Source organism: Anabrus simplex, chromosome 7 (genome assembly GCF_040414725.1).
Source record: "Anabrus simplex isolate iqAnaSimp1 chromosome 7, ASM4041472v1, whole genome shotgun sequence".
NCBI lineage: Eukaryota > Metazoa > Arthropoda > Insecta > Orthoptera > Tettigoniidae > Anabrus > Anabrus simplex.
The window spans coordinates 248,601,451-248,673,539 of NC_090271.1; the positions used below are offsets into that span (position 1 = coordinate 248,601,451).

The following is a 72,089-nucleotide window of genomic DNA, read 5'->3' on the forward strand; positions in this document are numbered from 1 at the left end:
CGGTGTAATTTTTGTGTTAACTTGCTTCATATTATTTTGAAAGGATATGAAGGTTATATTTTTTTTTATTTTTTTTTTTTTTGAGTTTCACTTTTAAGGCATTCTGCCCCTTCTATAGGATTTTGTTTCTTATGTAAGCATGTTTGTGAAACCTGCCCCGACCCATTAAACTGCCATCCTGTCTTTGCCACGGCCATTACCACGCTCCCGTCTCCTGCTCCACTCTACACAGTGGCTTAATGAATACCATGAATATCTGCACGCCGCTGGCCCCTCACTCTCTCTACAAGCCTGTACCCTCAAAGAAAATGATTGTCCAACACAATTCTGCCGCCTAGCTTTAATGTTTCAGCGCCCCCGCAGCCGCGCAGCGCCGTGCAGCGACTGGGGAGGGGGATGGGCCCCCTCCTCTCCAGCGAGGACGACATGTGCACGGCGAGCCGGAACTCTCCTCCCGGCCAAGGCTGATGTGCGGCGCACGACCTGCTACATGCCCGCAGCCTGTATCTGTTCACCGCGGGCGCGGCGTACTTCAACACCTCTGCTCCCCTCATAGTGCGGGCGAGCGGTATCTCAGGGTACTTGAGGGGTCCGAGCGGCCTCCGTTGGACGCAAGCTGCAACGGCCGGTCTGGCCATCCGACTCAATCTACATCAACTACATGGACAGTCACCATAAGTAATGATTACACTTGGGAATTCAACACCGTATTTGGTGGACATTGCCAAATTTTTCATCACCTTCAAGTATTAAAAGTTTATCTTCAGAAATTCAACTTCTAAAAACAGAAAGACTTTACTTCACCTGCAACAACAAATTGTGAAACTGAATCACACAACATTCTGAAAATCTTGTAATCTATTTTCATATTCACTTTATAACTTGGAACTTGTTTCAAACTGATTTCATGTGTCACCCCTGGAGGAACTTTTGGAGGGGGAGGTCTGTACCGGGCGGTACACCTCTACTCTGTTTATTTAAAAGTTGCGCCAGTTGAAACTCCTCTTCTGGAGGAAGGTTGAACTTTATCTATTCTATTAATTCTCTACTTTCTCAGAAGATGTCACCACGTGGAAAATTTTGAGTTTTTGAACTGTGTCACTTTTGATGTGTTTTTGTTTCGCTTGAAGTAAGAAGTGTGAACTTTCTCTTCTAGAGGACACTACTGAAGATCAACAATAGTGCGACCTAGTGCGAAATCAAAGAACTATTTTGTTGGAGAAATTTTTATTTCAAGAGTTTGTTCTTTGTTAAATTTCTTTCTGTCATGGTTTAAGTTGGCTGTATACCCCTCTTTTTCCCCTTATTTTGGATCTAGCCAATCCCGAATTTCTTTAATTAATTTTCCACCAATAATGTGTTTCTTTTTCCTCTATGTAGGGGTTTCTTTTCCCTAGCCAATAAAAACTTTGAGGGAGGGTGTTTTATTTCCCCTAACGCCTAGAATCTTCCGCGAGAGGTTATAAACTGCTGATTTTGGGGTCTCCGGGCCACTTCTGTTCCATCTTTCAGTGTATTAAGTACATAGCAGGAGGCGGGAAGCGCCTCTTTCTTCTTCAGCCGTTCTACATCAGGTAATGGCCTATTAATAACTTCTTTTCTCGCTAGGTCGGCAGTTTAACACTCGCGGCGGGTTCGAAGCATTTCCATCATGTAACCTTTTCCTAAAATGTAATTACTCTTTTCATCTTTTTCTTGTAAGGCTACATATTGGGATAGAGAGTGCTAACCCTCTCGAGCTCCCACTCATATTTGTTTTGAGGTGAACTTATTTTCTCAAACTATTCTTCGTTTATGTAATGTAAAGTGTTCTTCTCTAAGTCACCTCTGTAGTATGGGATTAGCCCTTGCGTTAGCGGCCCAGAGCCAGATTAGGTTTTAAAAAAAAAAACAAAGTGTATTAGGAGTGCAAGATCGCCTCCTCTCAAATTGTTATTTTAGAGGTCATGTAATCAACCTTCTTTTCATGTAATAGACCTCTGTAGGTTGGGTATTTTACCCCTGTGAATACGTCCTTAAAGGACAGCTTGAAGGTAGAGTTTGGTGTGGCCTTTGAGAGGCTTAAATTTTAAGAGCGGATCGCTCTTTTGAAAATGGAGTGTCATATGCCTCGTGGAGGCTTTTCTGTGTAATTCGGAGCCAGGGGCTCCTAGGGATGAATGGGGTTTTCTGCCCCTCTGTTAAAACTTGTGTTTGTGGTAAAACTGAGCTGATCGCTGAAGTCAGGGCGTGAAGCCCAAAACCTGTAAATATTGTAACTCCCCTTGTTTTGCTACATTGTACCTGCCATGTCTGTTATTGCTTTGTTTTTGAAAAGAAAATATAACCTTGTTAAATTTTAAATTAATTTTACATGCACTATAATTTCGTAGCTTGAAACCCATTCACACCCGCACCTTCTTTCACCTCTACCTACCACGGATATATCCGTAACAGTTACTATCGATATTTCCAAACCCGTATATGTAATTTGCATCTGTATAGTGCAAATATTGTGATCGGTACGCGTCCGGTAACGCGAAGAACGTGTGCGAATCGTCGTTATCGTTTCGTTTCAATTTAATGGTGTGTGCGAAGCACCACATTTCAAAGATGATGGAAGAAGAAAGGACCTGCAGTGTATTTGGTAACGTCATGCAGTTTGTTGCTATAATGTCGTAAATTTTGCAGACACAGCGGCCTGGAACCATGAAGAAGCTGAGACAACACCAGATAAGTTCATCTTTAAAACATTTTAGGCATGCTTAGATAGAAGAAATTAGGCTAATTCGATCCTATAGTAGTTTAACTGTAAATGTCAGTCCTTTTGTGGCTGAGCTATGTTTTCTTTTTATACTTTAATGTCATGTTTCAGGGAAGATGTATGTTTGAACCCTGATTTTTATATATTATTTTATTTCCTTTTTATAAGATGGGAAAGAGGGAAATGATTAGGTGTAAATGAGGATATATGTATGTCAAGAGGTAACTGTATTCCATTTTCTTGTAATAAGATGTAGACTCTTTTATTAAGAAGGCTGCACAGCCTAAAGCTTGTTTGGGAATAAATTTCAGTAGGGAACATTTTTTTATGTTTACAGGAGTGGATGGCAGTTGTGACCAGCGTGAAAGTGCACCGTTGAACAAGTATCTTTTAGATCGGCAATGGGAACTAGCTAATTGGTATTGTGTTATAAATTTACGAGAAAAAGGCAAGATTAGCCTGATACTGAGATTGCAATGTGTGTTAATACAGGACGTAGGTGCCTGGTACATAATAAAGGGGAAAATATAATGGTGTTAGTTGGATGATAAGAGAGAGAGGCTTGATTTTCCTTGAGTGTTCTTTAATAATATAAGAGTCGAACTCATGGACTCCGAAGTGTTAGGCCATATGTGACGTGTGTCATATATAATGGCCGTATTAAATTAGAATATGTATTTAAGGCCATGTGAATGTGTATTGTGATGCCGAGTTCGAGTTCCGAGACCTTGTGTTAGTTTAATGAACAGAGAAGTGAATGGCAGCGTTAATTTATGTTCCCAGATATATGAGAATCTCTCAGGCAGGAATTGCCAATCCAATTAGTTAGTGTATTTTCTTGAGAGGCAGGATGCTTCATAGCTGGATCATTAGAAGTGTCACTTGAGTTATAATACGGTGTGTTAAGTGAAGACCAACACATGGACAGCTGAGCCAGGAGTTCCGTGTTCTTTTTAATATGAAGGAGTTTAGCATCTTATTGCTTGTATTTCAGATAACGGATACATAGATGTTTTGTTAATTTTATTTGCATGAATTTTACGGGTTTCTTGTGTTACATGTATTATTGCTGATCATGTCATTGTCATCGTTGATAAAGACTTGTTCTTAAATATGAGTTCGGAGCTCATTTTATTGGGAAGTAGGCTTTCAAGCCATCCAATTTGTAACAGAGCGGTCTGTTAGTAAATTCAGTGTAGCCATAAGTTAGGTACCCTGGAATATTGATTTGTTGACAAGTGCTGTACATATAATTTTAATTATGGATCGGATTTAGCATAATTTTATTCTGTCGTGGTATGTCCTATAACCGTAAATTGAACGATATCCGTCAGGATTCGATAAGATGAACTTAACTGCGTTGACTCGATGCGAAGTGTGTATTTCTTCCCCAGACTGTTGTTTTTATTTTGTAAATATTTTTATTTTAAAACGGGACATTGCCCGTCCTTTTGTGACATGTAAAAATTTTGTGCTAATTATGTGCACGGCATATATTAGAATTTCTGGCATTTATTTGAGCCATATTTTTAATCGTTTTCATATTAGTTTGTTTATTTTCAATTTTCAATAATGTTTTCTTAGATCATCATCATCATCTGTTTACCCTCCAGGGTCGGCTTTTCCCTCGGACACAGCGAGGGATCCCACCTCTACCGCCTCAAGGGCAGTGTCCTGGAGCTTCAGACTCTTGGTCGGGGATACAACTGGGGAGAATGACCAGTACCTCGCCCAGGCGGCCTCACCTGCTATGCTGAACAGGGGCCTTGGTGGAGGGATGGGAAGATTGGAAGGGATAGGCAAGGAAGAGGGAAGGAAGCGGCCGTGGCCTTATGTTAGGTACCATCCCGGCATTCGCCTGGAGGAGAAGTGGGAAACCACGGAAAACCACTTCCAGGATGGCTGAGGTGGGAATCGAACCCACCTCTACTCAGTTGACCTCCCGAGGCTGAGTGGACCCCGTTCCAGCCCTCATACCACTTTTCAAATTTCGTGGCAGAGCCGGGAATCGAACCCGGGCCTCCGGGGGTGGCAGCTAATCACGCTAACCACTACACCACAGAGGCGGACTCTTAGATAATAAATTCATCTTATCCCCTGTTTTGAATTTTATTTCGGAATTATGTTACTGTTTCTCGTTCACATACCCATGGTATATTTTATCCTGAGATTTTAATATATATTGGCCAGATCATATTTTTACGAACCGAACACGAAGCTCTCCGAAGGCGCCGGTAGAATGTTGTTTTAGACGGGAACGGTACAGTACCTAACGTAAGGCCACGGCCGCTTCCTATCCTCTTCCTTGTCTTTCCATTCCAATCTTCCCATCCCCCACCAAGGCCCCTGTTCAGCATAGCAGGTGAGGCCGCCAGGGCGAGGCACTGGCCATCCTCCCCAGTTGTATCCCCCAACCCAATGTCTCACGCTACAGGACACTGCCCTTGAGGCGCAAGAGGTGGTGTCCCTCGCTGAGTCCGAGGGAAAAACCAACCCTGGAGTGTAAACAGATTAAGAAGAAGAAGAACAAAAAGAAGAGATAGATCTGTCTTCCCTGTGCTCTACGCACTATGTAATATTTAAGAATCGCTTTCATTTAAGTGTAAATGGAACGCAGCTGTCAGGTGATCGCTGAGCACGCGGTATCACGCAACCTATATGAAGAACTTGGAAGGCATTCAGGCTTGAGAGACCATAAGTTCTGCCATTTACTGGAGACGTGGTAACGTAGGTTGCCATAGTGTAGTGGTTATCACGTGCGCCTTACACGCGCAAGGTCCGTGGTTCGATCCCGGGCGGAAACAAGGTACTTTTTGGCTTTCTTGTGGGAACATTCTTGATTCAATTCTCGAGATAAATGATGAATTTTAAAGAGGTGAGCCCTCCTATTCGCAACATATTTCGCCTCTGGTGCATCTGGGTGGAAGTCTAGTTTTAGACAAGCTTGCTAACTAATAAAGGGAGGTAATTAAGGAGTGTTTTTTCTTCTTCTTCTTCTTCTTCTTAATCTGTTTATTGTCCAGGGTTGGCTTTTCCCTCGGACTTAGCGAGGGATCCCACCTCTACCGCCTCAAGGGCAGTGTCCTGGAGCTTCAGACGTTGGATCGGGGGATACAACTGGGGAGAATGATCAATACCTCGCCCAGGTGGCCTCACCTGCTATACTGAACAGGGGCCTTGGTGGGGGATGGGAAGATTGGAAGGGATAGACAAGGAAGAGGGAAGGAAGCGGCCGTGGCCTTAGGTTAGGTACCATCCCGGCATTTGCCTGGAGGAGAAGTGGGAAACCACGGAAAACCACTTCCAGGATGGCTGAGGTGGGAATCGAACCCACCTCTACTCAGTTGACCTCCCGAGGCTGAGTGGACCCCGTTCCAGCCCTCGTACCACTTTTCAAATTTCGTGGCAGAGCCGGGAATCGAACCCGGTCCTCCGGGGGTGGCAGCTAATCACACTAACCACTACACCACAGAGGCGGCCGGAGTGTTTTTTTTTTATTATTTGTAAAAGCATTATGTGTTACATACTTCCATGTTTTAGGGTCTGGAATATATTTTTCCTTGTTTTAGTAGGCTATATAACTTAAACAATTCATCAAATGCACTGAATGCATTTATGTCATTACGGCATTCGAATTATTAGTACAAATAATGAATTTAATATGCTGCTCATGGTATTATATCATCATCATCTTCATCTGTTTACCCTCCAGGTTCGGTTTTTCCCTCGGACTTAGCAAGGGATCCCACCTCTACCGCCTCAAGGGCAGTGTCCTGTACCTTCAAACTCTTGATCGGGGATACAACTGGGGAGTATGACCAGTACCTCGCCTGCTATGCTGAACAGGGGCCTTGTGGAGGGATGGGAAGATTGGAAGGGATAGGCAAGGAAGAGGGAAGGAAGCGGCCGTGGCCTTAAGTTAGGTACCATCCTGGCATTCGCCTGGAGGAGAAGTGGGAAACCACGGAAAACCACTTCGGAGATGGCTGAGGTGGGAATCGAACCCACCTCTACTCAGTTGATCTCCCGAGGCTGAGTGGACCCCGTTCCAGCCCTCGTACCACTTTTCAAATTTCGTGGCGGAGCCGGGAATCGAACCCGGGCCTCCGGGGTTGGCAGCTAATCACGCTAACCACTACACTACAGAGGCGGACATGGTATTATATAATTTAAATAATTTTGAGCACTCTTTATTCAATAAGTGAAAGTGTAATTCCTTAATAGTGGTGAAATATAACATTAGAAAAACCGCAGCCACCATCAGTTATTGTGCGGTATTATAAATATGACGTGATCTTGTTCAACATCCACACTACCGAGCACGTTGACCATGCTATTAGGGTCGCGCAGCTTTGAGCTTTCATTCGGGAGATAGAGGTTGGAATCCCACTGCCGGCAGTCCTGAAGATGGCTTCCTCTGTTTTCCCAAATTCCATATTAGGAAAATGATGGGGCAGTACCTTAATTAAGTCCACGCACTCTTCCTTCCCTCTCCTAGCTCTTTCGTATTCTATCGCCGCCATAAGACCTATCTGTGTCGATGCGAAGTATAGAAAAAAAAATGATTACACTATTATTACGTGTTCCCAGTTGTTTCAGAAACAGCAACAGAATATTCTCTCTCTAAAATGTATTTGAAAGCTTCTACTAAACATAATCTGTTTGTGGCAATTCATTTCTTATATCTCAAACTGGTCCGCCTCTGTGGTGTAATGGTTAGCGTGATTAGCTGCCACCTCCGGAGGTCCGGGTTCGATTCCCGGCTCTGCCACGAAATTTAAAAAGTGGTACGAGGGCTGGAACGGGGTCCACTCAGCCTCGGGAGGTCAACTGAGTAGAGGTGGATTCGATTCCCACCTCAGCCGTCCTGGAAGTGGTTTTCCGTGTTTTCCCACTTCTCCTCCAGGCAAATGCCGGGATGGTACCTAACTTAAGGCCACGGCCGCTTCCTTGTCTATCCCTTCCAACCTTCCCCATCCCCCGCAAGGCCCCTGTTCAGCATAGCAGGTGAGCCCGCCTGGGCGAGGTACTGGTCATTCTCCCCAGTTGTATCCCCCGACCAAGAGTCTGAAGCTCCAGGACACTGCCCTTGAGGCGGTAGAGGTGGGATCCCTCGCTGAATTGAATTGAATTGAATTTATTGATCGTGATTTACATGCCACTGGGGCTGAAAAGCCCCTTTATGTAGCGTCTTCTTATAATACAATACAGATTTATGATCACAGTAACTACATTTTTATAATATTAAAGTATTAAGCTAAACATGAAACAAAAAAAATGAAAATACAGATACCAAATCCATTAAGGTTAAGACATACATTATATAATAAGCAAGAAATTTAATCATTAAGCCCTTCTGTTATTTTGTACTACATGGATTTAAAGAATATAAAGCTAAGGAAGAGAAACAATTTCCTTCGAAATATACATATTTCTGATTGTTCGACACAAGAATGCCTGATCTCAGCCTTTTGCGTACTCCTCCAGAAAGATAGATGTTAAGAACTGCTTTAGTTGTGTACAGTTAGTGTTATTTGCGAAACGGTGAAGATTAAAGACGTTAAAGATACGTGATCCAGTGCAAACAAAGGATTTGTTAAATCTAGTGGTACGATGAAGGGGAATTTGAAGGGTGTTTTTTGTAAACCTATTACCTGGAGGGTAAACAGATGACGATGATGATGATGATATCTCAAAATGAACATATATAAGTTATAGTTTCTTTAGTTGTCTGTAGGATTTTTTTTTTTTTCCTTCTCAATCCGTTTACCCTCAGAGTTAGATTTTCCCTCGGACTAAGCGAGGGATCCCAAATGTACCGCCTTAACGCCAATGTCCAGGAGCATAAGATATTGTTTCAGGGATACAACTGGGAAGGGGGACCAGTGCCTCACCTGCTATGCTGCATAAGGACCTTGTGGGGGGATGGGAAGAGTGGAAGGGATAGATAAGGAAAAGGTAAGGAAGCGGCCGTGGTCTTAATTTGGCATCATCACGGCATTTTCCTGGAGGAGAAGTGGGAAACCACGGGAATTGAACCCGCTCTACTCAATTGACTTCCTGAGGCTGAGTGAACTCCGTTTCAGGCCTCGTACCAATTTTTTAAATTTCATGGCAGAGCCGTGAATTGAACCCGGGCCTCTGGGGATGGCAGCTGGTCGTGCTAACCACTACACCACAGTTGTTGTTGTTCAAATGCTTTCATTCCCCACCCTGAAGGGGTGGGGCGGGCCACCTAGAGGGTGTCGCCCTCTCTCTGGCCAGGAGAGATGACGGGGTTGAGAAGATGTGAGGAAAGAGGGAGGTGGGTAATTTGATGTATGGAATTAGGAGTTGTGTGCGGATAGTAGTGAATGATCGGAGATGTGTGCAAGGATTAAATATTTTGAGGAGAGTTCAATGATTGACAAGTTTTAGATGGGAGGGCTAGGATGGAATTGAAGAGTTAGAAGGTGTAATGTTGCGGTTATATTGCATAATGAGGTGGTGAGGAGTCTGAGGAGTTCAAGTTGCAGAGGAGGTTGATAGAAGAAGTTAGGTGGAGGTAGGGGTGGACGGACGGGTTGACAAGTTTGAAATGGAGGACTGGCTGGCCGGGGGCGACGAAAGGGAGTGTTGGAAGTATGGCGAAAAGGTTGGGGTGGGGAACGTGAGGGCTCCACTTTGAAGCGACGTTGAAAGATGTAGGCACCAGTGTTGATAAGTTGTTCCACATCATTGGCGGTGGGAAGGTGAATTCGGACCATAAAAGTAGGCCCGGAGGCGTTGTAAATCCTGAACGCCCGACGAGCGGGGATGCCTGCTTCCTGGAGTTCTTGGAGAATTTCCCGTTCTGAGATGGTAGGTTCTACGCCGCGGATGACACAGCTTGACATAGTGTCCAGAGGTGGTGGTTGCGACCGTTGCGAGGATGTTGCGGCGGCTGTTGCGGTGTCGTCTGGTGGTGACACGGCGGGGGAGGCTAGGATGTTGTCGGGAATTTGCTGGGGACGAGGTTGTGCAGAAGTTGTGCGGATCAGGGTATGGCGGCAGAGGAAGGGTCGTAGTCAGAAGAGGGGAAGAATGGGAGTACGTAACCGTAGTGATAGGAAGGTAGGGAATGCGAAGTGCGCAGGTCGTGGTGGTTGTTGTTGTGGTAGGAGTGGTAGTGGTTGTCATGGTGAGGAGAAAAGAGTAGGTAGAGGGGTGGCTAACTTCCAACAAGGCGTCAGCCAATTTGCTTTTTTGAAGTCGGCGAAGTAGCTGGAGTAGAGATGCTGAGCCACCCGGCCGACAAAAAAATTAAGGAGTAAGGGGAGTTCTGAGACGTACGAAGAGTTCAAGAGCTGATGCAAGTTTCGAGTTGCGCGAGAAGGGTACACCACAGACTTACTTACTTACTTACTTCAATGCTTTCATTCCCCACCCTGAAGGGGTGGGGCGGGCCACCTAGAGGGTGTCGCCCTCTCTCTGGCCAAGAGATGCGGGCGGGTTGGGGAGATGTGATGGAAGAAGGAGGTGGGTAAAGGATGTGGAGAGTTAGGAGATGGGAGAGGAATTGTGCCTATGCCTGGGTATTACACAATTGCTTTATTTAAGTCATAAGTACATGATACATAAAACATATATGATTTACGAAAGGGTGTGAGGGATAAGGGGGTGTGCAAGGGGGAGAGATGAAGTGTAGAAGGAAGTGCTGGGGTAAAGGTGCAAGGTAAAGAGATGAAGGCTGGCTGTCATGTGATTAAGTGAAGTGAGGAGAAGTCGAAGGAGTTCAAACGTTGGGATGGTTGGGGGGATGAAACCAGTCGGAGGAAGGGGAGGACAAACTGGTGGAGATGGGTAAACAGGGGGAGGGTCCGGCCGGGGTCGGCGACGAGGAAAGGTAAATCGGGTCGAAGGTTGGGGAGGCGAACGGGAGGGTTCCACACGATGGTGACGGTCATATAGCTTGATCCCATGAGTGATGAGTTGGTTCACGTCTTCGGGCGTCGGCAGGTGGAGGCGAACTAAAAACGTTGGACCATCAGCGTTGTGTATCCGAAGTGCTCGTTGTACGGGCAGTCCTTGCTGACGGAGGTGAGTAGCGATGATGTCAGTAGGAATACTTGGGTCCACCCCGCAAGCAACACAGCTGTAGTTATGAGTACGGTTGGGCGACGGTGGTGGTGATGGTGAATTGGCCATGTTTGTTGAAGTCCCAGTGTTTGTTCGCTCGGCAAGTGGCTGGGAGGTTATACACTGAGGTCTTGGTTGATCAGTGGTGGGAGGGTTAGGGAGTGTAGACATCATAAGGGGTAAAGGATGGGATAGAGTTGTAGTGGTGGTAGGGTGGGTTGGGGAGGTGGATGCAGTGGTGGTGGTGACGGTGGTGGTAGTAGTTGTGGTGGTAACAGGGTTGGTATGACTAGGGAACAACGGTGGCGATGGAGGAGGGGGTGAGGTTACGACGGGCGAAGCAGTTGTAACAGGCGTAGTAGGTTCATCTTCTGGCAGCTGGGCTAATATATATGATGGAGTAGAGGTCGCTCGGTATCGGTAGCCATGGAGGAGCGCTCCGGTTGCTTGGAGGCGATTGCGGTCGTCTTCAAAGGCAAAATACAGAAGTACATCGGGAGATGGGTCGGGGCCATCATAGAGCCGTGAGGCGCTATGGACGCCGGTCCCGCGGAGGGCAGTCTGGATGTCGTCGTTGGAGAGAGCAAGGCTGACTTCTTCGATGACACAGGTATACATGGTGGGAGGCCGACTTCCAACTAGGTGTCAGGCCGTTATGCGTGTTTGGGATCGGCGGGGTGAAATAGTAGAGGTGTGGAATCACCCGGCCGAACAAAAAGAGACCTTGCGTGGAGAAGCGTTCGTACCCAGAGCCTGCACCACAGATGCGGACATTAATCTTATTAGTATCATTATTATAAACATTGTACGAGTATTTCCCTAAAACAGTTCGTAAATGCAATCCTTAGATGTCGGGGCAGGTTTTCTGTGCTGTAGTCATAAGTGTAAACTTAAAAAGTATCTTTCATTTTAGTATAAGTTGAGGGTGAGGCGGTGATGGATGAGCACCCGGTTTCACACAAGCAAGATGAAGAACTTGGGAGGCAGCCAGCCGGGCTTGCGAGAGGCAAGTTTATCTTACTGGCAAGCAAGCACTGTCCGTTTCCGTAGTGTAGTGGTTATCACGTGCGCCTCACACGCGCAAGGTCCCCGGTTCGATCCCGGGCGGAAACACGGTATGTTTTTAACTTTCTTGCGAGAAAATGCTTGTTTCAGTTCTCGATATTAATGATGAATTTGAAATAGAAGAGCGCTCCTACTCGCAGTACGTTCTTCACTCGTACACATCGGTGGAGGCTTATTTACAGACAACTTTACCAAGTAATAGACGGAAGAAATTAGTTTTTTTGTTATTTGTAGAGTCACTATGTATTACGTTACTTCCATATGTTAGGGTTTTGGTAAATGTTTTCATTATTTTTTGTATATAACATAATATACATGCAAACAAATGCTCATATAAACACGTAATATAATCATGTCATTACAGCATTCTGGAAGTTACATGAACAAATAATAAATGTATTATACATGCTGTTCATGGTTATCCAACATCTTTAAAAATAGTGTTATTGGTTTTGCGTCTCAGTAACTACTTTTAAGATTTTCGGAGACGCTGATGTGCCGTAATTAAGTCCCGCAAGAGTTCTTTTACGCGCCACTAAATCTAGCAACACGAAGTTGACGTATTTGAGCCAGGATCGAACATGCCAAGCTGCGGTCAGAAGGCCAGCACCTCGACCTTCTGAGCCACTCAGCGTGGTTTTCAACATTTAAAGGAAATTTTTGTTAACTCATTTATTCAGTAAATGATTATCATTATATGATATTAACACAATAACGTGACTTTTTCAGTGTCATCACTATTATTGCGTGTTCCCTGTTGCTTCAGAAACAGAAACTGGACTACTCTCTCTAAAAGGTATTTGGAAGCTTCTATCATAAAGAATTTTTTGTTCGTGGAGCATTCATTCCATATACAGTATCAACAAATATACAGTTATTTTATTTAAGTGTCGGTAGGCTTTACTGGCACACAAAATAATTCCTTCCCGACTGTCTACCAGAAAGAGGCTGACGTATTTGTGCACCATAAAAATCTCTCAGTAACTGCCACACCCGCATTATTGTGTTCGATTCCCTGTTCTGCCTCCGAAGTGGGTGGGGATTATAAAATAAAACCCATGGTGTCCCTTTCCTGTCATAAGAGGGGTTCTTAACTAGGGAGATTGCGTTGGCGATCATGGGACATTTTGCTGAGTCCTGGCAATTTTTCCACTTGCTTGTGCCATTTTCTCACTTTCCTTTAGACTATCCGACATTCCTTCGCAACTCTTTTATTATTTTCCAAACCCAACAGTGTTATGTTAGTTTGCGAAGCCTAGGGTGCCTTTCACTTTCACCCCCTTCGTGATCCTTGTCTTTCTTTGGCCTGTCTTCCTGGATCACTTCCGGTTTTCCCCCTTTGATAAACGTTAATAGAGGATTGTCGCCCGGTTGTACATCGTCTAAAACCGATAATCACACCACCAAAAAGCACCCGGATCTGCTATGAAATTTGAAAAGTGTTATGTGAAGTGGATATTGGTCCACTCAGCCTCGTTAGGTCAAAGTAGAGGGAATTCGATTCCCACCGCAGCCATCCTCGAAGTGGTTCTCTGTGGTTTCTCAATTCTCCTCCAGGAGAATGGCGGGATGGTACTTCACTTAAGGCCGCTGCTACTCTCTCTTCCTTGTCTAGCCTTCCAATCTTCCTATCCTTGCATAAGGCCCCTGTTCAGCATAGCACATGGGGCAGCCCGGGCGACGTACTGACCCTTTCCTCCGGTTGTATCTTCGACCCAATGTCTCACGTTCCAGGACTCGGCCCATGAGGTGGTAGAGGTGGGATCCCTCGCAGAGTGCGAGGGAAAAACCAACCCTTGAGTGTAAATGGGTTAAGAAAGAAAGAAAGAAAGAAAGAAAGAAAGAAAGAAAGAAAGAAATAAGCAGGTCTGTGGTGTAGTGGTTAGTGTGATTAGCTGCCCCCCACCCCGGAGGCCCGGGTTCGATTTCTGGCTCTGCCACGAAATTTGAAAAGTGGTACGAGTATTGGAACTGAGTTTACTCAGCCTCGGTAAGTTAACTGATCAGAGAGGGTTCAATTCCCGTCGTTTCCCATTTCTCCTCCAGGAAAATGCGGTATGGTACCAAACGTAATGCCAGGGCCGCTTCCTTCCCTCTTCCTTGTCTATCCCTTCCAATGTAATCCAAGCTAATCTGAGGAACAGCCTGTTAGCGCAGTAAGTGTTTGAATAGATGGCATTCTGCAGCAATGCACGTTTCAGCACGCCGTTGAACTGTCATTCGAACTCTTTGCAGCATTGTCCGGCTCCGTGGTTAAATGGTTAGCGTGCTGGCGTTTGGTCACACGAGTTGCGGGTTCGATTCCCGGCGGTGTCGAGAAATTTTACCATAATTGGTTAATTTCGCTGACACTGGGGCTGGGTGTATGTGTCATCTTCATCATCATTTCATCCTCATCACGAGGCGCAGTTCGCCTATGGGCGTCAATCAAAAGACCTGCATCAGGCGAGCCGAACAAATCCTCGGACACTCCCGGCACTAAAAGCCATACGTCATTCCATTTGCAGCATTGTAGGTATTCCGGATTCCGGATTCTCTTCAGGTTTCGATGGCTTTCAAGATTTTCCAGCTGCTGAGCGTTTACGTCCTTCAAATAGCTGTATAGAAAGAAGTTCTGTGGAGTCAAAACGGGTGACAGGTCCTCCCCTTCCTATCCATCGACAGGAGTTTTGTTTATTGATATATTGGCGTTAGTCCTTGGAATGCCATACGCCCAGCATACATTTATGGTACATACATTTCGTGTTTGAAAAGAGAAAGTTATACCTTATAAATTAATATTACATTCTGATAAATATTGGAAAATTACAGCGCATAATTGTGAGTAAGGTTTGATAACAGGATGCCAACTGAAGTTGGCAGTGGGGTATTTAACTTCACCAAAGAAGAGTACAGATGGCTCTGTTGTTGGGAGAACTTCTTACAAGACAGTATGATGTGGTTCAAGTCGGCTATTTCTCCAGTTTCTTCTTAGCAGTGAGGGTTGTCGAAGACCTTAATCCTGTAAAGATGACTTTGATAGCATTCATACTCCAGACGCATTCTTATTAAAGATGAAAGTTGTTTGCGAGTTAGTTTCAATTTCTTGAACCATATTTGCGTTGGTATGGTGGGATGAATTTTAGCATAGTGCTTTGCTCTTTTAAGCTGTAATATTTTCCAGTACTCCGACCATTCCCTGTAGACCTGTTGTTTGATTATGGGCAAGAAATCATAATATAGTAACTGTTTGTAAAGGCGGAGTTCACAAGTTGTGGCTTGTTTCGCTTGCTGGTCTACTATCTCGTTCATCATTATACCAGCGTGGTCTTTAATCCATAGGAGGTGCACTTCCTGAGCTGTTTCCTGTGCGGTATAAGTTCAAAATGTCTGATATATACTAATGTGTAGACAGGTCCCAACGAGAATTTTGGAGCTTTGGAAGGGCACATCGTGAGTCAGAATGTATTAGAATTTTGCGGAAGTAACGAATTCCATAGCTAATGGCTGAGTGGACAGCTAAAATTTCTGCAGTAACAATAGACGTCTTTTGAGGTAAGTAGTACTTCTTTGACACCTGAGATGCAACACAGAAGAATGCATAACCCACGCCTTTTGTGGTCTTGGATCCGTCAGTATAAATGAGAACAAAATTGGGCCAGGTGGTACTGAGAAAAGCTGATAAACTTTCATTGATGGAAACACTGTTAGTAATTGTCCCGAGGTATCTGTGGAACAGCAGAGGTGAAAGAAGGTGCTGGGTGGAATAGGTCTCGACTACGAAATTAAAGTTAATTTAAAATTTAACAAAGGTTATATTTTCTTTTCAAGATCAAGAAATATCAAGTATAACAGGTACTCAGTAGCATATCAACAAATTAAGAATGTACAATTGCAATTTGTATAATGGATTTGGGCTTCGAGCCCAGACACGCAATCCTTGAGCAATGAGCCCAACTTTACCTATGTACAAAGTTTAACAAAGGGGCAGAAAACCCCAATCATGCCAAGGAGCACTTGCCCCCAATTACACTGTTAAGCCTGCTCGAGGTACACAGAAAATACATTTTTAAGAAAGAGCAACCCGCTCTCAAAGTTCAAGCCTAATCAAAGGCCACACCAAACTCCACCTTCAAGCTGCCCTTCGGGCACACAAGAACAGGGGTAATGATACCCAACCTACTGAGGCCTATTCAGTAAAAAAAAAAGGTTAATTACATGGCCCAAAATTCCAACTTGACTGGAGGCGTAACTAGCACTCCTAATACACTTTTACCTATTTGGCACTATGCCGTATACACAAGGGCTAATCCCATACTAAAGAGGTGACTTGTATAAGGAGACTTTATTACTTAAAAAAAAGAAGAAGCGGTTGTGAAAACAAAGTCACCTGAAGACAATAGGAGTGGGAGCTCGAGAGGGTAGGCACTCTCTATCCCAATTTATAGTTAAAGAGCCGAAGTTTTACCAAGTGTCTATTACATTTTAACGATAGGTTACATGAGAAACGTTTTCGAACCTGCCCCGAGGGTTAAACTGCTGAGCTAGCGAAAAATGAAGTTATTAAACGGCCATTACCTTATGGATGAACTGCTGCCCGAAGAAAGAGGCGCTTCCCGCCCCCTGCTACATAATCACACTAGGAGAGATGTTACTGAAGTGGCCAGGAGACCAGAAAATCAGCAGTTTATATATCCTCGTGGAAAATTCGAGACGTTTCATGAATGATTACAACCCGCCCACAAAATTTTATTGGATAATGGCAAAAACTAATACACCAGACGAAGAAGAAACACCTTATTGGTGGAAAATTAATTACAGAAATTCCTCATTGGTCAAATTCAAAACTGGCGGAGAGGGAAGGGTTATACTGCCAACCCAAACAATGACTGAAAGAAATTTAACAAAGAACAAACTTATGAATACCAAATTTCTTCAAAAAAAGAGTTCCTTCACTTCGCACTAGGGTGCACAATTGTAGTTCTTACGTAGTGTCATCTAGAAGAGAATGTTCACACTTCGTACTACAGAGCAAACAAATACAAATCGAAACAGACATAGTTCAGAACACTTCAAAATTTACCGTAGAGACATCTTCTGAGAAACCTTAGAATTAATATGCCGTATACCAAGCTACAACTGATGTTGGCCTGTTGTGATACTGCCCGGTTCCTCGTGTGAAGATTCTCCCGGAAAGTGTCCAAAACCATCTCAGCAGTTTCACCAGACGTAACTGGTGTTTCTCTAACAGGACATGTTAGGGAAAGTGACGAAGTTATACGCAAACGTTGTTCCACCATCCTAAACGTATTTGCGTTTGGTTGTTGTCTGTGTGGAAACCTTTCCTGGTACAGGCGCTGTGCTTCCTGTGCGTTCTACTTGCTTCACCGTAGATGGAAAGCATGTCAACATACTCATCTGCTGAATACACAGCGAAGAAATGACCAGGGCTGCTCGGTTACACCAAGTGTCAGGACAGTGTCATAGCCTCTTACTTGATCCTCAAAGTATAAAATCCGGGCGAGTTGGCCGTGCGCGTAGAGGCGCGCGGCTGTGAGCTTGCATCCGGTAGATAGTAGGTTCGAATCCCACTACCGGCAGCCCTGAAGATGGTTTTCCGTGGTTTCCCATTTTCGCACCAAGCAAATGCTGGGGCTGTACCTTAATTAAGGCCACGGCCGCTTCCTTTAAACTCCTAGGCCTTGCCTATCCCATCGTTGCCATAAAACCTATCTGTGTCGGTGCGATGTAAAGCCCCTAGCAAAGTTTAAAATGTGAATACAAATATATATCGCCCGTGAGATTGCAACCCACCTACCAACGCAACATGCGTCAACATGTCCGTGGTTAGGCCACTACACCACGGTGACTGTTGCCTCCCTATTATCAGAAAGTTTACTTGGTGTAAAACTGCGTCCCGTTTCAGAAATTCACATACGTTTTCTGTCAGTACCCGGTCTAGAAAGCTAAGAATAACGGCCAGGGGATTCGTCGTGCTGACCACACGACACCTCGTAATCTTCAGGCCTTCGTGCAGAGCAGCGGTCGCTTGGTAGGCCAAGGCCCTTCAAGGGCTGTAGTGCCATGGGTTTTTTTTATCAGTATGCCATCGCTTTTAACTATAATTTCATAACCAATCGAAAACTTATAATTGGCACCTACATTTTACATAACCGGATGACAGTTTGATGCATTGTGTACCGGTGGCATACATGTTTTTGCAAAAGTCGTACAGTGATGACGCAGTAAGTGCTTTATAGGCGACTGTAGCTTGGTATACGGCAAAGGAAAATAAACCATGGCCCCACTGACGTTCGTTGGGATGCCTAAAAGCAGGAACGTCAGGCGCGGCTGACTCACCCGGTATACATTTTTATATCTGGCTCGATAACATTCTCCAATGGACAGGTGTCGGAGCTACTGAACGAATTTTTAGAGTTGCACGAATAGAAATAACATGGCCAAGTAATTTGCCGACGTCAGTGACATGAAATGGCGTATGGCTTTCAGTCTCGGGAGTGTCCAAGGACATGTTCGGCTCGCCAGCTGCAGGTCTTATGTACTGACGCCCGTTGGCGACCTGCACGTCGTGATGAGGATGAAATGATGATGAAGACACATACACCCAGCCCACGTGGCAGCGAAATTAACCAATGGAGGTTGAAATTCCCGACCCTGCCGGGAATCGAACCCGGGACCCCTGTAGCCAAAGGCCAGCACGCTAACCATTTAACCATGCCGCCGGACTAATGCCAGGGAGACTTGATGTGATATAAAGTAAATCAATGATCTAAAATTCACGAGAATATAAACGCCAAAGGCGGGGGTTCGGTAAAGAAGCGGCCCGTTGGCATTTCGGGTTTAATGTTTCAAACCTAACGAGCAAATTTTACCATGTCTGAAACACAAAGTTATGTGTCAAAATATTTTTAAATTTACACAGAATAAACAATTTATCTATTTACGTTCTGTAGCCAAGGTAATGGGATGCGAGGCCTATTTATGGTGCCACACACCACATGTTTAACATCCCTGCACGAAATAAAGGCAGCCATTTCTTTCTATGACGTCACAGTTAAATAGCAAAACGTCGAAGCAAATGATTCCTTCTTTCTTTCTTAATCTGCTTATCCTCCAGGGTTGGCTCTTCCCTCGGACTCAGCGAGGGATCCCATCTCTACCGCCTCAAGGGCAGTGTCCTGGAGCTTCAGATTCTGGTTCGGGGGATACAAAAGGGGAGAATGACAGGTACCTCACCCAGGTGGTGTCACTTGCTATGCTGAACAGGGGCCTTGCGGAGGGATGGAAAGATTGGAAGGGATAGACAAGGAAGAGGGAAGCGGCCGTGGCCATAAGTTAGGTACCATCCCGGCATGTGCCTGGAGGAGAAGAGGGAAACCACGGAAACCCACTTCGAGGATGGCTGAGGTGAGAGTCCAACCCCCCCCCCCCCCTCCAATCAGTTGACCTCCCGAGGCTGAGCGGACCCGGTTTCAGCCCTCATACCACTTTCCACATTTCGTAGCAGAGCCGGAAATCGAACCCGGGCCTCCGGGGGTGGCAGGGAATCACGCTGACCACTATACCACAGAAGCGGACTACATTGCATCTAACTTACAATTTAAAATAATTCGCAAAAACCCAGTCATGAATATAAAGGATCTGTATCTATTATGCATATGAACGTCAGCGAGCTGCCCTAGAGAATGTAGACGACATTATTTTGGTTAAGAATGTTCTTCAGTAAGTTATCAACCATGCTGGACGGTAGTTTGCCAAGAGTGGAATGCAGAATACTATTCAGCGGATGTAGCTGAGCGTTCAAGCCGTTTCCGTAGTGTAGTGGTTATCACGTGCGCCTCACACGCGCAAGGTCCCCGGTTCGATCCCGGGCGGAAACATAAATTTTTATATATTGCTGTCAACTGGACTTTTTAGCTCATATTCAGAAAGAATAACTCCCATGATTCAAAATGTTAGTATCTGACAGTACAAAGAATTAACCTGGTACACATTTTGGGTGTAGGCTAATGAACTTCTCTCCTGGCGGTAGAGGTGGGATCCCTCGCTGAGTCCGAGGGAAGAAAACAACCCTGGAGAGTAAGCAGATGAAGAAGATAAGAAGTTTATTATTATTATTATTATTATTATTATTATTATTATTATTATTATTATTATTATTATTATTACCGTGGTTTGGTGGATCAGCAGAGGTGAAAGAAGGTGCCGGGGTGAATGGGTCTAACTACCAAAATCAAACTTAATTTAAAACTGTAACAAGGTTATTATCAGATCTCCGAAGTTACGCAACATTGGGCGTGGTCAGGAGTTTGATGGGTTGCCACGCGCTGTTGGTGGGGGGTAAGGGAATGGAGGAGCGGAAAGGAACTGGCCAACTTATCGCACGTAAACTCCGGCCCAGGAACAACTCTGCGGAGGTTCGGACCTGCCTTCGGGCAGAATAACCCTTACCTACCTACCTTACCTTTTTTTTTTTTCTGAACAACAAGAAACAATGCAATAGGTACAAGTAGCAAAAATTAACTCTAGGAAAGATTAGATTGGTGGTATAAACAGAACTTGGGCTTCAAGCCCTCCCTTTACATTTTCTGAGCTCTCAGCTCGCAAACACATTTTTACCAAAGGGCAGAAAACCCCTAGTACCTGGAGCACTTGCTCCCAACTTTTAACCTCAAGCCTCCCAGAGGCACTTTACACACTGGAAAAGAGCTAACACGCTCTCAGTTTTTCACGCCTATTCAAGCCAATATCAGACTTTACCAATGATTGCCATCAAGGCACGCCTTGCAACAATGACGGGGGTATCTTGTACCCAATCTACTGGGCCTTAGCAGGAAAAGAACAGGTTAAGTAAATGGCCCGGAATACCAAAAAGAATGGAGGCGTATACTTGCACTCCTAAATACACATTTTAAAACCTAACAGGCACTAGGCCGATGAAAGAGGGGCAATTACCAAACTATGGAGGTGACTTGCTAAGGAAGAAACTTACAACATTGAGGAAAAGAAGAAAATCAGTTACCAAAACGCAGTCACCTCAAACCAATATGAAGGGGAGCTCGAGAGGGTATATCACTCTCTCCCCGGATTACAGTTACAAAACTTCAGTTTTTACATAAACTGGTAGAAATTTACATATTTGTAAAGATGGGTTACATGGTAAAGGTTTCGGACCTTTCCCGCGGGTTAAACTGCTGAGCTAGCAAGAAATAAAGATGTTAAACGGCCATTACCTTACTGAAGAACTGCTGCCTGATGTTAGAGCCGCTTCCCGCCTCCTGCTACACGCCCATACACTAGGTTAGATGTTGATGAAGTGGCCGAGGGACAAGAAAATCAGCAGTTTTTATACCCTCGGGGAACGTTCGAGACATTTCATGAATAATTAAGACACACCCACAGGCTTTTATTGGGTAGCTTAAAGTTACACATCAAAATCGAAGAAGAAAGACAAGATTGGTCAAAAATTAATTACGAAATTCTGGATTGGCTAAGTTCAAAACTGGCGGAAGGAAAGATTAATATTGCCAACCCACAAATGAAAGAACGAAATTTAGTAAAGACAAAAACTTATGAGTTAAAAATTTCTTCAAGAAAGTACCTTCACTTCGCACCAGGGTGCATGATCACAGTTTTTAGGCAGTGACATCTATGAGAGAATGTCCAAACTTCTTGATAAATAGTAAACAAAACACGTCGAAATTCACACAGTGACATATTCAGAGGAAAGGTTTAAGCAGATTCAGTTATAAGTTCACTGTTTCTCCTGTAGAGGAGTACTTTAAGGCGGAAATTTCGAATGTGCGGCCTAGAGGGTTGGTTTTTCCCTCGGACTCAGCGAGGGATCCCACCTCTACCGCCTCAAGGGCAGTGTCCTGGAGCTTCAGACTTTGGGTCGGGGGACACAACTGGGGACGTTGACCAGTACCTTGCCCAGGCGGCCTCACCTGCTATGCCGAACAGGGACCTAGCGGGGGGATGGGAAGAGTGGAAGGGATGGACAAGGAAGAGGGAAGGAAGCCACCGTGGCCTTAAATTAGGTACCATCCCGGCATTTGAATGGAGGAGAAGTGGGAAACCACGGAAAACCACTTCGAGGATGGCTGAGGTGGGAATCGAACCCGCGTCTACTCAGTTGACCTCCCGAGGCTGAGTGGACCCCGTTCCAGCCTTCGTACCACATTTAATATTTCGTGGCAGTGCCGGGAATCGAACTCGGGCCTCTGGGGGTGGCGGCTAATCACACTAACCAGTACACCACAGAGGCGGACAAACACACACTACTGAAATTAAGTTTGTATTTTTTTTTTTTTTTTTTTTTACCGCCTTGCCATTTCCTGTTTGATAATTAGCCGTTCCGGGGAAAGAAGGAATTATAGTGGGGAGAAAATGTGTTGTTTTCATGAAATGAGTGGACAAAACTTAAAATATAAGCATTCTATTGTAATATTTTGGAAAATAATATATTTGATGCATTTTATTGTTCTTAGTTGGTAATACATGGCCAGTTTCATTCAGTAAAGTTGGCGGCATTTGTTTACTTACAGTTCAACTGGTAACTCAATTGTCAGGAAATTTGCCGCTGAGTTTATGTTTTGAGGGTCTACACTTTGAATTTCACAGACCAAGATGATTACATTTATTAATTAAATGTAAATAAGTCGTGAAATGTACATGGTGTAACGTTTGTGACTGAAAATAATACCTCTTTAAGATACAGAATTGAACGAAATTTGTTTTTGTAGAAAGTAGAAAATGTTTACGTTCTGTATAATACTTGCACCTTACTATCTTAAAGGTAATAATGCGAGTCACGGATGTTACATTCCTATCACCACTGATAGTTTTAGGTTAAGGCTGTCTAACTTCATGAACTATAGTCCAAGTTACATATATACCAAATATATTATTGATGTGTAGGAATTGATTTTATTAAGTCATAGAGTAAAGTGAAATTAATGCTCTTCATTCCATCTAGAATTTATTTTTTATGTTATATTGAAATGTCCTTAAAAGTGTTAGGTATACAGTAATATAAGATAACCTATAATTAGCTCCAAAATTATGTTTTCTCTTGTTGCAGATAATGCCACCTGTAAAGACTGCTCCTAGAATGACAAAAATGAGAGCTAAAAAGAAATATGAAAATCCAGAAAGAGGCTGCATATTTGGAGAAGGATAGAGAAAGAAATAGGCAAAAACGGCAACAAGAAAAAGAAAAGTATTAAAGACAAAAATGCCTTTTGAATTTGTTGAAAGAAAAGACTAATTGAGGGTGCAGGAATGAACGAAGAGAAAGGCAGAGGAAAGGAAGACCAACACATCTCTGAACCATTCAGCTCATACTATTCAGCAAGCATGCTTCGAAAAGCTGTTCACAGAGCACGTAAGGCTTTGACATTCAGCCCTCCAAGAAACCGATTTTTTTTCCGCTTTACATCTCACCAACACAGAGAGGACTTTTGAACCTTAATTAAGGTACGGTCCCAACATTTGCATGGTTTGAAAATGGGAACCACGGAAAACCATCTTCAGGGCTGCCGATAGTGAGATTCGAACCCACTATATCCCGAATTGTAAGCTCACACTGCGCGACACTAACCGCACAGCCACTTCCTCGGTACGCTATTTTTAATAATTGGAACATTGTTTCTTGTCCTTAATAATATAACTCATTACACTGGAGATTAGAACCATACTAAGAATATTTCTCTTCTTTCCTTCTTCTTCTTCTCCTCCTGCAGTATCCGCACTGTAACTTGCAGTAGTCTTTCCTGCCATATCAAGTTGCCGTACCCTAAATGTCGAACGGCAGTCGGAGGTTTCGCTTCCAGAATAAAGATCCCCGCCGACATTTTCGGTTCCCTTCTGTGATCACTTGTGCCGAAATAGGCTGTTTACGTCGGTTTTCCGCAGACTTTACACGATTTCTTCATAATCATCATCAAATGCTTTCATTCCCCACTCTGAAGAGTGTCACACGATAACATAAGAGGGAGTTTTTCTCATCCTACGCCAAATGATATACAAGAAATATTGTGCTATAAATGCATCTAAATATAAGGACGTTTGGAACGCAAGAATTAGGTGGTACTAATAGCATGGCGTTCTGAAGTATGATACATCTTGTCATACATAGTGCATTACTATAAGTCATTGTTCATTTCTTGGTGTTGAAGGGGTTTCTACAAGAATTTCTAAAGGTGTGAAGTTAAAATGAGTATTTAAGCCTGAATGGGTAGTGAGTAAATGGAGATCGAGTGTCTGATTAGCTGCAGCCTGAAGATGTGTGAAAACCAGGTGTCTATTTTATGGATGGATATTTAGCAAGGAGATTGTAACAAATCTGACAAGATTTTCAATTGTACGGTGGGGAAAAGTGAACGGATGCTCGTGGTTGGTGGGTCGATAGTGCGAACCGGGCTATTAATTCTGGGTGATTTGAGGGAGGTGCCGGACTTCCTCGACAGCGGCGAGGATAGACTGGATGGCTGCCTCCGCAAGTGTTACACCGGGCAGGGTGTAGATTGTTGGGACACTTTTGTGATGACATGATGCTGAGTGCAATGACCGCTGATTGGGTGATTTGCTTTGCACTGAGCCGTTGTGTGATTGTTCTAGATGAGGCATCTTTCACATCTGATTGACTGTGGAGGTGGAGCATGAGAAGGTTCGAGTTTCTGATGGTGGGGATGGATCGATACATCACTAGCAAGCAGTCTGTCCACGTTGGCTGGTGTTGGCAGAAGAATCCGCTCCAGGAATGTTGGACCCTCCGTATTCCGGTTGTGAAAGGGCTTCCGAGCAGGCAATTCCTCCGCACTGAGCTCGGCGAGAATCGACGCAACCACGGATGACGCAACTTAGGAGATTATAACGTGGTGGTGGAGGTGGTGGTGGAGTGGGTGGTAGTGAGAGGGATTGAAGGATAGCTGATCCGAACGGAGTTGCTCCGATTTTGGTAGCGAGGTGGTTTGCTGCTGTTTTCCCGTTGATTTGAATGATGATTCCTTTTGAAGTCTGCCTGATATCAGCGATGTCCTCTCGGCGCGTGTTGCAGCGAAGAAGCATAGAGAAGATGGCTTGAGGTGTCTGAAATTCTGGAGAAGAGTTAAGGAGGAGAAATGCATGTGTGCAGGAAGGGGTTTGTTGGAGAAATCGGAGGTGGTTGATGGGTCGTCTAGTGCCAGAAGTGTAGGAATATTCAAGCCGAGAGGAGGTGGTGTTAGTGGTGGTAGTAGATGGGGAAATATGTTGTATGGTGGTATCCACTGGAAGAGAAGTTGCGGCTGCTGTGGGCGTCTGTGGCGGTGATGCCGAGTTCACTGCGAGGCAATGCGGAGCACGCGTTCCTTCAGGGGCCGGTTGATGCGTCATCATCTGGTACTGAGTTCGCGGGTTGTCCGGATGCGTAGTTGGATTTGCTGGCAGAAAGCGTGCTTCATAATTCGGAGCTGCGTAGCTGGACATGAGAGCCGCGTGAAAGGCTACGGCGGCGGTGTCTACGGCGAATTGTCCGAAGCCGGAGTTGGAGATGGTGGTGTTGCAGGTGGTAGCTGTAGTAGTAGCAGGAGAATATGGCGCGTAGGGGTACATGATTGTGATGTACTTCAGACCCCGGCGCGATGTAAATAAGGAAGAATTGGTAGACACGGATCAAGGCTAAGCTGCTGACGAATCCTCCTAGTGGACAGTGCTGCCGATTGGCACGTCTCGAGGTGAGACCTCACTGGTTTGCGTTCGTCCACCTGACTAGTCCACAATTTTTAAGGAGCAATACGCCTCTGTGGCTGCTTTCTGTATTGCAAACAGTCGGACGGCGAAGGATGCACGATTTCTCAGCACGACGGAACACCACCTCGTTGCTGACGTGGTCTACCCGTGAGTATTTTAACATTCTGCGGGACATGCACATTTTAAAGGCAGCAGTACGAAATCTGTAGTGTCCAACTTTAACACCGTAAAGAAGGACTGAAAACAGATAACACTTCTTCTGAGGCAGCCTGGGCGAGGTAGTGGTCCTTCTCCCTAGGTGTATTCCCGCGACCCAAATTCTCACGCTCCAGGACACTGCCCTTGAGGCGGTAGAGGTCGGATCCCTCGTTGAGTCCTAGGGAAAGACAAACCATGGAGGGTAAACGGATTAGGAAAGAAAGAAAGAAAGAAAGAAAGAAAGAAAGAAAGAAAGAAAGAATGGCACAATGGGACGATAGTAAATATGTTTGTGATACAACTTATATTAAATCTGTGCATTTCCCGGTCCACTCGGACAAGGGAATAAACCGATAATGGATGAATGAAAAAGAGGGAGAAGAAAGTAACATCTAAAAATTGGGTATTGGCGCGCTTCGAAACCGAGACGCCTCCTAGTGATTTAATGTCGCACTAGCTCATCGAAGGATTTAAGCGACGCAAGGGTCTAGGATTGGGAAAGTAGCGGCCGTGACCTTGATTAAAGTATAGCCTGGTGAGAAAATGGAAAACCACGAAAACAATCTTCAGGGCTCTCGATGATGGGTTTCGAAACCACCTTCTACCAAAAGCAAACTTGCAGCTGCGTGACACGTACCGTACGCGTAATAGTTGGAAATGTGTCTTGCAGTGGTCCTGTAATAAGCCAAAAGCCAGCGAGTTGCCGCTTTTAACACTTGTCTGATCATACCAGCCAGGATCGAACTCCCTATTTAAGGAACTGGAGGATAACGACTAAACCAATTCTTCACTGAGAAGGTGGATCAATTAAGAACAGTCCGGATTCATACTACATTATACCTTAATAAACAAACAAGACCTATCTGTGTCGGTGCGACGTAAAGCCCCTAGCAAAAAAAAACAACAAAAAAACAAAAAAAAAACTCCTAGTCAATTGTGGAGCGGATAAGCTGCATCTTATACTCCACCGTACAACGTTCGTTTCCGTAGTGTAGTGGTTATCACGTGCGCCTCACACGCGCAAGGTCCCCGGTTCGATCCCGGGCGGAAACATTTTATTTTTTTAAACTGCGTTGTGACAACAGGATAGTTTCCATTCTCGATATATAGTCACTCCTTTGTTAGTTGACTTAAATCTCCGGCTATAACCCCGTAGAAAAATAAGATAATAATTTATCTTTCTTTCTTAATCCGTGTACCGTGTAGGGTGGGTGTTTTCGTCGCATTCAGAGAGGGAGACGACGTCCAGCTCCTCAAGGGCAGTGTCCTGGAGTAGGAGTAGGAGGACCAGTACCTCGCCCAGGCGGCCTCACCTGCTATGCTGAACAGGGACTTGTGGTAGGATGGCAATATTGGAAGGGAGAGACAATGAAGAGAAAAGAAAGCAGCCATGGCATTTGCCTGGAGAAGAATTTGGAAACCACGGATAATCACTTCAACGATGGCTGAGGTGAAAATCGACCCCCTCTACTTACTTGACCTCCCGACGCTGGGTTTACCCGTTCCAGTCATTGTACCACTTTTTCAAATTTCGTGGCAGAGCCGGGAATCGAACCCGGGTCTCCTGGAGTGGCAACTAATCACACTAACCGCTACACCACAGAGGTGAACCTGTCTCTGTCTTTCTCTCTCTCTCTCTCTCTCTCTCTCTCACACACACACACAGGGATAGGAGTGAGAAGGAAGTAAGCATGGCCTTAATTAAGACACAGTCCCAGCATTTTCCTGGTGTGGAAAGAAATAAACTACGGAAAACCAACTTCAAGGCCGCTAGCAGTGATATTCGAATCCATCATTTCCGGAATGCAGGTTCATAGTAATGTGAACCGAACCGCGGCGCCAACTCGCTCGGTCAAGGTACTATAGCATCAGTTTCTTGGCTTGTAGCTTCCACACCAAAGTCTCAGTTTTATTCATGGCTGTGACAGTATGGAGCTGCTGAGTGAGTGGCGCTGATTAGCGACATTCATAGTGCGTCTTGATGTAGTTAGAGTCGTGCTACAATACCATTTTCCAGCGCAGTGTGGAAAGCTATGGCAAACTACATCACCCATCCTCATGCCGTGTACTCACCTTCATGGTGCCACCAACTGATTTCTTTTTTTGCTAATTTGTTAACGTCTCAGTAACATATCGAAGGTTTTCAGCGAAGCGGTAAAAACGTGGCAAGAAAATGTTAAGCGGTAAATAAAGCCGTTGTATACGGTAAGACAATTTGAACGTTTATGTACGGTACTGTAAAATTAAGTCCGCCTCTGTGATGTAGTGGTTAGCGTGATTAGCTGCCACCCCCGCAGGTCCGGGTTCGATTCCCGGGTCTGCCACGAAATTTGAAAAGTGGTACGAGGGCTGGAACGGGGACCACTCAGCCTCGGGAGGTCAACTGAGTAGAGGTGGGTTCGATTCCCACCTCAGCCATCCTCGAAGTGGTTTTCCGTGGTTTCCCACTTCTCCTACAGGCGAATGCCGGGATGGTACCTAACTTAAGGCCACGGCCGTCTCCTTCCCTCTTCCTTGCCTATCCCTTCCAATCTTCTCATCCCTCCACAAGGCCCCTGTTCAGCATAGCAGGTGAGGCTGCCTGGGCGAGGTACTGGTCATTCTCCCCAGTTGTATCCCCGACCAAGAGTCTGAAGCTCCAGGACACCGCCCTTGAGGCCCTAGAGGTGGGATCCCTCGCTGAGTCCGAGGGAAAAGCCGAACCTGGAGGGTAAACAGATGATGATGATGATGATGATGATGATGATGATGATGATGATGATGATGATGATGATGATGATGATGATGATGATGACTGTAAAATTAAAAAGCTGTGCTGTTACGGGAGCGCAGCTGTGATTTTCCATCCGGGGAATTATTTCCTCTTAAAACAATAATCACCACCACCACCACCACCACCACCACCATAGTGCGTTCGAATCCCACTGTAGGTATCCTTGAAGGTGGTTTTCCATAGTTTCCCATTTTAAACATTAATAACATTATTATCTTTACGTCCCACTAACTACTTTTACGCTCTTCGGAGACACCGAGGTGCCAGAATTTTGTCCAGCAGGTGTTCTTTTACGTGCCAGTAATTCTATCGTTACGAGGCTGACGTATTTGAGCACCTTCAAATACCGCCGGAGTGAGCCAGGATCGAAACTACTCAGTTGGGGTCAGAAGGCCAGCGTCTCAACCATCTGAGCCGCTCAGACTGGCGGTTTCCCATTTTCACACCAGGCAAATGCTGGGGCTCCACCCTAATTAAGGCCACGGCCGCTTCCTTCCCACTAATAGCCCTTTCCTAATCTAACGTCGCCATAATTCCTATCTGTGTCGGTGGGACGTAAAGCAAACTGTAAATGAAAGGAAGCTAAAATTGTAAGTTTACAGAAGCCTAACAGCAATAAGAATACTAATAACGATAATGGGCTTGTCCAAAAATTCAAAAAAACTTACTTTGCTACATTAACATTAATTCTGCTCAGAAATTAAACAAGTGTCTAAACAGCATAGATAAATATAATAAACAAAATGCCTAATAGGCTACCTCTGCGGTGTAGTGATTGATAGTGGTTAGTGTGATTAGCTGCCATCCTCGGAGGCCCCAGTTTGATTCCCGGCTCTGCCACGAAAATTTGAAAAGTGGTACGAGGGCTGCAAAGGGGCCGCTCAGCCACGGGAGCTCAACTGAATAGAGGGGGTTCGATTCCCACATTAGCCATCCTGGAAGTGGTTTTCTCTGGTTTCCCTACTTCTCCTCCAGGCAAATGCTGGGATGGTACATAACTGAAGGCCACGGGCGCTTCCTTCCCTCTTCCTTGTCTATCCCTTCCAATCTTCCCATCTCCCGCAAGGCCCCTGTTCAGCATAGCAGGTGAGGCCGCCTGGGTGAGGTATTGGTCATCCTCCCCAGTTGTATCCCCCGACCCAGAGTCTGAAGCTCCAGGACACTGCCCTTGAGGCTGTTAGGTGGGATTCCTGGCTGAGTCCGAGGGAAAATCCAACCCTGGAGTGTAAGCAGATTAAGAAAGAAAGAAAGAATGATATTTATACAGTACATTATTGTTATTGTTGGGGAACAGCGTGGTGTAGCGGCGTAGCTGCTTGCCCATCATACCGGCGACCGTGGTTTGATTCTTGGTGCTGCTGGGGTACAACTTTTTCATGCTACTCGAGAGGTGGGATCGCTCGCTGAGTCCGAGGGAAAAGCCGACCCTGGAGGGTAAACAGATTAAGAAGAAGAAGAAGAAGAACATCAGCGAGCTGTGCTAGAGAATGTAGTCTACAATATTTTGGTTAAGACTGTTCTTCAGTAAGTTATCGATCATACTGGACGTTCACAAAAAAGGACTCTATAATCTCAAGGAGAATGGAAGTCTGCCAAGAGCGGAATGCAGGATATTATTCAACGGATGGGACTGTGCGTCGCAGTCGTTTCCGTAGTGTAGTGGTTATCACGTGCGCCTCACACGCGCAAGGTCCCCGGTTCGATCCCGGGCGGAAACATACTTTTTTACACATTGTCGTCAACTGGACTGTTTTGCTCATATTCAGGAAGAATAAATCCCATGATTCAAAATATTAGTATCTGACAGTACAAAGAATTAGCCTGGTACACATTTTTGGTGTAGGCTAATTGAACCTCAGAACCATGTGTACCATGTGTACCCCGGAAGTGGAAATCTCCCTCGCGGAAGATTTTGGATTTATATTATTTGAAGCAGGGTGTGAAATCGGGTGAAGTGGAGGGAGGGTTTTCCTCCCCATCGACGATTTTATCTGAGAGGTTCCTTCTTCTTCTTTATCTGTTCCTCCCCATCAAAATTGCCCGGGGGGATTCTTTCATTATAAATAAAGAGCAAACTGTAGAACACACACTTAGTATGATTTTGTTTTTACTTTTTCCATCGAATACGCCTAGGGATCGAGTGAAATTACGCCTAGTTCCAAGTGCCTACTGGTTACTAATATTTTTTATTGAACTGTGTAGTGACTAATGGGAAAAATATAATTGCCTAAAAAAAGAAAATTTCTAGGGAGGGGGTAATTTACCTACCGGGAAATATATGCCCTCTCCTCCGCCGAGTACCGCCTGAAATAAAAAAGTAGTAGTTCAGCCCTATGATTCTTCTCCCTCCCCACATCATTTATTTCTGATTTCGCACCCTGATCTGAAATACTGATTTCGTTGAACATCCAGAACTGAACAGTTGGGTGAACACAAGTAAAGGTCTCACCTCTTCAGAATTGTCGAACTCTCCAAAGATACCGTGCAACCTCACAATTGTCCGAACAGTTCCAGGTAGAAGCGTCAGTAAAAAGTGCTACGCCATAAAGGTTGTAGTGAGATTGAAACCCTTGCTCATGTACTGGGATTCTGTTCCAAAGATGAACTTCAGAGGAATAGCAAACATTATCAAGTACGAGCAGCACTAGCATCCTCACTGCACTTCAGAAAGTGGAAAGGTTTGAAGATGCTCACTGCGTGTCGTCCTGTGATTCCAACAAAAATGTAGGCATCGTCGCAATAAATCCAAATCTGCGTTTGGCCTATATAAAACAAGGTATAATGTATGCTTAGAGTACAATAAGAAACAATTATATAACGGAGTGTAAAAATTAAGTCTTCGTCCAACCAACCTAAAAACAAAAAATATAATTAATTACATTGGGTTAAATTATATTTTAGTTGCATGATTTAATAATAATAATAATAATAATAATAATAATAATAATAATAATAATAATAATAATTTTATTTTGTTTCAGTTTCCAACAAAAGAAGATGAATGGATTTGTACTGGACAGCAGTTTGAAAGAAAATGGAATTTTTCAAATTGTCTGGGTGCGGTTGTTGGAAAACATGTAAAAATAACCCTGTACCGTGTACTCTTTACTTTTGATTTTCCACAAGCACGGATTACAACGGCATAGCTGTATGAATTCTATTAGAAACGCTCGAGGCATGATTGTTAAATCCGACATTATGTCCTACGAGCGAACTGCACTGTAGGAGCAATTGGTTAAAACTGACGCTAAGTCTGAAGACCCCACACACGCTCCAACTTGCTCGCCGACTTACCTGTACACGCACAGAAAAATCAGGCGCTGCCAGATTCACTTCGAGCCAAGCCTAAGACGGTACAGGGATGAAAATTCTACCACACACGGTCCGTCTTACCTGTCGTCTTAGAACTGCGCAAGTAAGACGGACGCTAATGGGGCCCTTTAGACTCTAGTGACCGGTTTGAGAACTCCATCCAACAGGCAAAGGAGATTGATAAACAGAAAAGAGATATGAATGTATGAGATGAGTCTTCCATACCAAAGTGATCGTTACAACATCTTACGATCACACTGGAAGATACATGGATTACTCTTCACTGCTAGAAGCGGTTTAACAAAATTTGTTTGTGGAATCCTGTCTAAATCCGGTTTCTCTGCAGACTTCCTGTGTGATGTCGTCGTGTCTGTGATAAAGGATTTCCTAAACATTTTGCATCACCATTTGTACTTTCAGTAGTAGAGAATATTTTACTTACTTAGAATTGATTTGGCGGTGTTATGATATCATGATTTTTATGAAATTTGTAATAATTGTTTAGCTATTCTGGATCTTTGAGGCCAGCTGTGTATACAGTCAGATGGATATAACTATTTTATCTCTCGCCGTTGATTATAAATAATCATAACGAATCAACATTCTTTACCGTAATATTTGTGAAATTAATATTCAAAACAGTCTCCTGAAACAAATGTTTTCTTAGTTTTTCTTTATGGAAGTTTTTGCTTCGGCTGATTTAAATTCTATAGTGGAATTATTTTAGTTACCTCAGAAATGTAAAGGAAACGGTATTTATCAATATTGTATTAAATTGTCTGTAACATTATCTTTAAGAAATTACCACTGTCAGAAGTTCAACACAGTTTGAACATTTTTCTTACAAGTTGCTTTGCGTTTCACCGTCTCAGATAGGTCTTTTGGCGACGATGGGACAGGAAAGGGCTAGGAGTGGGAAGGAAGCTGCCCTGGCCTCAATTAAGGTACAGCCTCTGCATTTTCCTGGTTAACATGAATTTGAAGTACAGTTGTTTGGTGTATCACGATTTTTAGAAGGATACGAATCACTTCTGAATTCTTCTTCTTCTTCTTTTACCGCTTTTCCCACACCTGTGTAGCACATGTAGACTTGGCCATGTTTTACGGCCGGATGCCCTTCCTGACGCGAACCCTATATGGAGGGATGTAATCACTATTGTGGGTTTTCCTGTGGTGGTTGCTAGTGTAGTGTGTTGTATGAAAATGAAGAGGAAAGTGTTGCGACAAACGCAAACACCCAGTCCCCGGGCCAGAAGGATAACTCAGAGTCGATTAAAATCGCCCGATCCGGCCCTTTGAACCGAAGGTCTCAACGCTGACCATTCAGCCAATGAGTCGGACAATCACTACTGAAAGAATTATCCTTCACAAAATTATCAGAGAGTTGGGGGCTAACTATAAATCACAGAGAATACATACAATTTGTAATACAAATATACGATCAAAATAACTGCAAAATATATGTATATAACAATGGTTGTACAAATCTGTAGGACATGAACTGTAGTAGTCGCTGAAGACTGTATTACTATGACCATCTATAGTAAATAACCCTTCCCTGTGAACCAAGTGAGCTTGCGTGTACGAATGAAGCAGGTAGCCGAGCGTAGGTGCAACCATATCGGATGAGTATCTGTCGAGAGACCAGACTAAAGAATGATTAATCGAAAGGGGGTGTCAGGCTTTCGTAAGCTGCAACGGCTGCAGTCTAGATGATTGACTGATATAGTCTTGTAGTAATACTTAACAAGGCTTGGCTGTGTGATACTGCTACACGGCTGAAAGCAACGGGAAACTACAGCCGTAACTAACTCCCGAGGACATGCAGATCTCTCTGTATGAATGATGTACTGGTGATGGCTTCCTCCCGGGTAAAATAATTAGGAGGCAAAATAGTCCCCCATTCGGATCTCTGGGTGGGGACTACACGAGAGGGGGCAATCATCAGGCAGATGGATACTGACATTCTGCGAGTCGGAGCGTGGAAGATTAGAAGTTTGAATCGCTGTGGTAGGTTAGATAATCTGAAAAGGGAGGTGGATAGACTAAAGTTAGATGTAGTTGGTATAAGTGAAGTACGTTGGCAAGAAGAGCAGGCTTTCTGGTCAGGCGACTACAGGATTATCAACACAAAATCAAACAGGGGAAATGCGAGAGTAGTTATAATAATGAAAAAGAAAATAGGGCAGCGGGTAAGCTACTATGACCAGCATAGTAAAAGGATTATTGTGGTCAAGATAGTCACTAAGCCAATGCCCACCACAACAGTGCAGCGCTTCCGAGAGATAGTGGGTTCGAACCCCACTGTCGGCAGCCCTGAAGATGGTTTTTTGTGGTTTCCCATTTTCACACCAGGCAAATGCTGGGGCTGTACCTTAATTTAGACCACGGCCGCTTCCTTCCTATTTCTAGGCCTTTCCTGTCCCATCGTCGCCAAGAGACTAATCTGTGTCGGTGCGACGTAAAGCAACTAGCAAAAAATAAAACAATACTGCAGGTCTATATGCATACTAGTTCAGCGGATGATGAAGAAATCGAAAGAATACATGAAGAGATAGAAGATTTAATACAGTATGCAAAAGATGATGAGAATTTAATTGTGATGGGAGACTGGAATGCAGTAGTAGGCCAAGGAAGAGGAGGTAGTACGGTAGGAGAATTCGGATTGGGACAAAGGAATGAAAGAGGAAGCAGGCTGGTTGAATTCTGCATCGATCACGATATAGTCATGGCTAACACTTGGTTCAAACACCACAAACGACGGCTGTATACATGCACAAGACCTGGAGACAATGGAAGGCATCAAATAGACTTCATTATGATTAGGCAGAGATTTAGAAACCAGGTGTGGAATTGCAAGACTTTCCCAGGAGCAGACGTGGACACTGACCACAACCTGTTGATCATGAATTGCCACCTGAAGTTGAAGAAATTGAAGAAAAAGTTCAAAGGGATGGGATCTAGACAAGTTGAAAGAAAATAGTGTGAGGGATTGTTTCAAGGAACATGTAACAGAGGGACTAAATGAAAAGGCTGAAGGAAACATAGCAGAGGAAGAAGGGACAGTTATGAAGAATGAGATCAGTAAGGCTGCTGAAGAAAAGTTAGGAAGAAAGGAAAGATAACCTAAGATACAATGGATAACTCAAGAGATACTAGACCTGATTGGCGAACGACGAAAGTACAAGAATGCAAAAAATGAGGAGGGCAGAAAATAATACATGCGAATAAAGAATGAAGTAGATGGAAAGTGCAGGACTGCTAAGTAAGAATGGCTGAAAGAGAAGTGCAAGGATGTTAAAGGTTGTATGGTCCTAGGAAAGGTAGATGTTGCATACAGGAAAATCAAGGAAACCTTTGGAGATTTTTTTTTTGCTATTTGCTTTACGTCGCACCGACACGGATAGGTCTTCAGACGACGATGGGATAGGAAAGGAAGCGGCCGTGTCCTTCACTAACGTACTGTACCCTATAGAGCATAAACAACACTGCAAGGTCGATCTTACCTTCTTACCTGTTATTTGATGAATGCGCCAGCCCAACTGCAGTCGGCAGGAAAAGGTCGTTTACAGGGTTCTTGCGAACGAGAGTAGGGAGATAAAAGAAATAATTGTTCTATACGTATGCTTACGAAATGAGGAACACAAACGCATTTACTAACATTTTGAGCCAAAGTTGTGTATTCTTAAACCAACATTTTCTTTTCTTTTATATTACAATTGATTGCACTAATAGTGCCAAAAATGGATGCCCCAAAGGCTCACATCATACATCCAGAGATAAACATAAAAAAAAATATACACTAGCTGGTTGATGTCGTGCGGGAGTCGATAAGTGAACCAAGGAAACAAATGTGTCCTTACACGGAACAGCATTGCTGTACCTACAAATAAAGTATATGATGCCAGGGTGAGAAATTGTCCTGCAGAAATAAAGCCACTAAAAGGTCCCCACACATATTTGGGAAAATGCACACAACAAAAATAGTAAGTTTAAACCTACAACTACAGGCATATCCTTTCTAATCTCGCATGAAATATATATTTTATGGATATGAACCAAGGTCCATTAAAACAAACGTTATATTTACAAAATGTACTGATTAAGCTAGTTTTCTTAGTGCCCAGTTTCTACCTAACGCACCACCATTTACAAACAAAATAAAGAAAGTAAGAGAGAAAGAAAGGATGAATGAATGAAACCGCCGTCGCATGCCTGTCTCGCCTGCGAGAAGGAATTCCTCCCTCCCGCGTCTATTTAAAAATGGCTGCGAGGCTCCCTGCTGTGCAGGCAGGGGAAACGACCTCCAAGTCTTGGCCGTGAAACGCACCCTCACAACAACAAAAATAAAAACATAGCCTAGTTTCCAAGCATGCAGAGCTCTGCTCTTGCCTCAACCTTGTCTCTACACATGACGAAGATCGCCACATAATGAGTGAGGAATCACATACATTTCTGTAACTGTCCAATGCCCGTGACTGACCGCCCTGGGTCTCGATTATACCATATGGAGTATTGCACTCTGTTATACACATCAACCTCGCCGTCAACCCAATGCGACGTATTCCTATTAACCCTCAAGTCTAGGGTTCAATCCCTTACTTGGCAGAGTACGAGGGGTCGCAAGTATACGTGACATAGCCTACGGTGTAGTTTCATTACACCCACAGTCAATCAAACTCAATACAAACACGAAGTAAACAATTAAATCCAGGTCGCATGCATGCTCTACATTATGCAGACAGATTCCCTTCCCAACATAAGGGTACTCTATCATTAATAACCCATAATTACAAGCAGATATCGTCTGATGCCGGGCACTAAGAAACATTGATTTAAGCTCGTACTTAAGCTTCCCTACGACTATGTGTACAGCAACACTATCATTTAAACTAATAAAAATGTATATGACTTACCCTAAAATATATAAAGAAAATACCTCAATAAATGGCCTAATGGGCCGTAATCCTATTCCCTACTATATTTACAAATTAATCACCGTATTTCTGCATAACAACCCCCAACCCTACACATATATATTAATTATAGTTCACTTATCTATCATCTTGGAGACCTCTTCCTCACCGTCCGGGTTGACTGCGGATGCTTAAGCAGTCATGGCGGCAGCGTTGTCCCAGATCGATCCCTTAGGTCCCGTCTTCCAGTGTACCATGTTCATGATGTCCTTTTCCGCCTGGGTAGCCCGCTGGTCGTCTTCTTGGGGTCGTGGACGGCTGTTCGTAACACCAGTCTCCTGCACACCTTACCGCTCTTCACTAAAATGAAATACTCAGTTTATTCACAGCACAGCACCTCCCGATCTATTTATTCCCTTTGACATGGGAATCAGTACTGGATATCTGGAATCTCGAAACTGACTTTACTATTCGTGCTCCACTAATCTAGTCTTCTACCTCTGACCGGAATAATACCAACTATCCTAGCTTATTGTTATTGGTATTTTATTTTATTTTTTTTTCACCCGTCGCCACTCCTCTCTCATCGCCTCATAATGAAAGTCTACACAGGTAGGACTCTTTGCGTCAAATACTAAAACACTCGTCGGTCTCACCGCACACGCCTACATATTGTCCTTTACTTAAATTGCTACCGGGAATTTTACAAATCTCGGAGCTACTGAATCAAATTACCGCCACAATACTTATTAGTCACAATCTTTGTCTTAGACAAAGGTTTCTGGCGCGAATATCAGCAGAAACGCGACGCGCACGGACAGCGATCTTATCATGGACTGAATACCTCCTTCCACCTTTCTCTGCTCTTATAGAATCCAGGAACCCACGCGACTCGCTGGGAAGTCCCGGGAAACAACTTGAGATTGGCATGTGGCCTCGAAACATTTTCTCACGGCAGTCGGCCTCCCACGTAGTTATTTATTTGATTATATATTAATAGACTTTGAGGTACCTATGGCTTCGTAAAATTCTGGCACTGATTTCCATCCTATTACTTTCCTGTAAAACCTTCAAATATAGGAATTACGACTCAATTTCCGTAGCTTGGTGAGCCTGTCTGTTCCCGCTGAAAATCTCTGTTAAGATGGCAGGTCTCTCCCCCAGACAAAATCCCATCTCTCTTTCTTTCTTCCTCACATATTCTTTCTTCGTCACACATGACCACGCCTTGCCTCGGGAATCCCCTTCAGTTCCCGCGCTTGGTATAGCATCACGCCTTTGCATTATTTTATCAGCGTTAAATATCCATTCTTATAATTAACAGAATGGTACAGTACAGCCCCAGCATTTGCATGGTGTGAAAATGGGAAACCACGGAAAACCATCTTCAGGGCTGCGACAGTGGGGATCGAACGCACTATCTCCCAGATGCAAGCTCACAGCTGCGCACCTCTAACCGCACGGACAACTCGCCCAGTGGAAACCTCTGCATAAAGGAAAAGTAGGTGTATGAATATTGAAAGCTCAGATATAAAACCAGTTCTAGGGAAAGAAGACAAGTCAGAAAAATGGCAGTAACATATCCAACAGATGTTGTGACGTACCCAATCTGCCCACAGATGTGTGACAAAATTATAACGTGGCGAGTCACTTTAATATTAGTATAAATAAATGATATCCCATTGTTTCTCCATAAACAATATCCCATGGGCGCCAGCCTTCAAGCTTATGGCTTCAAAACGAAAGTTGATAATTAATAATAATAATAATAATAATAATAATAATAATAATACGTAATGAGACTCAAGAAACTCCCAGGGGTGGGGTGACAGAACACAAATCATTAAGTACACTAACTTGGAATTTAAGGATCATTAATAATAATTTCAGAAAATACAAATTAAAGCAGCTGTTTATTAGGATGAAAAACGTGACGTAACGGCGTCTTAACGAAATCTGAACTTCCGGAAGCAAAAGAAAAATTGAGTGAAATTAACTCTAAGAAAATGAACTGTTGCGCGAAGACTTGCAGTAACTTATGCCATTAGCTCACCATTTGTGGACTCTGTTATCTTGAAGCTGATGATTGATGGATCTCTCGTACCGGGTGCGTCATCTGTTGTTGGATTCCAGTCCTACTTCTGCTTTTCCTGTCTTTAACACTTCCTACTGTACTCCTTACATAAAGTCGTAATGAGTCCTAATTTTAAATGCAAAACCACCATGGGTTATGTTCATGGAGAGAATACACTTGTATTCTTCCGTATTACGGAACAGTAGCGTAACTAAATTCATAATAAAAGCTCTCCTCCCCTATACTAGTCAAAACCGGTCTCCCGTTGACTTTACCTCTCGTCATTGAGATAACAGGTCCCAATGAGAGTAACTTTTGAGTAGTATATAATCAGATGCGAGGTGAACTAAGTTAAAATCTTCCGATGTGCAGACTTAGAATCGTCGTAAGAGTGTCTTCCAAAAGTACGAGTACCAGTGTGAATCTGAATACGAGTAAGAATGTCCTCTCCAGCTCTTGTCGGCGGGTATATAGCCGTCAAAATCTCCCTCCATCAACCATATCACATGGTCCAGTAAAATTTGAGGTCTCATCCCTTCTCCTATGTATTGCTAGGAATCCATCACGTTGCTTCATTACGTTCATTCACATAGGCTGAACTTTCCCGCTGAAATAAAGCGTCAGGTAGCGAACTTCGAAAAGTAGGCGTTCATAATGTTTCAACTGTATCTTCATAAGGTGGAGAGGGTAAGGTGTCTCGTAACCTTGATGACGTACATTTCCTGGAAATGTGGTGAAATTAGCCTGCTGACTCTGGTCACTTCACAACGGCTATTGGAAAATTTACTCCAAGCTATTATTACGAATGATGTTGAAATACTTTACACAATTATTAGTTCGTTCAGAATACGTTATAGCCGCAATACAAAGAAATGTGAAATGGATGATTAAAACCCTATATATATACATATTAATTTAAAAATGATCTACCAGTGATTAAATATATAGTACATATTATCAATTAATTACACAGTTCAATAATTTATCACATGCTGTGATGTTCCAAACATCACAATGTATCAAGGTAAAGAAGTAGATGATAGTTTTCTTGAACAATAAGAGGCTGATGACAAGGAAGACCCAATTTTGAGGTCAGAATTGGACAGAGCCTTGAGGGACCTAAGTAAGAACAAGGAACAAGGTACCGGGAATTGATGACGTACCCTCAGAATTACTGACTGCCTTCGAAGAAACCAGCGTGAGGAGGTTGTTCCGTTTAGTGTGTAAGATGTATGATACAGGAGAAGTGCCATCTGATTTTTGGCGGAATGTTGTTATACCTATTCCCAAGAAATCTGGTGCTGACAAGTGTGAAAACTACCGCACCATTAGTTTAGTATCTCATGCCTGAAAAATGTTAACACGTTTTATTTACAGAAGGATGGAAAGACAAGTTGAAACTGAGTTGGGAGAAGATCAATTTCGCTTCAGAAGAAATGTGGGAACACGTGAAAAAATCCTGATTTTACGTCTGATCTTAGAGGACCAAATTAGGAAAGACAAGCCCACGTACATGGCATCTATAAAAGACATTCGATAATGCTGATTAGACCAAGCTCTTTGAGATTCTACAGGTGATCGGGTTCAGATACCGAGAAAGGAGAATTATCTACAATCTATATAAAAATCAGTCTGCACGGATAAGAATCGAGGGCTTTGAAAAACAGGCAGCAATCCAGAAAGGAGTGAGGCAAGGCTTCAGTTTGTCCTCTTTCTTTTCAATGTTTACATAGAACAGGCAATAAAGGAAATCAGAGAATAATTTGGAAAGGGTATCAAAGTTCTAAGAGAGGAAATCAAAACCCTGAGAATTGCCGATGATGTTATTTTATCTGACTCCGCAAAAGATCTGGAGTAATTGCTGAATGGTATGGACAGAGTCTTGTGGAAGGAATACAAGATGGAAATAAGTAAGTCCAAAGCAAAGGTAATGGAGAGCGGTCGAACAAAGTCAGGTGATGCAGGAAATATTAGATTAGGAAATTAAGTCTTAAAGGAAGTAGATGACTATTTTTACTTGGTTAACAAAATAACTAATGGCAGAAGTAAGAAGGACATAAAATGCAGACTAGCACAATCAAGGAAGGCCTTTCTTAAGAAAATACATTTGTACACCTTGAACATTAATATAGGAATTAGAAATATATTTTTGAAGACTTTCGTGTGGGGCGTGGCATTGTATGGAAGTGAGGCATGGACGATAACTGGACGAAAGAGAATAGAAGATGTTGAATTGTGGTGTTACAGAAGAATGCTGAAAGGGAGATGGATAGATCGAATCACAAATGAAGAGATACTGAATCGAATTGGTGAGAGGAGATCGATTTGGCTAAATTTGACCAGAAAAAGAGATAGAATGATAGGGTACATCTTAAGACACCCAGGTCTTGTACAGTTGGTTTTTGAGGGAATTGTAGGTGGTAAGAAGGATACGGGTAGACCGAGGTACGAATATGACAAGCGATTAGAGCAGATGTAGGATGTAGTAGTTTTGTAGAAATGAAAAGTTTAGAACAGGATAGGGTGGTATTAAGGGCTGTATCAAACCAGTCTATGGACTGATGACTCAAACAACAAGAACTAAATAATAATAATGTTATAGGCTTTACGTCCCACTAACTAGGTTTGCGGTTTCTGGAGACACCGTGGTGCTGTCATTTAATTCCGCAAAATTTCTCTTAAGTGCCAGTAAATCTACCGACACTAGGCTGACGTACTTGAGCACCTTCAAATACCACCGGACTTAGGGCCGGTGTTATAATGGAGGTTTAAACTGTTGGCTCAGTTTAAACTTCGGTTTATCTGTTAGTCGTGTATTATAAAACTTAATCTTTAGTTTAACTAGAGATTAATTTTACTGCCACTCATCTACCGTTTAAAATGAAGTTTAAGAATACATAACCTTACAACATGGCAGAACGAATGGATCTCGAAGATATTTTTGAGGTGTTTGAAGAAATACTAAGCGATGACGAAGAAGTGGTTCAAATTATTGAACGACCACGGGCACTACGAGTTTTCCGAGCAAGGGGACGTCACTTTCATATATGGAATGAAAAATAGTTTTTAAATAGGTTTAGACTTACAAACCAGACTGTCATAACTTTATTTCAGTAAATTGATGCTAGAATAAACCATCCAACGAAAAGGTAAGATGTAAAAATGACTTTTTGAACTGTTTGAATGTCAAAAGTGTAAATTTTAGAAAATAAAGTAACTTCCTTCTATTTCAGAAATCATGCTGTATGACCCCGCAGTCAGCTACTAATAGCATTGCGGTTTTATGCTTCCCGTAGTATGTTTATTAAAATGGGAGATTTCGGAGGAATACATAAGGCCACTGTTTAACGAACTATATAAATATTTCTGTTCTAACTGCACAAGCAATTCTATTTCCATACAAATAAAATTAGGGCAACGTTTATTGCTTTTATTCACCATTTTACCTTCGAGAAGTAAACAAAACATTATCGTTAGTCTTCTTTTCTCGCAAGTCACTGCTACCAAGATCGTATATTTCCTTCTTCACCTCAGTTTAACTTAGGCCGGCCATTATAAGACTCAACATCGGTTTAAACTCAAGTTATAGTTTAACTCAATCTTCAGTTTAAACCCTCATTATAATACCGGCCCTTAGCCAGAATCGAACCTGCCAAGGTCAGATGGCCAGCGCCTCAACCATCTAAGCCACTCAGCCCGGCGATCTATACTTCTATTTATTGGTTTAATGCTGTGCGATATGAGATAATGAAACGTCTAATTGTTTAGTTTAATTCACTCTGTTCTACTGTAAGCTTCAGTGGTATATTACACCATTATTATTTAGCATTGCTCGGATGCAGTACATAAAAAGGGAGAGAGGGGCCCTGTGATAGTTATGTTATCAGTTTGGTTCCATCTTCAACTCTCAAAAATATGGTCACCTTATCATAGCAGCTACAACATTCCCAATGAAACAACTACAAAAGGAGTCTGCCTGTGATAAGAATGGGAGAGTGAGAATAAGTAAAGAAAATGAAACTTTTCTTCCAAGCATTGCTTAAAATGAATTGAAAATATTCCACTAATGAAGCGCATGTATGTTTGTTCGCTCATCTGCTTGTTTGTTTGTTTGTTCTTTCGTTGAGTACTGCACCTTAAGGCTGGTTGGATCCGCACCAGTTCCACAATCAGCTGTCACAAATGGCGTACGCAATCGTGAAAAGACATACGAGGGACATAGGCAGTGAGGTAATTTCCCGTCACTTTCTTCACCGAGCTAGAAGTTATGAGTGCATATCAGTCTGCTAATACCACTGAAATGCTCGCACCAACTGACCTTATGTGCAACATTTTCACACCGTTCATAACGGAGATTGGCTGCATAACGAATGGCATTACTAAATCGTTCAAACTTCAGTCACTTTCATATTGTCAAAGATAGGTTGATTTGTTCTAGCTCACACCAGAAGACATAGTGCACGATAAACACTAGGTCTCTTCAACAGACGCATTAATGAAGCCTAACAAGCGGGATTCGAGTGAAATATTAGAGGTAATTTTAAAGGTGTAATATATAAGATTTGCAGGGATCTGAGAAAACGAACAATTATCATGCGGGACAGTGCATTAAACGGCCGAGTACTACCGGGCTTTAGCTGTAAAACATTTAAATATATTATATATTTGTTGAGAAACTCAACGACTTTCAAGAAATCCTGGATTGCTAAAAGGACAGAGGACTACGGTACATAAAAAAGTAACAAAATTAAATTTGAACATTAACATCATCTGATAAACAATATTAAAATAATAAAAGATTAACAAGTAACAACACATTATATAGTCTATAGCAGTAAACGTTTGGAAATACAAACAAATAATTAAAGAACAATACATTCATTATTAGGACATTAACGGGAATATAAAGGGAACTACTGTGAATACAGATGCTTTTTTAAAATAAACAAAGATCGTCGTAAAGTGATTGTGTTTTTCTTAAAACGAATAACTGAATAACTGAAAGAATTCACTGTTAGCTCATTGTTGGTAATTTTAATTGGGTATCCATCGTTGATTTTAAGCTATATTTGTCGGTAGATTTACTGGCACGTAAAAGAACTCCTGAGGGACTATATTCCGGCACCTCGGCGTTTCTGAAAACCGTAAAAGTAGTTAGTGGGGGTAACAATTATTATTATTATTATTATTTTTTTGATTCGTTGTGCCCAGCTGTGGAGCGCGTTTGAACTTATTTTGCACAATGTTTCTTCTTCTTTTCTTCCCAATATTTCTTCATTTTTTCACTGTGTTCCTTTCTGCGTGTTTCTGTCCAGCCTGTATTTTTTCTTGTTGGTTTCTCTGCAAATTTATGTTTGTTTACTAAGCTTCTAAATTTCATTCTATCTTGAATGGTTTCGTCCTCAATACCCATTTCTTGTAGATCTTCATGAATTTCTGCTAACCAATTGTTGCGGATTTTCAGGGTTAGAGCTAGATTTAGAATTTTCTTTGTCAGCCTGTTGTTATCCATTCTGTGTAGGTGTCCGTAGAATTTTAGTCGTCTCTTTCTGATGGTATCTGTGATTTTTTCTGTGAATTGAAAAATTTCGTGTGGTTTCTTTTTCATCCAAATTCCATTTTCGAACTTTGGTCCTAGGATTTTTCTGAGAATTTTCCTCTCTTGTTTCTCAATGCTTTTCATTTGTGACCTGCCGCCAATGATCAGTGTTTCAGATGCATAAAGTGCCTCTGGTTTGATGACTGTATTGTAGTGTCGTAATTTTGCATTTTTTGATATACATCTTTTGTTGTATCTGTTCCATGTGATTATTATTATTATTATTATTATTATTATTATTAGTTACGCACTTACTGTAGTAATACACTGCCATCCAAAACAATATCCCCATTTAGTTGAATCCTAAGATTTCCATGTTTCACTTTGATGTACTTAGAGTTTTACTTGATTATAGACCTACTGATTTGTCAAAATCATTGATCAAATGATTTCAAATATTATTTTTCTTAAGATAATTTAGTGCTGTAGGCTGTATTTAAAAATAGATGTACAGTGAACTCAACACAATTTAAAACTATGGTTGATAAAGATCGGTTTAATTGATCTACTTCTAAATAATTTTAAAAGAGCGCCTTTACCTGTAACGTATCATTAGACTGATAGATAGCTTAAGAGTACTCTCTTGTGCCATTTTGTGCCTGCTACCAGTTGTAACGTGGAAAGGACTTCAAGGACTTATTTTCTTGGTCAGGAGTGACAACAGTTGACAGTGAGTATAAATTTGAACTTTTAAACTTTATTGTTGTTAAAACGCATTGTTTTTACATAGCTGTGGTTTCAAATACTTGTAAACGGTTTTAGCACAACATTTAACCTAAACTTTTCCATTTTAGGCTATGGGAAGAAAGAAGGATATCTCACCGAGAAAGTAGTGAATGGTTTTAGCCTTCAATAATGAAGGATTATAATCATGAAATTGCGAGAAAATTGTTCATTGACCACAAAACAGTTTAAAATGTTTCAAAAAAGCAGAGTGAGTCTGGAGTGTCAAGCTTACGACACAGATCTGGTGGTAAGAAGAGCACAAGTCCCTGACTATGCAGGTCTGAAATCTCGTCAGATTGCTTCCGAAATTCAACAAGACTTTCAGCAGAGTATTTCACATCAAACAGTGCTCAGACGACTTTAAGAGATGAATATTACGAAGAAGACTCCCAAGAAGAAATCTTGCTGACTAAGAAACACATCACAGACAGGATTCAGTTTGTAAACATGTACGAGGACTGGACTGCAGAAGACTGTGACAGAGTGATATTCTCTGACGAAAAGAAGTTGAGTGTGCATGGTAGTGATTCAGGCTTGAAACTCTGGATTCAGACAGGGGAAGAACTGAACAATTAGTAGGTTATTCAAACAAAAATGTTCTTTGAAAGTGTTACGGTGTGGGATGCGTTTTGTTCAAAAGGGGTTGGAAGGATGAAGATATGTACAGGTAGACCTACATTCAATGGTGTGAAATACTGCAAAATCAGGCAAAAGGTAGTAATGAACACACCTAGTGATCATTTCAGTGGTAAAAACCTTGGATCGTTTATTTTTCCACACGAAAACGCCAGTTGCCACCGATCAAGGGTTCAACAACAATGTTTGGCTGATCTGAATTTTCAGCGACTATGGTGGCCAGCCAACTCTCCAGACATGAACACCATTGAGAATTTCTAGTCAATACTGTCAAGAAAGCTTAGTCAGTATTGCTGTGCATACAAAATTGAGCTGATAGAAGAGAAAATCGTTCGTGTCTGGTACCACGAAATTGATCCTACGTTGTGTGAAAGTTTGGTTCACTCAATGCCAAGAAGGATTCAGTCTCTCAAGAAAGCCTGTGAGAAGTACACGGAAAATTAAACTGTTGATATTTGTGAGGTAAATTAATCTCATTGTACCCAATGTTAATTTCAATCAATAAAATTTATCATAATCACCAACCAATGTTGTTTCAAACGTACTTTACCCGTTCACTATGGAGCAAAACGAGGAAGGGGAGTATTTTCTTGAACCGCAGTGTATTTGCAATTTTACTGATATTGTAGGCTATATTCCTTACAGGAAGCGAATTATATCTCCACGCATAAGTTATATTGTTAATTTCTTACAGTATTGATTTACCGTGCCGTGTTGGAAGTGCTGAAGTATAAATCACATTTGGTTTCTGGTGTTGAATCATGTTTGCTTCCTGAAGTTATGTTCCATTACAGAAAGGAATGGAAAATGTACGCAAGTCAGCTTCTATATCTATGAGTTCATCTGATCAGATTTGTCGGGTAGTATAAATCCGCCGCAACCATAGTTGATTGCGAGTTGACATCGAAAACTTTATTTTACTAAATGCTTCTTTCTTGAAATACTCCTCCATGTGGCCATGAAGGGACACATGGGTCATTAAAAAGAAAACATAGACATTGTCAAAAATTCTAATTAATATTCCACGACTAGAGCCCACTAGAATAATAAATAATGACAGTACAAAGAAACTGAAAGTGAAAATAAAACCAAAACAAAGTGGAGTCCGGCTGAATGTTAATGAAAACATTTCACTGTGTCACTGTTAAAATATTATTGTAATTTTATTAATTATTCCATATCCATCGTCTCTTGGAGACAATGCAACGAGGCATGACATGTAACACGCTTGACAGTCACGCGTCTCATCATAGTCTGTTAATATCTATCAAGGTGACCCTTTAAAAAAATAATTTATTGCCAGATTGTGTTTGTAATGATAGTGTGGTCCTTTCTGTTGGCTAGAACGTTATCAATTATTGAACAAATCAACAATGATACTAATTGCCATGAATTGTTTGAAAATACTCCTTTCAAACTCGAAGTTAGTCGAGGACATCATTTTAGGTTCTTGGGAATTGTGCAGAACACGACGTGGAAGTTAGGCCTACCATATCCTTCACCTACCGTGCCGTTATTAGAGAGTACCTACTTTAAAAATGAAAATGCATAAATGTTTGACTAAGGTTGTTTATATGTTTATTGAGAAACTCAACGACTTTCCAGATAAGGACAAAGTTGAACTACATCAAAAAATAACAAAATTAAATTTCAATAATTAATAGCACAATATACAATCTGTAGCATAAAACATTAGGAAACACGAAAAACATAAAGAGCAATATATTTAGGACATTAAAGAGAACTCCTGTGAATACAGATGTGATTTTAAAATTTATAAAGATCCTCGTAAAGTGGCGATTACCAAAAGATTGATTCTGGACTTACGTAAGCCGAATCTGTTCCAGAAAAAAAAAAAAAAAAAAAAACACCTTCTTATAGTGCCGTGTGCCTCTACCATTAAACCCAATACTTCCATCTCTTCTAAATACTCTGTGTACCTTGAATAAGAACTTGGAACAGGAGCGACGATTGGGAATTAGAAGTGGTGCGGGATGAACAAAAATGTATAGACAACAAAAAGTACTCAGGATTGAAGTATATAGCGGCCGGGAAGAGGATGGGAGGACGGGAGCGTATACATGAAAACTGTACAAAAATAGCTACAAAATGGTAAGGGTTGACAGTCTACCAACTTAAGTGCGGTAATAATAGTTTTGAGATATTGATTTAATACTATAAATAACACTTTCACCCAAGAAACAATTATGACACATGTATTACAATTAAATAGAAGTATGGCGTGATTATACAATTAAAAATAGTTTAGTATTTGACTACGCACTAACAGACCAACAGACACTAAAGAGACTGCCAGATTGACGGATGCGCGAGGAATAGGGGATGAATCATACCTCTGCAACAATATACCCGTGCTACCCTTTCTCACAACACATGCTACTCGCTGTTGTGCGAATCCTCACTACTTGCTGTGGCGCTGTAGGAATCAGTTAGTGGCGAAGAACGATATTTTGTGCGAAATTCCGCTAAGAATTGTGTTAATAATTAAAGAAATTAAGAATTAGTTGATAAGACAACAGGGTTTGTAGAATTTCATTCTTAATCATCATCATCATCATCATCTGTTTACCCTCCAGGTTCGGTTTTTCCCTCGGACTTAGCGAGGGATCCCACCTCTACCGCCGCAAGGGCAGTGTCCTGGAGCTTCAGACTCTTGGTCGGGGGATACAACTGGGGAGTATGACCAGTACCTTGCCCAGGCGGCCTCACCTGCTATGCTGAACAGGGGCCTTGTGGAGGGATGGGAAGATTGGAAGGGATAGGCAAGGAAGAGGGAAGGAAGCGGCCGTGGCCTTAAGTTAGGTACCATCCCGGCATTCGCCTGGAGGAGAAGTGGGAAACCACGGAAAACCACTTCCAGGATGGCTGAGGTGGGAATCGAACCCACCTCTACTCAGTTGACCTCCCGAGGCTGAGTGGACCCCGTTCCAGCCCTCGTACCACTTTTCAAATTTCGTGGCAGAGCCGGGAATCGAACCCGGGCCTCCGGGGGTGGCTGCTAATCACGCTAACCACTACACCACAGAGGCGGACCTTCATTGTTAATAATTCTTGTAATTCCTAGATTCAGGCGGCTAAAATGGAATAGAAATGGATGTTCTCTCCATAAAGTGAAGGGGTGACTGTCCCCCCACCACTCACCCCTAATCGCCGCCACTGATTTTGAAAATTAGCACAAACGTAAAAGCCATTTAGCAAATAACTACAGACTGCAAACATTAAAGAATACAACAATAATAATAATAAAAGGATTGGTTTTTATGTCCCACTAACTACTTTTATACGTTTTCAGAGACGCCAAGGTGCCGAAATTTAGTCCAGAAGGAATTATTTTACGTGTCAGTAAATGTACCGACACGGGTCTGACTAATTTGAGCACTTTCAAATACCATCGGACTGAACTACGATCGAACCTGCAAAGTTAGGGCCAGAAGACCAGCGCCTCAACCGTCTGAGCCACTCACCCCAGCTTTGAAAACTACATTTTAAAACTCAGTGCCTTGAGAGATATGTGATCACGTACGGCAAAAACGAGGATGAGTTTGCAAATGGAAAATTGAAATATAGCCTATGGTGGAGTATATTATTGTAGGGGTTCGGAAGTTTATGACCTAAAGAAGTACAAAATATGCAAGAAAATATGCTCTAAAAACTAGGTAAATATGACCCAAAAGAGATAAGACGTGACTTAAGCATTTTAGGGACAGATAGAAAGTATTAGAGTATTACTAAAATTAAACAGCAGACACATTTAATTTCGCAAACGGACGGAGCTATAGTAGCTGAATTAAAACTTTATACATTCATTCAGTAGCATAGCCCTGAGGCGCGACTGTCATTCTGCTTTCCTAAAAAGTAACTAAAAATGACTTTGGTATCTGTCAGCCTACGTTCGTAGAGCATCTCTTTCTCTGAATCATGCCTTCTAAACCTGCTACCTATCTCCTTCGGGAAAAGAAAGAAATACATCTAGGCCTACTATAGTGTCTTGAAATCCTGTGATTAAAAATTGATGCAGATAACATAAAGGCCTACCTTGTTAAAAAAGACGCCTCAGTTTGAACAAAAATTCTCAAAATATAAGCAAATATGACTTTACAGTATATCACTGAAATAAGCAAAATGTGACCAAAGCAATTAAAATGGCCGAAATATTTATTTATAGCCAACATAAATTTGCTTTAAACGGGGTTAGGCTCCCATCATTCACAGTTATTTCTCAGAGTTTGGGTAAAATGACCTCAGGAATGAAATATGACTTTTCCTTAACCTTCAATTTTTAAAATATTTTATTTTAGAGGAGGGTGTTGGTGGTGATCGTTCTCTCTTAACACTTATCAGAGGGATAAACGAATAGGTGCGATCCTTCGAAGAATGAAGGTTTCGGCAAAAAGAACGGAGGTGCATAAAAAATGAAAGACTCCCTAGTCCTTGTGAATCTTACACGGTCATTGTCGAAATAGAGCGAGAGTTGACCAAGGGAGGGAAAGATGAAAGGGAGGAGACAGGCACAAGTAAGTGAAAGTAATGGCAAATTTAGCTAGAGGCCCTGCAGTCGCCAACAAAATCTCACAATTCAAGTGTCTCAAGGGTTTAGCCGTTTTACGCACCTCTAGCAACAGGCAGGGGATACCGTGGGCATATTCTACCACCCCGTACAGGGATGAAACCCAGCATACATTGAGATGTAATCTAAATTTGTATAAATTACGTAAACACAGAGTACATTGAAAATCATGTGGAAACTATGTATAAACAAAATACAGTAAAAATGCATTTGAAAGCTAAGCATAAACAACATACCATACAGCGAAAAGCAATTTCGAAAACTAAGCACAAACTCCATAGACTGAAAAGTACATTCGAAATACGAACAACTTGCAATACGGTAAAAACACATTCGAAAACTAAATACAAACAATATAAATTAACGAAACGTTTGAGAACTAAGTACAGATTGCACTGAGATGTAGCCTACACCTGAAAATAAGCACAAACAGCATAATTTAAAAAAATACGTTCGGAAACTAAGCATAGGCAGTATACATAGCAAAATAGATTCGCTGAGAATCTTTCAGTAAGAGTTTTGCTGTTGATTCCCTCCAGACCCTCTGTGGGTGGGAGACGCAGACGAAGAGTACACCCACAGTATCCCCTGCCTGTCGTAAGAGGCGACTAAAAGGCGCCACCAAGGGATGATTTAATTAGAAGCATGAAACGACTTGTGATTAGTACCAACACGCGGGGAACAACATGGGTCGCCTTTACTTGCGAGTAATACCAGTATGTTACGTACACAATAGGTTTGCGATTAGTAGCGGCAGAGAGTGGTTCACTGTGGGTGTACAGTACCTGTGATTATTACCACTATCTGCGGAACATCACGGGCTTACGTTGCCTCTGATTAGTACCATTATGTGAGAAACACCACGGGTCTGGGCTTTTCCTGTGATCAGTACCCACTATGTGGGGAACACCACGGGATAGTTCGAGTCCCTGTGATTAGTACACCTAGATGAGGAACACCATGGGCTTGCGTTGCCTGTGAGTGGCACCATCATGTGACTACTACTACTACTACTACTACTACTACTACTACTACTACTAAAACGTTTTCATTCCTCCCCTGAGGGGCGAGGGGGGGCTCTTAGCCGGTAACGCCGTCTCTCAGGCCGGGAGATTTGTTACGCTGAAGGAGCTGCACGGAGAAGGTGAGGGGGTTCGCGGCCGGTGGCCTATACTAGGAACTGTCCCGGCATTCACCTTAGTGTAGGAGAATGGAAAACCACGGAAAACCGTGCTCAGGACAGCCGACGGTGGTGACCAGCCGTGAGGTCCAGCCCTGCCCTGTCTCCCGAATGCAGAGGCGTAGAGCCACGGTAGAGCCGTGGCCACCCCTCCTCTGCTCGGTTGGTCGGTCGGAGTTCAGAGCTGTTGGACCACGGAAGAGTCGTGGCCACTCGTGGGCCGAGACCCACTCTGCATCCACCGACCCCATTGTGTGGGAAACACCATAGGTCTGCTTTACCTGTGCGACGTACAATGCTAGTGCAACAGCAAAGCAAAGCAAAGCCATCTCCGTACAGGCCGTGAAGGCCCTTGGAGTGGTGGAAGATAAAGGCTTCCACTATCCGTAACCTCGGCACTTGATGGGGTAGAGTGGTTAGTTCTACGCCCGGCCGCCTTTGCCCCCAGGAATTAACCTGGTACTCATGTTTGGTGTAGGCTGAGTGAACCTCAGGGCCATGTGCACCTCAGAAAGTGGAAATCTCGTTTCTTAAATTTTACGACTTCCTGACGGGGATTCGTACCCACGTCCTTCCGGTGGAACCGAGCACGCCTTTACCGCCTCGGCCAGGCAGCCCCTACAACACTTGTGAGTAGTATCATAATGTATGGAACACCTTGAGTCTACGCTATCAAACCAAACCCCATGGCACAACAGCCCCGAAGGGCCATGGTCTACCAAGCGACCACTGCTAAGCCCGAAGGCCTGCAGATTACGAAGTGTCATGTGGTCAGCACGACGGATATTCTCGGCCGCTATTCTTGGCTTTCAAGACCGGGGCCGTCATCTCACCGTTAGATAGCCCCTCAATTTTAATCACGTAGGCTGAGTGGACCTCGAACCAGCCCTCAGATGCAGTTAAATATCCCTGTCCTGACGGGATATCGAACCCGCGGCCTCCGGGTAAGAGGCAGGCATGTTACCCCTACACCGTGGGGCTGCTTTTGATTACTACCGCAACACGAGGAAATACCGTGGTTCTACTTTACTAGCGATGAGTACTGTTATGAGGGGCCGTTGACCTGGATTTTGGACCCCTTTAGACAGCAAGCATCATCGATTCAGGATTGTGCTTTGGAAGCAGCCCCTTGGTCAGTAATACTATTGTTTTAAGATAGTTTTTGGGTAGATGGGGCATTGCGGGTCGCATCCACAAGTTCAAAATCATTGTTTTGAATTCTAGTCAGTGGATCGATTTTGGAATTATTTTTAACTTTCAGTATTAAGAGTTGGATCCGCTGATTATTTTAAATTCAACCGGTTGAATTGGCCGTGCGGTTAGGGGCACGCAGCTGTGAGCTTGCATCCGCAAGATAGTGGGTTCGAGCCCCACTTTCGGCAGCTCTGAAGATGGTTTTCCGTGTTTTACCATTTTCACACCAGGCAAATGCTGTGCCTTAATTAAGGCCACGGCCGATTTCTTCCCACTCCTAGGCCTTTCCTATCCCATCATTATCATAACGCGTTTCTGTGTGTGTCGGTGCGACGTAAAGCAAGTTGTGAAAAAATTCATTTTCATCCATTCATTCTTCATCACCGCGTTTTGAATTTTGGTCAGCGAATGAATTTTGGACTTCTAAATTATTGTCATTATATTTAATCTAATTTCGTACCATTAGGAGGCGATGACCTAAATTTTAGGCCCCTTTAAACAACGAGCATCATCATCATCATCATCATCGATTCCCTCCAGGCATCTAATGGCAATGCACGGCACGTACAGTACTATAGACACAAAACAATCATTTACTTTACACTTACTTTTCAAATAACGTATGTGATAAATATTCTAGAGCATTTGAATCTGATCATATTTAAAAAAAGTCATTAGACAACGATATATTACCATTCATAAGAAATTAAAGAATTTTAAAGAATTCTTCTAATGAGCAACAGCATGTCAGTTGGACAGACTTAGGCCTACTCTATATAATCTTTATATATAAAATAAGAGTTTTGTCTGTACATTGCTCAGAATGTGAAAAGAATGGTATTTCTGTGTCGGTCATGTCTCCAGTAACAAGGAAATGCAGTTTTTACTTTTCCGTAATTTCTGTCTGTCTGTCTGTCTGTCTGTCTGTCTGTCTGTCTGTCTGTCTGTCTGTCTGTCTGTCTGTCTGTCTGTCTGTCTGTCTGTCTGTCTGTCTGTCTGTCTGTCTGTCTGTCTGTCTGTCTGTCTGTCTGTATGTATGTACACGCATCACTAGAAAATGGCTAAAGGGAATTTAATGAAAATCGGTATACAAAGTCGGAGAATGAGCCACTACAATCTAGGTTATAAATCATTTTATTCACGCTGAGTGAAATGGTAGTTTAGGGAAAGGCCTAAAATTTAATCCTCAAATATGTATATTATTAGTGGTAGTATCGATAAATGTTGCATAACCGAAGTTATATAAAATTAAATTTCCGACCATTTATGTCATGCATTTTTACCGTCCCGACTGTGATAACACAGATATTCATGAATTTGTATTTTTTGTTGCTAAGTCCATATGAACGCCGAGCAACGAGAAAATGGGTTAACAGAATTTAATGAAAATCGGTGTATAAAGTCGGGGAATAAGAAACAACAGTCTAAGCTATAAACAAATCTATTCACCCTGGATGAAATTGTAGTTTAGGGGAAGGCGCCTAAAATGTAATTTGTAAATACCTATGTTATTAGTCCTATCGAAAAGTATTGCATAACAAACGTTATAGAGAATACAATCTCCGGTCATTTATGTTTTATTCCGTTTTACCGTACCGACTATGTTAAAAGTGGTATTTCAGAGTCGGAAGAAAACTAAATGTGAAGGCCTACAATATCGAAAGCGCATAACATTGATCAACAATAACCTTATATTGACCATTGTTGTGATGTTCTTTGTCTTTTATGCTGCCTCTCAACTCCGATAGATGGGACTACTGCTGCGTACCGAGTATTACAGCCTAACTGAATATTGGCGGGAAATAGCTGGGGAGTTAGAAAACTTTCTTCTTTAGCACGCCATTCCTCTGGTTCATACCTTTTCTGATACAGCTAGTACGTAACACACTGGTTCATCATAGTATTCCAGCTATTGGATCCCTACTCTTATGCGCTGTTTTGAATGAGCAGTGTGCATACTTAAGGCAGAGGCTCAGTTGTAGTAGTAGTAGTAGTAGTAGTAGTAGTAGTAGTAGTAGTATGACCCGGACCAGAATAACAATTTAGGCCTCTTCCAAATTATAGCACCACAATTCACTATGTAACTCAAAATTCAACCCTAAAAAGAGCCGTTTCTTAAGAAAAGCTTCTTCCTCTTCACTTTCATTAAATTTTACATTCATTTTATTGCAAATTACCAGTGAAGAGGGGGTTTCTCCTCTGGCTTGGAGGAAAAAATTGCCTCCAAGTCAGATAGATTTTTCCGCCGACAGTGTAGTGAATTAAGATTTTCCGACTCATCGGGTACTCCTGGGAAACAGATTAGTAAAAGGGCATAGTTTTTGCCCTGGGAGTCTCCACCTTCGACCCCCTCCCCGCCGAAAAATGACGAAGAGTGTTCTCGGATCACGGCTGTGATTCCAGCTCTGGAACTTTGGACTGTTTGATCGGTAGCGTAGACCTGTTCGTTAAAAGTGAGAAAATATGTGGTTTTTCATTTGATCAAGTATTTCATATGAAAGCATTGCATTTAATAGCGCCATTCCTACTGACGTCATTATAATGACGTATGTTTATTTCAGTTGGGAAAACCACTAAGACGTCGTTCTGAGGATGTAAAAATGCAGGTGGAGAGTGAGTGTCTACCATTATAATAAAAACTCCCCAACCTGATTGTGACTGATGGTAGGCAAGCGGGCCTACCATTACAATGAAAATTCCCTAACTCAGTCTTCATATAAGAAAAGACGTTTGGTGACTTCCCCGTCGCGTTTCTAGGGTAACGTTAAGAGCTATGCAATGTAATACAATCTTGCTCACAACGCGTACACTACCTAACCTTCTGTACACAATATAAAATTCAGTAGCGAAGCACGGGTACATCAGCTAGTAATCTTAATATAACTCATACGTACACACTTGGTGGAAAAGTCACAAATTACAATTTCCGTGTTAAGAAAAGACAAAGAAGAGAGCAGTTTTAAATACGTATGACGTCATTCATTTAAAAAGAATTAAGTTATAGGATTTTTATCCGTGCTTTATTATATGCAGAGTGGGCGGATACATGCATATTAATCATGATTATTTTCTTAGTTTGTAGTCACTTGGAATATAATAACTGTATTTCCTTTGTAAGAGCCGAATTAACTTTGCGTAAAACGAGCTATTAGACTACCGACCTACACATTTTTATTATTGGCTTATATTTACAATGATGCTGTATAATTTAAAATGCAAATACAAGTACTTCGGTAGCAAGATCATAGCAATTTACTGTTCATATATCAAAGTTCTGACAACGTTGTCTGAGAGACTGTAGCGTACAGGCGTTTAATGTTTTCAATTAGAGTGAGATTTCAATAAGGAGTTGCAAATGAAACAGAGCAATCTACTTTTTTTTTCATTTTTATTTGTATCTACTTGAGGTACGTCGAATAACAGCAGTATTCGAGAATATGGATTAAATTTGAATACCGTGAAGATCATGAACGTCAGCAAACATCCGACTAAATGACCATGAATAACAGCAAATGGAACTCCGTTGGAGGAAGTGAATAAAATAATATTCCTTGATTGTAATCTAAAAACCTTGGGTATAGGCCTAAACCTAAAAATAAAAACAAGACTAGAGAAAGCCCGAGTCGCCTAGAACGAAAATATCCTTTGTTGTAACAACTAAACTTTAAAATTGAAAATCGGGTTTGCCAGATGTTGTATTTTCCTCATCTTGCTTTGCAGGGTAAAGAGCCGGCCTTTGACAGACACACTTTTAACCCCTTAACGCCGAATGTCGTGTATTAGCATCATACCAGTTTAATGCATTTATATGGACAGATAGATATATGCAGATTGTACACGAACCAGACTAGCGCTGCTGACAAGTGCTGCTATCTGGTGAGTGCAGGTTGTACTGAAGTACAACAGATGAATATTTTGTGCATGAACATTGATGGGCGGTTATGTTCATTCTTTTGTGATATTCAAGTCATTTACAGGTAAGCTTCATTCTCCAGAAAATTATTATATATATATATTAGCATCTATAACTTGTTATAGAACCCATTTTGATATGATAAAACAATTACTGTTTATACTGAATGCCGAAATACCGTTTGTGTACAAAATGCATCATTAGGCATTTGCGTACCTGTAAGGAGCAATCCATTGGATGAAGTCATGGGGCATAAACATTAATTTTTGCCAGTTTTGAGAGGGTTCATGATTAAGCCCCTGTTAGTGTCCATTATTTCAACATTTCTACTGTAACTTATTCTAGATTAGAGGGGTGTAGTGAAATATCTGGTTAGTAGGCCTAAATGTTATTTAGAGTGATTACAGATTTGCTTTGGGCATGTTATTGAATGTCTGGTAGATTACTACTTTTATGTGCACTAGTTTTAGCTATACAGAGGGGCAGTGAATTTATATAGTTAGTAGGCCTAAATACTTTGAGTGAGTGCAGACTTGTAGTCTAAATATTATTTTTAGAGATAACAGCATTGTTGTAGGCATGTTATTGGAAAGTCTGGAAGATTACTACTTTTCTATAATCTCTGATTTTTAGCTATGGATTCAAAACGTTTTTATGCCATAAAGCAAACTACAAGCAAGAAAATAAATGCACACATCAAAACACGTATACCACCAGCCGACCAGAGTGATGACGGCTGTCTAAGTGACACAGATGACAGTGGTGATGGATATTTGCCAACTAGTACAAGAGATGTTTTATCTCCAGATGATGACTCACACAGTTCAGGTTAGTTACTAGGCGTTGATTTCTGTGCGTGCTATTTTCTTATCTTTCATTTTATTTCCCTTTTTTATCCCTAAATCTCATTTATTTTTGGCTTCAGATTCTGATACTGACAATACAACTGAAAATACAAACGAAGTTCAGACAGCAAATTCTGGTACCAGAAATGCTGGAGGTAACATTCCAGTGAAGAGACCCATATTGTGGAAGACAGTACCTGCTTCTCAGAGTCCAAAATCTGAGCCTACTTGGAATGGCTCTTTTCCAGAAGGAGATTGTGTACTAACTCCCATTGAATACTTCCGTACCTTTTTTGATGATTCCATTTTGGAACATATAGTTGAACAGAATAATCTATTTTCTATGCAGTGCAACATAACCAAGCCACTACAGCTGAATAAAGATGAACTTGAACAGTTTCTTGGTACAGTTTTGTACATGTCAGTGTATCATCTTCCTCGCACTCGTATGTACTGGGCAGCAGCTAGTTGAATGGGTCATATTGCTGACGTTATGTCTCGTGATAGGCGGAGTGAAATAAAAAGAAACCTTCATTTCAATGATAACTAGCTGATGTACCCGTGCTTCGCTACGGAATTTTACACTGTATACAGAATTCTAGGTTAGGTAGTGTACACGTTGTGAGCAAGATTGTATTAAATTGCGTAGTTCTTAAGGTTACCCTAGAAACACGACGGGAAAGACACCAAACGTCTTTTCTCGTATGAAGACTGAGTCAGGAATTTTCATTGTAATGGTAGGCCCGCTTGTCTACCATCAGTCACCATCAGGTTGCGGAGTTTTGATTATAATGGTAGACACTCACTCTCCACCTGCATTTTTAAATCTTCAGAAAGACTGTCTTAGTGGTTTTCCCAACTGAAATGAACATACGTCATTGCAATGATGTCGGTAGGAATGGCGCGGTTAAATGCAATGCCGTCATATGAAATGCTCGATCAAATGAAAAAACACATATTTTTTTCACTTTTAACGAACAGGACTCCGCTGCCGATCTAACAGTCCAAACTTCCAGAGCTGGAATGATCAAAGCCGCAGACAGCCGTGGTCCGTGAACACTCTTCGTCTTTTTTCGGCGGGGAGGGGGTCGAATAGTAAACACTCCCAGGGCAAAAACTATGCCCTTTTACTAATCTGTTTCCTAGGAGTACCCGATGAGTCGAAAAATCTTAATTCACTACACTGGCGGCGGAAAAATCTATCTGACTTGGAGGCAAATTTTTTCCTCTTCACTGCCAATTTGGAATAAAATGAATGTAGAATTTAATAAAAGTGAAGAGGAAGAAGCTTTTCTTAAGAAACGGCTCTTTTCAGGTTGAATTTTGAGTTATTTAGTGAATTGTGGTGCTATAATTTGGAATAGGCCTAAATTGTTATTCTAGACCAGACCATACGACTTTTTATTGCTAGTGGTTTTACGTCGCACCGACACAGATAGGTCTTATGGCGACGATGGGATAGGAAAGGCCTAGGAGTTGGAAGGAAGCGGTCGTGGCCTTAATTAAGGTACAGCTCCAGCATCTGCCTGGTGTGAAAATAGGAAACCTCGGAAAACCATCCTCAGGGCTGCCGACAGTGGGATTCGAACACACTATCTCCCGGATGCAAGCCCACAGCCAGGCGCCTCTAACCGCACGGCCAACTCGCATACTACTACTACCATTACTACTAAGTGAGCCTCTGGTTTAAGTATGCACACTTCTCATTCAAAACAGCCCGTCAGGGTAGGGATCGAAAAGCTGGAATACTATGATGAACCAGTGTGTTACGTACCAGCTGTACCAGAAAATGTATGAAGCAGAGGAATGGCATGCTAAAGAAGAAAGTGTTCTAACTCCCCAGCTATTTCCCGCCAATATTCAGTCAGACTGTTATACTCGGTACGCAGCAGTAATCCCATCTATCGGAGTTGAGAGTCAGCATAAGAGACAAAGAACATCACAACAAACAATGGTCAATGTAATGTTATTGTTGATCAATGTTATGACCTTTCAATATTGTAGGTCTTCACTTTTAGTTTTCTCCCGACTCTGAAATACTACTCTTACCATAGTCGATACGGTAAAACTGAATAAAACATAAATGATCGGAAACTGTATTCTCTATAACATTTGTTGTGTAATACTTTTCGACAGGACCAATAACATAGGTTTTTAAAATTTATATTTTAGGCACCTTCCCCTAAACTACAATTTCAACCAGGGTGAATAAATTTGTTTATAGCTTAGACTGTTGTTTCTTATTCCCCAACTCTGTATACCGATTTTCATTAAATTCTGTCAACCCATTTTCTCGTGGCTCGGCGTTGATATGGACTTAGCAACAAAATTACAAATTCACGAATATCTGTTATCATAGGTGGTACGGTAAAAATGTATAAGTTTTAAATGGTCGGAAATTTAATTCTGTATATGTTTGGTTATGTAGTATTAGATACGACCACTAAAATATAAATATTTGAGAATTAAATTTTAGGCCTTCCCCTAAACTACCATTTCACTTAGCGCGAATAAAATGATTCATAGCCTAGATTATAGTGGCTCATTCTCCAACTATTAATTGGGTTAGGACCATGCATAACGTAAATATTTAAGAAGTAAAATTTTGGCCTTCCCCTAAACTACCATTTCACTCAGCGTGAATAAAATTATTTATAGCCTAGATTGTAGCGACTTATTTCCCGACTTTAAATACCAAATTTCATTAAGATAAGATCACTAATAACATAAATATTTGAAAATTACATTTTAGGCCTTTCCCTAAACTACCATTTGACTCAGCGTGAATAAAATTATTTATAACCTACATTGTAGCGACTTATTCTCCGACTTTGCATACCGATTTTCATTAAATTCTCTTTAGCCGTTTTTCAGTGATGCGTGTACATACATACAGACAGACAGATAGACAGACAGACAGACAGACAGACAGACAGACAGACAGACAGACAGACAGACAGACAGACAGACAGACAGACAGACAGACAGACAGACAGACAGACAGACAGACAGACAGAAATTACGGAAAAGTAAAAAGTGCATTTCCTTGTTACTGTAGACATGACCGATACAGAAATACCATTCTTTTCAAATTCTGAGCAATGTACAGACAAAACTCTTATTTTATATATATAGATATATATAGATGATAAAATGCCAAGACCTGGTGATCAAAACAGAGACAGGCTATTCAAAATACGTCCTATAATTGACTCGTTGCTTCCCAAGTTTCAGTCTATTCCACAATCACAAAAGTTGAGTGTTGAGTGTCCCTTTCAAAGGACAATCTGCACTGAAACAGTATTTACCTAATAAACCCAATAAATGGGGATATAAAATATTCATTCTGTGTGACACAAAAGGCCTGGTGCACAATTTTGAAATTTACACAGGCAAAATCAATCCAGTGGCAGGTTGTCCAGACATAGGTGCCAGTGGAAATATTGTATTACAGCTAGCAGAGATTGTTGAAAGGGGCCAGAATAATATTTTGTATTTCGACAACTGGTTTTCATATCTGAACTTGTTAGCTGCATTGATGGAAAAGGGGATTTATTCACTGGGAACATTTAGGGCAAACCGCCTTCCAGGGTGCACACTTTCAAGTGATAACAACCTGAAAAAGATGGGTCGAGGTTAATTTGAAGAAAAGGAAGGAACTGTTGAAGGTGATGATATCAGGGTAGTCAAATGGTATGATAACAGAGGTGTGATTCTTGCAAGTACATTTGCATCTGCTCATCCAATTACCAGAGTGAAAAGATGGGATAGGATGAAACGAGAGCATGTTGAGGTTCCTTGTCCAAGCATTGTAATTGCTTACAATAAATTCATGGGAGGGGTAGACTTGCTTGATGCTTTGGTGTCCTATTACAGGATCTTCATAAAATCCAGGAAATACTATCATAGATTGTTTTTTCACATGGTTGATCTTGTTATAGTGACTTGTTGGTTACTCTATCGCAGAGACTGTGACAGTCTTGAAATTCCTCTTCGCAAACAGATTGACCTTCTGGAATTTAAATCCAGAATTGCAGAAGGCCTCTGTAAGCAAGGAAAGGATATGACAAGGAAAAAGAGGGGTAGACCATCTGGTAGTATGGAGGCAGCACTGCAAATGAAAAAGCGTAGAGGTCCTGCAAAACCTGTACCCGATCAGTCTACTCGTACAGATGGAGTGGGTCATTGGCCTTCTGTTAGTGATGCAAGGAAAAGGTGCAAAAAACCTAATTGTATAGGACAAACTGTATTCATCTGCACTAAGTGTAACCTTTACTTATGTCTGAACAAGAAGTCAAACTGTTTCAGGGAATTCCATGAGTGAGAACTTCAAAACAAATGTAACTATGTACGTGTGCATGTCTCTCTCCCCTCACCCCGCCACCCACCCACACAGTGTTCACATATAAAAACTCTGTATATAGTTTCATTGCATTGCCTTTCATGTAAATATTGCATATAAATATTGTTACATTAATTAAAAACATATTTTTCAAGTACAAAGTTGCACACCTTTGATTTCTCAAGCGCCTGTTGTCGCGAATATGATACATACCCAATTCCACCCATCAAATATGACATTTCTGACTTTTGACTTAATGTGTGTCCTAAGACATCAATATTGAACAGATCGTGTGATTTTAAAATTTTAATTTCATGTAAAAATTAATTCAGGCATTAAGGGGTTAAGAAAGGATTGGAACATTAAAAAGTGAGTTTATAAAGGAATACTGTGTATGGTATAGGCTGATAATGTAGTAGTTCTGGAGCGTACGAAAAATAGGAAAATAAAGGAAATGGTGGGAAACACAAGCTTAAATATTTTGCACATGTGATGTGATACCCAGAGAAATACAATCTTGCATATTCCCCCTGTAGATGGGGCTGTAAAGTACATCTACGGTATCCCCTGTCGTAAGAGGTGGCTAAGGGGGAAACCAGGAGCACTCAACCTGGGAGCGTGGTTGGCGACGAAAGTTCCCATAGCTGGGCTTGGCATTGCTTCCGTGTACTCGCCAGTCTCCTCGCTTTCAACTTCCTATCTGACCTCTATTGGACAACTCTTGTTCTTTTCCGAACCCGACGGCATCAGTTTGTGAGGCGTACGGAGTCTTCCATTTCCAAGCCCTTTCCTTTCTATTGCCGATGCCTTCATTCTTCAGAGTGTCGGACATCTTCCATTTTCCTTCTGATTGGTGTTATATACAGGATGGATGCCCAATTGTGGACCTAATTCCTCTTAAAACAATAATCACTACCTACCACCACCACCACCACTCTTGCACATCATCACACAAGGTAAGGTTGAAGGTAAGCAAGGCGACAGTAGAAGCAAAATTTCGTGGTTAGGGAACCTGAAGGAGTCGTATGGGAAATCTTCCCTCGAACTGTTATTTATATTGATGCTTTCACGGCCTATAATTGTAGACATGTCCGGCTCCATGGCTAAATGGTTAGCGGGCTGGCCTTTGGTCACTGGGGTCCAGGGTTCGATTCCCGGCAGGGTTGGGAATTTTAACCATCATTGGTTAATTTCGCTGACACGGGGGCTGGGTGTGTGTGCCGTCTTCATCATCTTTTCATCCTAATCACGACGCGCAAGTTTCCTACGGACGTCAAATCAAAAGACCTGCACCTGGCGAGCCGAACATGTCCTCGGGCACTCCCGGCATTAAAAGCCATACGCCATTTCATTTATTGTAGACATGATAATAATCTTTTGGGCTTTTCCCGTGTCAGAAAACAAGGTGAAATTCTTTACGTTCGCAGAAAACTTTGTTTCCCGTCTTCAGAAGAAAATCTCGACTGTTCACGAGCAAGACTTCTCCAAAAAAGAAAATCTCCAAGAAGTACTAGCGGGATACTGAAATTTCCCTGTGACGAAAAATATATTTACAAAACAAACAAAAAAAGTTGAAAACTAGAAAGTAGCTGGAACTGCTGAGATTTCTGGAGATATACCACAGGTAATGGGTTGGGCTATGGTACCATATCTAAAGTACTGTACTTCTTCGATTCACTGAAATACATTTCAATTCATTTTCTGCTACAGGGGAAAATATTACTGATTCTTGTTAACCTAAGTGCCCTGAGTCCATAGCTCATATCTGTGTTCAGATTTTCAGTATTACGTCAAGGTTTTTATGGTCGTTTTGAAAAGAAAATCGAAAAACCTCAAGATTGGAGTTCATAATAATAAAAAAAGTAGATGTTTGTCTGTTAGGTCATCAGTCCAGAGGCTGGATGGATCCTCAAATACCACCAAAGGCTATGCAGTTATAGGGAAACAGCAAAAACCAATTGCAGAGCCTAAATGAGGCATACTGGGCAGGATCAGGAGTGAGGTAGTTTGTCATTGCTTTCCTCACTGGACCAGAAGGTGCCACTGCAGTAGACTGATCCTATGAGCAACACCTTTCATAACACTCAGACACGCTGGTTGTGCTCCAAATGTCATTAATCAGCATCACCCATACCCCAGCAGCGTCCATATTGTCGCAGCCATGGATGAGACTGGAACTTAATAATAATAATACCTGAAACGACTGCTTAGGTATTGAGGGATGTAGAATCCATTTCAGTATTCAGATTTTATACATCGTGCCCTAGTTTATGTAATTTTTAGAAATAAGAACGAAAAACTTGAAAATTTGAACATGAATTTCAATAACGTCAAATGAGGTATAATATTTTTTAACGTGTTTTAACACCGCAATATAAAACTCGAGTGTAGTTGTTAGTGTGATTAGCTGCCACGCCCGGAGGATCGGGTTCGATTCCCGCCTCTGCCACGAAATTTGAAAAGTGGTACGAGGTCAACTGAGTAGAGGAGCGTTCGATTTCCTCCTCAGTCTTCCTGGTAGTGGTTTGCCGTGCTTTCCCACTTCTCCTACAGGTAAATACCGGAATGGCACAGCCACGGCCTCTTCCTTCCCTCTTCATTCTCTTTCTCTTCCAATCTTCCCATCTCCCCACAAAGCCCCTGTCCAGCATAGCAGGTGAGGTCGCCTAGGTGAGGCACTGGTCCTCCTCCCCAGTTGTATCCCAGACCCAATGTCTCACGCTCCACGTCACTACCCTTGAGGCGGTAGAGGTGGGATCACTCGTTGAGAGTAAAGAGATTAAGAAGAAGAAGAATTATATTAATAAAATGTACTTACAGCCATTCAGATGTTCAATTTGTCGATCGAAATTTTGCACCGTTTCGATGCTCTGCCCTGATGTACTCCTCTTTAAGCACCCAGAATAATCCGCTAACAACTATTTACTGCGCTGGATATATGACACACAAAATGAATACACTATGAAGGCTTATACCGACCAGTTTCAAGAAAAGACATTCGTACAAATGTACAAATGAAATGAGTTTTTTCAAGTGTTCTTGCAATTTTAAGCAAGAAAACAAATAATTATAGGATACTTCATCATTTTTAATTTCAGATGTTTTATATCATTTTAGTGATTCCAGTATGTCTAAATTACGAGCTTAAACACAACAATAATAGTATAATTGATGTAAATGTATATGTTAATTTCAGTATTTAGACAATTTCATCAATTTCAAAAAAGGAATTGTTTTAAAAAATGGAAACTACACATGGGCTTTGTAACTACCCATATGGCGGAGAGAGAAGGTTGAAAAATATAAACTTTCTCTGTAGCAAAATGGTTGCATATCTGTGATTCGCACGGAGGAACTATATAAAATGAATGGATAGTTGCTATAGTAGTCCCAGTGTAGAAAGGAAATGGTGATAAACATAAGCGGATCATTAGAGACCAGTCAGCTTGATATATGATCCATGCAAGCTCTGGGAAAGCCTTAATTTTTATTATATTAGACACTTCTGCAAAATTACCAAATGGTTCCATAGAAAGCAGCTCGGGTTTAGTCTACCAACATATCAAACTAAACAAAAAAAACCAAACCCCATGGCACTACAGTCCTTGAAGGGCCTTGGCCTGCCAAGCGACCGCTGCTCAGCCCGAAGGCCTGCAGATTGCGAGGTGTCGTGTGGACAGCACGACGAATCCTCTTGGCCGTTATTCTTGGCTTTCTAAACCGGGGCCGCTATCTCATTGTCAGATAGCTCCTCAATTCTAATCACGTAGGCTGAATGGACCTCAAACCAGCCCTCAGGTCCAGGTAAAGATCCCTGATCTGACCGGGAATCGAATCCGAGGCCGCCGGGTAAGAGGCAGGCACGCTACACCTACACCACGGGGCCGGCAATCTACCGATATACAGCAGACATTTTACACTCTGCATCACTGTTTATGAAGTATAAATAAAAGTTCACAATGATTCCGACCAAAGCTCGGTCAGCCAGGTACGAGTGATAAAACAGATATACCAGGACCATAGCTTTTTTAAAGTTAAAGAGCCAAAATGCATTTGTAATACGCTACTTTCATTGTCAATACATGTATTATTAAGGACATGGTATTAGTACACCTAATACCAAGTAGCCTACTTTGGTTACAAGATATCCTTAATATCTTGTCAACGATCTGTAGTTGCGAGGTTTTAGCGAGTGGCAGAAGACGGTGGTTTTCGAAGAGCGCACGAAGAGTGCCACCATCTTGCCTTGTCAGGTTCTCAGAGGTCACGTGTTTTACAACGAATTCTATTGGATTCCATGGACGATGCACAAGGCTGTTATAGCCACGGTGGTGGTGATGGCGGTGGTGGCTATTATTGTTCTAATAGGAAGTAGAACCAAACATCCTCTCCACCAGAGGAGAGCAATTTTATCCCAAATTTTGGTGCAAAAGAATTTTTCGATATAGGCTGAAGATTAAGAAGCTTAGAAATGTGTAAACGACGACTACAACTGCTACCACTACTACTACTACTACTACTACTACTACTACTACTACTACTACTACTACTAATGATAACAATAGCCTAATAATAATAACACACGTCATGTGTTTATGGCGTTGTATTTACATAGGTCTATTGAAAGTATTTTGAAGGGATTTTTGCTTAATTTTACGGCCCCTTAAAACAATGACCATCACCGCTACCGATGTATTAATTTCGTATAATTTTTCTAAGGTCTGAGCAGGGACGTAACGTTAGGGCTTGCAGGACCTGCAGGGCCTGCAATGCAGGCGGACCCGGGCCAAATGGGCCAAAGACTCCTCGCAAAAATATAAAAACTGGGTAATATATATCACTCTGCATTGAAATGCTCCGAGCAAATTTGTCACTCTAAATGGTTTGTTTCACAATTTGTACGTAGAAGAATTGCCATCTAGCAGCAGTTACTATAGCACAGCTGCAAACCATACTGAAATGAAATGGCGTATGGCTTTTAGTGCTGGGAGATCCCAGAACGGATTCGACTCTCCAGGGGCAGATCTTTGCGGGTGAGATGGCGCGCTACATTGTTGGGGCGGATGGTACGGTAATCTTTGCATTTCCGAATGTAACTAAAATGCGTTTTTATTCCCTGATCAGTTTTTTTATAAATTAAATGTAGCATATATATATTTTGTGTAACTCAGTGTAAAATTATACTAATTATGAAAGGAGAAAGCAGCAATAGCCTAAACGTAGTTTGTGGTATATGCATTTAATGCAACTAAACTTAAGAATATGTCCAATAAAAGAGAAATCTCAATGAACAAAAAAGAACAAAGCTGCAACCACTGCCACAAGGGGAAAAAAAACTCATTCAAAAGAATCAGCTAAGATGATTCAAGATGGGCAATGTAATGCAATATCTGATGATTGCAACAAGTGTGTGGAGTGTGTGACAAAAAATAACGACGATTGGATTAAGCCCACCGACTTCAACAAGTGGCTGCATGAATCGTGTTGAATGTATAAGAGTTTGTGTAATGGACGAGAGAGAGTAAGGCTGAACGTATCCAAAAAGAACTGAGGGTTAAATAATTAACTGATCCATTAATGACCAAAGAATAATAGGCAAGTGAATGTAAATAACGTAAATAAATGTACTAAAGTTGTAATCATAGTTTACTTCAAAATTACTTTTCTCCTTAGCGTATGAAGTACTTAACACCATCTCACACGGACACTAGGGGAGAGATAGCCTAAGTGGTACACCTTCAAATAAAGAAGCTCCTTCAGTAATCTACTTACATTAAGACCATTTCCTTCGTAAGGCGGCGAGGAGACATACAATAAATGACATCTAGTATAAAAATAAGTTAGTCGAAATCTTGATGAAGTCTTACTGCACGGCACGATCATTACAAAATCCGCTCCATCTTTCCCCGACTTACTCTACTTTCCTCACTAATGTCCTGCATCAAATTATTTTAAAATAATAGCAGCAATGAAATTTTATACCAAAATATTATCTTTTAGTTAGAAAATTGTACTTTCTTGATGTATAGTGCGCAAATTTTGCTGAACCTTAAACTTACTCCACACATTTATTCAACAACAATGTATATTAATGCTAATAAGAAGCAGGTGCAGTAACACTCAGTTCAATTTCGAACGAGCTCTCTTTGCAATTGCGTGAATACTTTTCAGTTATGCTCTTTGATATGTTTCAAACTTTATTTGAACAGTTTTTGATTTTTGTTCGTGTATTTTTCTGTGTGTAATATCATACCTGAGACTTTGGTGCCGGTTATAGAGTGCAGCTCCGTAGTTATTGTAAAATGAGATCAGTTTTAAGTCCGATCAACTAACAGCTTAGCCGTTAAACCACGGAGGCACATAATATTAAACTTATTCTTTATACAGTAGTGAATAATCCCTTTGTTTACATCTTCTTCTTAATCTGTTTACCCTCCAGGGTAGATTATTCCCTCGGACTCAGCGAGGGATCCCACCTCTACCGTCTCAAGGGCAGTGTCCTGGAACGTGAGACATTGGGTCGGGGATACAACTGGGGAGGAGGACCAGTACCTCACCTAGGCGACCTCACCTGCTATGCTGGACAGGGGCTTTGTGGGGAGATGGGAAGATTGGAAGAGATAGAGAATGAAGACGGAAGGAAGAGGCCGTGGCTGTGACATTCCGGCATTTACCTGTAGGAGGAGTGGGAAAGCACGGCAAACCACTACCAGGAAGACTGAGGAGGAAATCGAACGCTCCTCTACTCAGTTGACCTCGTACCACTTTTCAAATTTTGTGGCAGAGCCGGGAACCGAACCCGGGCCTCCGGGGTGGCTAACCACTACACCACACAGGCGGACTCTTTGTTTACATAATTTATTACAAATGATCTTTCCTTCTTAATCTATTTACCCTCCAGGGTTGGCTTTTACCTCGGACACAGCGAGGGATCCCACTTCTACCGCCTCAAGGGCAGTGCCCTGGAGCGAGAGACTTTGGGGCGGGGATACATCTGGGGAGGATGACCAGTACCTCGCCCAGGTGGCCTCACCTGCTATGCTGAACAGGGGCCTTGGTGGGGGATGGGAAGATTGGAAAGGATAGACAAGGAAGAGGGAAGGAAGCGGCCGTGGCTATGAGTTAGGTACCATCCAGGCATTTGCCTGGAGGAGAAGTGGAATCGAACCCACCTCTACTCAGTTGACCTCCTGAGGCTGAATGAACCCCGTTCCAGCCCTCGTACCATTTTTCAAATTTCGTGGCAAAGTCGTGAATCGAACCCGAGCCTCCGGGGGTGGCAGCTAATCACACTAACCAGTACACCACAGAGGTGATTTGCATAGTATCTACCTGCTGTAATTAAATTTATGTTAGTTATTTGTACTTTTTAAATTTAATTGAGGGGGTCCGAATTTTTAATTTGGCAGGCGGACTCGTAACATTTGTTACGCCCCTGGGTCTGAGCCAATAAGGATATATGCTTTCGTATTTGATGCTAGAACAGTGGAGTTATGAACTTACAGTGCTCGGGCTCTTCATGTTTCTTATGAGAAGGCAGTTTATTATCGGTCAAGCATAGCTTTCCGCTTTTCGCTTGAATGACCTTATGAAAGAATCTTCTTCAGTAAGCCAGCGAAATAGCGAAGTACTGTAGGCCTACCTAATTGCGCGTGTCCGCGGCAAGAACGGATCGCTAGCTGTCGCACCATTCGGGATTTTCCGGAAGAACTCGTGTATTACTGTGAGACAGATGCATACTGCAACACGAACGAATATACATTTCATATAGATTATTTCTAACGTTCATACGATACTATTACAAGAAGAAATGAAGTGATTGAAATTGCTTCCCGTAGAGGCCATCGTCATATGGTTCCGTGGTGTAGTGGTTATCACGTCTGCTTTACACGCAGAAGGTCCCCGGTTCGATCCCGGGCGGAACCATAAATTTTAATTTCAAGAATTGAATTGGAAGATCTTCCTTTGATTCGTGAATTCAACTTTCCAACGATAGTAATGCATTGTGGGGCTATCTTCATTAGGTAATTAAACAAGAAAGACATTTTAGGAATGTGACGGAATTCCCGGTAGGATTTGGAAGTCACTCATAAAGGATTCCTGAAGTCAAACAAAATCAAAACAATGTTCGCCTCTATGGTGTAGTAGTTAGTGTGATTAGCTGCCACCCCCGGAGACCCAGATGTACTGGTCATTCTCCGCAGTTGTATCCCCTGACCCAATGTTTCACGCTCCAGGACACTGCCCTTGAGGCGGTAAAGGTGGCATCCCTCGCTGAGTCCGAGGGAAAAAAACAACCCTGGAGGGTAAGCAGATAGAAAAAAGGAAGTACAATTTTATAATTTTGGAGGGGGACGGTGGGACAAAAGCATCCAACAAAACCAGATGGCATCAAAGTCTTTTACATGTAATGCTAGTAGTAATTGGCCAACAAAACACAAAACCTACTTATTTCAACAAACGCTAAGAATAATTGACTTGTTACTAAGTTTGTTTAGTCCTAGTGTAACGCTGTGTGGCCCTGTGGCGCAACGGATAACGCGTCTGACTACGGATCAGAAGATTCCAGGTTCGAATCCTGGCAGGGTCGTTGACTTTTTTTAATATGTACAGAGAAGTCATGACGGCGCTGTTGGTGTAGTTATAATAAATGGTTGTATGTTTCCTTTGGAAAACAAATATGTTTCAATTTAAAATACATCTGCTTACCCTCCAGGGTTGGTCTTTCCCTCGGACTCAGCGAGGGATCCCACCTCTACCGCCTCAAGGGCAGTGTCCTGGAACGTGAGACATTAGGATACAACTGGGAAGAATGACCAGCACCTCGCCCAGGCGGCCTCACCCGCTATTGTGAACAGGAGCCTTGGTGGGTGATGGGAAGATTGGAAAAGATAGACAAAGGAGAGGGAAGGAAGAGGCCGTGGCCGTGTCATTCCGGCGTTTGCCTGGAGGAGAAATGGGAAACCACGAAAAACCACTTCCAGGATGGCTGAGGTTTGAATCGAACCCACCTCTACTCAGTTGACCTCCCGAGGCTGAATGGACCCCGTTCCAGCCCTCGTCAGTCAAATCGGAAAGGGAATTATTCAATACAATAATAGGCCTTCCTTACTAATGCCAGTTACAAGTTGGAGAAGGACCCCATTACTCCTACCTGTCAAAGTCGATGAGGGGAGTACTAATTACAATAGCAGACGCCTCCTGCTGACAGTCACTATCGATTTGTGAAGTATTAATTATAATGACAGACACACACCTTCTAGATAGCTACAAATTGACTTCGATAATATAGATACAGACCGACATACGAAAGTATATGCATGTTTATATATTGCAGACCTTCATTTACGGATTAACAGCTGCTAACCGGTACGTTATATCGACAAGCGGATTGCATCATAAGTCGACTCTTTTAGCGTCCCAATGGTAGATCGTATAATATTTCCTCGTATCTCCTCTATTTATGCGTTAGATTGAGTCAGAAACTTTGAAATATTCAATAGGGATAAAGTAGGGTAAGGTTTCCACACACTGCTTTACTTTTCGGATACTTATGCGACAGCTAAAAACAGCATTTGGTTCACATATGGCTACCGGGAGGACCATTTGTCGTGCCGAATTTGATGATTCCGTCTTTCATATAAGTGTGTAAAATCTGAATTATAGATGTGAAAACTGCAAAATGTACGTACAATCGAGAAACACAGCCAAATCTAACGCATAAGGGATAGTGATACTACAAAAATTCATAGGACTAAAGTTGAATCGTTTGTTTCAGAAACGACACTTCTCCAACGTACCAAATTGTTCAGAAAACAGGAAAAACTGTCTGTAGTGCGTACTGCCATTTCTATCCTTCCGATATTTATTATGCTTATTCTACTGTTGAAATGACTATGACAGATTGGTTGTTTGTATGATTTAGTCCAATACGTTCCTTTAAAGACTTTCTTGAAAATGGTGGAGACGTGCTGTTTCTGCAACAAACACCATTAATGAGAATATAAGGAAGTGTAACATTGATTTTAACGTCATTTCAATTTCAAAAGGAACTTTATTTGTACTGAGGAAATGCAGTGTTTAAACCCATTATTTAATAGTTATTTGTAAGACTTACTTATTTGCACATATTATGATTAGACCACATTGTATAG

General features: G+C 42.1%; 7 non-coding genes across 7 annotated transcripts; all 7 read left to right on the forward strand.

The window, feature by feature from the left end:
* The first annotated feature begins 5,474 nt into the window (after positions 1-5,474).
* TRNAV-UAC (transfer RNA valine (anticodon UAC)) lies at positions 5,475-5,547 on the forward strand. The gene has a single exon. It is a non-coding gene; the product is annotated as a tRNA-Val (tRNA).
* A 6,333-nt stretch (positions 5,548-11,880) lies between these two features.
* Positions 11,881-11,953, forward strand: TRNAV-CAC (transfer RNA valine (anticodon CAC)). The gene has a single exon. It is a non-coding gene; the product is annotated as a tRNA-Val (tRNA).
* A 7,759-nt stretch (positions 11,954-19,712) lies between these two features.
* On the forward strand, positions 19,713-19,785 carry TRNAV-CAC (transfer RNA valine (anticodon CAC)). Its single transcript has one exon. It is a non-coding gene; the product is annotated as a tRNA-Val (tRNA).
* A 7,032-nt stretch (positions 19,786-26,817) lies between these two features.
* Positions 26,818-26,890, forward strand: TRNAV-CAC (transfer RNA valine (anticodon CAC)). Its single transcript has one exon. It is a non-coding gene; the product is annotated as a tRNA-Val (tRNA).
* Positions 26,891-30,255: 3,365 nt separating this feature from the next.
* On the forward strand, positions 30,256-30,328 carry TRNAV-CAC (transfer RNA valine (anticodon CAC)). Its single transcript has one exon. It is a non-coding gene; the product is annotated as a tRNA-Val (tRNA).
* A 39,460-nt stretch (positions 30,329-69,788) lies between these two features.
* Positions 69,789-69,861, forward strand: TRNAV-UAC (transfer RNA valine (anticodon UAC)). The gene has a single exon. It is a non-coding gene; the product is annotated as a tRNA-Val (tRNA).
* A 591-nt stretch (positions 69,862-70,452) lies between these two features.
* TRNAR-ACG (transfer RNA arginine (anticodon ACG)) lies at positions 70,453-70,525 on the forward strand. The gene has a single exon. It is a non-coding gene; the product is annotated as a tRNA-Arg (tRNA).
* The last annotated feature ends 1,564 nt before the right edge of the window (positions 70,526-72,089 follow it).